A 72,089-nucleotide genomic window follows, 5' to 3' on the forward strand; every position below is an offset into this window, starting at 1 on the left:
GGTGGAGGTATGCACTGGAGAGAAGAGGAATTAAAGTCAGTAGGAGCAAGACAGACTACATATGTGATACGAGAGGGAGGACAGCGGAATGGTGAGGATGTGAGGTGTAGAGCTGTCAATGGTAGCTGAGCTTAAATACTTGGGGTCAACTGTTCAAAGTATGAGGGGATGCGGAAGAGAGGCGCAGGCAGGATGGAGTCATTAGAGAAGAGTGTCAGGAGTGATTTGTGACAGAAGGGTACCAGCAAGAGTGAAAGGGAAGGTTTACAAGATGGTAGTGAGACCAGCTATGTTGTATGGTTTAGAGACGGTGGCACTGATGAAAAGAAAGGAGGCGGAGCTAGAGGTGGCAGAGTTGAAGATGCTAAGATTTTCATTGGGAGTGTCGAAGAAGGACAAGATTCGGAATGAGTATATTAGAAGGACAGCTCAGGTTGGAGGGTTTGGAAACAAAACAACAGAGGCAAGATTGAGATGGCTTGGACATGTGTGGAGGAGAGATGCTGGGTATATTGGGGAAAAGATGCTGACTACGGAGCTGCCAGGCAAAAGAAAAAGAAAAAGGCCAAAGAGGAGGTTTATGGATGTGGTGATGGAGGACATGCAGGTGGCTAGTGAGACAGAGGAAGACGCAGAGGAAAGGAAGAGATGTAAACAGATGATCCAATGTGGCGACCCCACAGGAGCAGCACAAAGTAGTTGTAGTAGTAGATTCAAGTCCACCTAATTTGACATAGCCTTCATCAAAATCTCCACCACCGGATTCCCCCTCATCAGAGATTATTGAGGACGGCACTGAGATTACTGGGATTTTAGTAGGTAACGTTTAGCAAACATAAAAATTCGGCCTACTTGTACATGATTGTTTATGAAAGTTAACATTACTGTAATAGATGCGGTGACATAAACTGGGACCCATGTAACATTAGTTACTTTGTGTGTAGCTTTAGCTTACAGCTACAGATAGCTAGCTAAATCAAAAGGTGAAATGCATTAAGATTGACAGTAACTGATCAACTTTAAATAACATATAGGTTAGCTTGGTAAAATTTATTTATCAGTTGGGTCGGCTGGAGAATCAACTCAACTATCTTTTTTTTCTCTTCACATTAGCCTCTGTCTCTGTCCATCCTGGTGTGATGGCAATGCCCGTGTCAATCTGTTCACACTTGCAGATAAAGGAAAAATGTCCAAGGAAATGCAAGATAAGTGCCACAGGGCAGTCACCAAGCAGTCACCAACCTTAACTGTTAAAAGGTTTGCTGCCTTTTTCTACAAAGAAGGCTCCATGGTGGCACTCAGTAAGCTGTAAAGGGTGTTGTTGTGACTTAAAGGTAGTTGGCTGATATAGCCTAGGTAATCATTTAGCATATGTAATGTTTTTTGAATTTTTTAGTAAGCAATAATTATACAACCATGTTATTTTTGATGTTTTGTGTTCAAAAGTCAATTATAAGGAGATTATACGAACCCTAAACCCCAAGTATCAGTCCCCCAGCAGACACGCTGTCAAATACACTCATACCTGCATGGTATTCAGTAGAGAAGGAAAATACTGAGAGAGTTGCAAGACGGGGGGTATGTGGCTGTGACTGCTGATGAGTGGATCAGTGTGGCACAGAACCACTAGACAGTTTCAGTCCACTATGTGAAAGAGGGTTCAGTCAGTGAAGGAGAAAATCCTGCATTCAAAGGCAGTGAACACATCCCAGGCAGAGAATGTTATAGCAGAGAAGTTAGGAGATATTCTGGATGAATTTAGTGTAAAGGAAAAAGAAGCTGCCATTTCATTTCATCTAGTCATCATCTGCTTCTCCGGGGTCGGGTCGTGGTGGCAGCAAGCTCAGTAGAGCATTCCAGATGTCCCTCTCCCCAGCAACGCCCTCCAGCTCCTCCCAGGGGATCCCAAGACATTCCCAAGCCAGATTGGACATGTAGTCTCTCCAGTGAGTTCTGGGTCTACCCCGGGGTCTCTTCCCTGTTGGACGTGCCTGGAAAACCTCCAAAGAAAGGCGCCCAGGAGGCATCCTAATCAGATGACCGAACCACCTCAACTGGCACCTTTCGACGCAAAGGAGCAGTGGCTCTACTCCAAGCTCCTCACCCTATCTCTAAGGCTCAGCCCAGACACCCTATTGAGGAAACTCATTTCAGCTGCTTGTATCTGCGATCTCACCCTCTCGGTCACTACCCAAAGCTCATGATCATAGGTGAGGGCTGAAACGAAGATTGACTGGTTTTTGCCTTCCAGCTCAGCTCAATCTTCACAAGTACGACGTCCGCATTACTGCTGATGCTGCACCAATCCGCCTGTCAATCTCCTGCTCCATCCTACTCTCACTCATGAAAGACCCCGAGATACTTGAATTCCTTCACTTGAGGCAACACTTCATCCCCAACCTGGAGGGAGCCATACACAATTTCTGGTAGAGAACCATGGCCTCAGACTTGGAGGTGCTGACTCCCATCCTGGCCATTTCACACTCAGCTGCAAACCGCCCCAGTGCGTACTGGACGTCACGTTCAAATATGGATGTGGTGGTAAAAAAGATGAGTATTAGAAAAATTGGCTGCTTTGCTCACACTCTTAATATTGCTGCTTAAAAGCTGTACACGACACCCTCAGTCTCAAAGTGGGCAGGAAGAATCACAGCAATGGCGGTGTGGTTGAAGAGGTCCAGCCTGGTTTAGCCAGGAAAAAGCAATGTCTTCTCAGTAAGTAGAAATCAAAATAAACTAAGCCTAGAGCAAAAATCCTTGGCTAATTTATTTAGTAAACTATCACTGTAAATGCACAACCACATACACACACACAAACACACACACAAAACTTGGTTATGCCCATAGACAAAAACAGTGTATTGTTCTCCCTCTGATACACACACTCAATGTAGCCCAGGCCATTTGTCAGGTACACAACAAAAACAACAACAACAACAATAATAATAATAATAATATTTATATAGCACTTTTCTAAAACAATGTTACAAATCGTTTTACAAAGAAATAAAAGCAAACAAGGCAAAGAAAAAGAGCAAAAATAAAAACGGTATGAACAAATAAAAACAAATAAACATTTCTAAAAGCTTTCACAAAAACAAAAAAAAAGATTTAAGACGAGATTTAAAAGAAGCTAGAGACTTGGTTTGTCTTAGTTCAATAGCAAGAGAGTTCTATAGTGTGGGGGCTCACAGCAAGAAGGTCCTGGGTTCAAACCCCAGGCCGTCCCAGGTTCTTTCTGTGTGGAGTTTACATGTTCTCCCCATGTCTGCGTGGGTTTTCTCTAGGTGCGCTGGTTTCCTCCCACCTTCAAAAAGACATGTATGTTAGGGTTAATACTCCTGCCTGTGCCCCTGACCAAGGCAATGGAAAGAAGAACTGGAGTTGGTTCCGAGGTGCTGCAGCTGCCCACTGCTCCAATACCATAAGATGGGTTAAATGCAGAAGACAAATTCGTTCTAAGAATACAATTCTTTGTAACAATACAATGACAAAATAAAGTGTTTTTTTCTTTCTAAGGGCTCTGACACACCAGGCGCCTGTCGGGCCATCGGTGAGTGTCTTTGACCCTAGTTTTTGTGGTGTGTCCTGCACCATCGGCACTAGTCAGACCCCTGTCGGCAGCTTTTCGGCCGATTCATCATGTTGAATCAGCCGAATCTGATTGGCTGTTCACCTTAGTGAATCAGTGCAGAACGTACATGCTTGTTGGCTGTCAGCTGTAGTCTTTGCGGTGTGTTCAAGTGCTACTTCTTGGCCCAGACGGCAGGTGATGTAAGGCAATGCAACAGTCGGCCTTTGTCGCCACTAGTCGGTTTGGTGTGTCTGGGCCCTATCAGCAAAAGCCCGATCACCCTTTGTGACAAACCAAAACCTACGGATAACCAGCAGGGCTCCATCTGTGGATCTTAATGGTCGAGAGGGCATATACCAGGTCAATAAATTAGAAATGTCTATAAGAGCAAGATCGTTTAAGGCCTTAAAAGTGAGCAATACAATTTTAAAATCAATTCGAAATATAACAGGCAGCCTGTGTCGAAAGACAAGCACTTGAGTGATATGGTCATGCCTCTCTGTCCCAGTAATGAACCAAGCCAGAAGCATTTTGTATCAGCTGCAGACAGTGGAGGGAGCCCTTGCTGATACCCGAGTAAAGTGCGTTACAATAGCCAACCCGAGAATAGATAAAAGCACGTACAACTTTTTGCAGATCAGCAATTGATAAAAATGATCTAATTTTGGAAATTACTTGGAGCTGGAGAAAGCATGACTGAACATCGTGTTTGATTTGATTATCAAAACTGAGGTTAGCATATTACCCCAAAATTCCTAGCAGTCTGCTTAAGACTACCTGACAGACCACCAAGATTAGTAACAAAAGGGCTGATGGAATTTGGGGGACCGAACAGAATGGCAGACTTATCATCATTAAATTAAAGAAAAATTTCGGACATCCAGTATTTAATGTTAGAGCTTTGCTGTGGTGCTAGGATCTGTGGGTTTTAGTGGCATTTATGGTAAAACACACTGACCTGGCCAAGGGGCAGCGTTTATATAGAAAACAGAAGGGGACCAAGAACGGAGCCTTGAGGGACACCACAACTCAACTGAGCCATCGAGGAAGTAGAGTTACCTAGAACAACAGAAAAAGTTCTGTTGGTGAGGTAACAGCATAATAAGAGCCAAGCCAACCCAAGTCTCTAAGCAATGTAAGAGGATGTTGTGATTAACTGTGTCAAAGGCAGCATTTAAGTCAAAGGCAGCATTTAATCATCATCATCATCGTCAGGTTGAGTATCCTCAGATGGCTCTGACCCTCTCACGCCACTCGTCTCTATCCTGCATAGCAGCTAGAAGATCCTCAGATGGACAGCCTGTGTCGTTGACAAGTTGATTGATGTAATATCTTGCAGGCCTTCCCACACGTCTCTCCACGTTTGGGTGACCAATATAGAGTGTCGCTTGCAAGTTCTTCCTTGCTCCTCCAGCAATGATCAGCAAATCAAACTCTTCGTTCTCGGATAGTGTTTGAGATGGCGGTTATATTGCCATAGAGACACTTATTTGTAGGGTGCTTCTTCCAGGATACATTTAGTGCAGCAAGTCTAAAAGTAAATAATTAAGTCTAAAAGAACTAAAATCGAGCAGTCACCTCTGTCTGCAGTCAGCAGTAGGTCATTAGTGGCCTTAACTAGAGCTGTGTTGGTACTATGAAGTGCTCTAAAACCAGACTGGAAACTGTTAAATACACTATCAGTGTTCATAAAAGAAATCAGTTGAGATGAGATTACTCTCACCAGAACCTTAGATAAAACAGATAATTTGGAGATTGAGCTGTAGTTACTTAAAGACAGGGGCTCTAAATTGGGTTTCTTCAGCAATGGGTGAACAATGACATGCTTAAAACTGTCTGGAAAAGATTCAGAGGCCAGAGAATTATTAAGAATTTGCAGAATTATGGGGCTACTAGTTGAAAATACTTCCTTGAACAGCTTAGTGGGAATGATATCTAAGATGCAGGAGGAGGAGTTCATATTGGAGACTGTACTAACACTGAAGTTGTAATTGGTTGAAACTGCGCAGCAAACATGCCTCTTTGGGGCCCATGTGGGGCCACTGCAGGCAGGAACAGAGGGCTAGTATTGACAGCCAGCTCAAACAAAAAAAATGAAGAAAATATAAATTAGACGAAGAAAGAATTTATTGAAAATTGGAAACAATTGGAATTGAAAAACAAAACTATATAACAAATTAAATGCTTTTATAAAACAGAACAACAAACATAGAACCACATTTGAACACAATAAGAACATTAAATCTATAAAAAAAAAACTAAACAAATCTATTTATTTTTTGCTCCTTCTGCTCCTTCCTCCGTCTCTATCCCTGGCATTTCTGAGCCACATTTTGATGCCAGCTTCCACCTTGGATGCTGTGGCCCGGCTGCTTTTTGTCACAGCATCTGAAGAAAACAACAATTGAAATGTAAGTGTTCAGTATGAGTTAGCCACAGGTGGAGCATTAAATCTAGCCTGGGATTCCATTCACCTGTTGGGGTAGAGGCAAATCTCGAACAGAGATGTCTCGAAACCTGGACAAGTAAAGCCAAAATTATCTGTATGTGACCGTGTTTTTTTATTTAGATAAACTGACACTGATTGTTCCGTGGACTCAGGCGGGGCAAAATTCAAATTAAACTACCCAAATCCAACTTCTTGGAGTATTTAAAGTAATGAGGATTGGCACCACCTCGTGATCAAGCCCAAACTGAACCAGGGCTATAGGCTATATTTACTTGTATACTGCTAGAGTGATGGAGTGTGTCAAGTTTATTACTGCACACGTGCACAACATGTCAGATGTATTGCAGACTATATGAGACTACAATAAGCTGCTGTGTGTGTATGTTCGCTAAATTTCTGATGGTTCAAAATTATTAAAATTGTAAAGTTACGAGTAATAGTTAATCTGTAATTAAGTTGGTTAAAAAAACAGCATGAGCTGCTCTATGGGAACATTTAAGGAATAAAAAAATTAACAAAAAACTAATGTTCTTTCTCTTAACTATAATATGAAACAGCTGCGACAAACCAAAAAGTTGATACGGTACTTGTCTTATTGGATGGGCAGTTTTAGTTAAGTATGGGATGGACCGGTTATACCTTGGACAACTTGTTTACATTTTACTGTCATTTTTGCAGAGGTCTGACTATATGCAGCATTGGGCATGGGTGGTAAATATAAAAAGTTTGAGTACCGCTTACCCTAAAGCAGTTGTAATCTTAAAACATTTTAACTGTACTGTCAACAGGGGGTTGACCTCAAAGGTCAAAACTGCTGTGGGCCCCGCATGGGCTAACCCACAGAGGGCCCATGTGGGCTTACTGTGGGCAAGACCACAGTTGGGCCTGTCCACAGTAAGCCCACATAGGGGCCTCAAAGGGCAAAACTACTTTGGGCCCCGCATGGGCTAACCACATGGAGCCCATGTAGGATTAGTGCAGGTTTGCCCCTGCCCACATTCCCCCACAGTAAACCCACACCTACCCACAGTGGGCCCACACGGGCATGTTTGCTGGGTGGGTATAAAAGGCAGAATTAAAAGGGAGAATGCAACAAATGCAAGAGCCAGGCTGGATTTGGGACCTGATATTCTTAATCTTATTTACAAAATGAGTGAGAAATTTTTCGAACAACTCAACATCTACTACTACTACTTTTGGCTGCTCCTGTTCGGGGTTGCCACAGCGGATCATCCGTGGGAGACTTGTCCATGATGGCACGTAATTTCAACAGCGTCCTCCACTCGGAAACTGCCGCCAGATAATCCAGTTCCACCCCCACAATGTCACCGGCCTTGCGGATCAGTTTATTGAGCCTGTTTGCATCTGCTATCCTCAGCAAAAAGGAGAGCACTGGCCACCCCAGACTCATACCAAATCCTGAGCATTGTCTGGCAGATGTTGAAGGACCTAAGCCTCCTCAAAAAGTAGAGATGGCTCTGTCCCTTCTTGTAGAGGGCATCAGTGTTCTTAGCCCAGTCCAGTTTATTGTCTGTATACACCCCCCGGTACTTGTAGTATTCCAGTGTCCACACTGACCCCCTGGATGGAGACGGGGGTCACTGGTGTCATTTCCCTCCTTAGATCAACAACCAGCTCCTTTGTCTTAGTCACGCTGAGCTGCAGATTGTTCTGCTCACACCATGTGACAAAGTTTCCTACCACAGCCCTGTACTCAGCCTCCTCGCCCTTACTGATGCATCCAACTATAGCAGTCAGGTATGTTTTATTTATTTATTTCTGACTTTTCCCTTTTTCTCCCAATTTAGTGGCCAATCACTCCCTATTCTAATTCGAACACCCACCCTCATACTGTATGCGTTCGCCAACTGCATCTCTCCGGCCAGCAGTCTTGAAGGAGATGCCTCGCCACTTCCGTGACAAGGCAAGTCCAGGCGAATCACTGCTTTTTCTGACACACACAGAGACGCATTCATGTGACGAACACAAGCCGACTCCACCCCCCTCCCGAAGACAGCATTGCCAATTATTGCTGCTTCATCAAATCTGGCCATAGTTGGATCTGACAAGACCGGGGCGTGAACCCCGGTCCCCAGTGGGCAACTGCATCGACACAAAGCCGATGCTTAGACCGCTACACCACCGCAGACCCAGTTAGGTATAGTTTTCCATAAACTTTGCAAAACCTTCATAAACTGTCATATACTTGTAAGATTATTTATCATTTTAGGTACTCCCAAGCCAAAATTAAGGTCAGAAGACTACACTTTATGATGCAGGGTGTGTTTAAACAAGGAATATGGATGGGTCCTGACAGGGAATTGTACCTGTATGGCTGGCCTAGGCTCGTCATGTAGCCATGTAAAAGCCCTTCTTTGCAAGTTAGAAGCAGCTGTTCCTTTTAAACTTAATGAGCTAACTGCATACACCAGTCAGCTTTACTCTTGACCAAGTTAGTAACAAGTGGGTGCATCAAGCTGACATATCTTGTTATTAAAACGTGTAATTTACCCACTTAAGTCACTATCACACTGTACACCAGTACCATTGCACGGCATGTCCTCTTCAGTTACCTCAGAAAATGTGACAACACTGAAGGGACTGTCAGGTTCATTGTCATTTCAGTTTGAAGTTTGCAAAGATTTCTCTCTTTTTGCTTGTATTACTTGGTACTGTCCCTGCCTTTTTATCTTCCACTCAACTATAGCTTTGTTCTGCGCAGTTGTGTGTTTAAACACACTTGGAATCCAGTCTGGGTGCTCTGGATCATCTGCTCTCTCCCCTGAAAAATGAAGAAAACTTTTAAATCAAGTTGAACAAAGATGTTGTTTATTTCTACCTTTGTCATATGTTGACAACGGTAGACATTGTTTGTACGGTTATGAGATCGAGGCTAGAGTCAAATTATAACCTCAAACATCATGACAAAAGAAAGCTGATGGAATCGTTGTCAGATTTGAGGAAGGCTAGGTATTAACTCAAACTTTGGTTTGGCAGTTGCTCTACTAGGACAGTATCAAATTTAGAGCTGTTAACTTATGTATGTTCAATCACAATACTTATTTGTGCAAGAAACAGTTACATACCAGATACTATGAAATGTTCTCCGCAAATCTTCACATTTGATACTTGCGCTTCTGACCACATCATCCAGTCCTCCCAGTGGATCACATGAATCCACGCTTGTCTTCTTCATTTTTCAATTGGAGTTTTCCCTTTCGGCATGCAATTAAAATGCAGATGCTTGTTTTTACCAGCTTTACGATTTGTACAACCAACAGCGCAACAACTGTGAGGCATTTCATTTCGTTTTAAATCAATTCAATCTCTTTGAAATGAATGTAGTAATGTTTACAAACACAAGACTTGTGGCCCCTTTTTGCCTCACAATCTGCGCATGCTTGTTTGCACATGTAAATAAGGAAAAACATCTATGGACTTTGTGGATAAGGTGAGGGACATCATTATGGAGGCGGATGAAACAATGGTCTCTTATGATGTTAAATCTCTCTTCATGTGCGTTACTGCTAATGAAGCAGTGGAGGTAGTCCGTATGAAATTACAAAACGACCCCACCCTTAGCAATAGGACCACCCTTAACACTGACCAAGTGTGTCTGCTCCTGAAGCTGTGTCTTCAGTTCACATACTTTACATACAGGGGGCAGTACTCTAGGCAGAAGCATGGGTGTGCTATGGGCTCCCCAATCTCACCTGTAGTGGCCAACTTGTACATGGAGGAAGTAGAAAAGAAGGCTCTAATGTCCAATCCAGGGACACCACCTAGCCATTGGTTAAGATTTGTGGATGACACCTGGGTTAAAATTAAATCTCAGGATGTACCACATTTCACCTACCACATTAACTCTGTGGACAACCACATCAAGTTCACCAGGGAAGACGAGAAAAATGACAGGTTAGCCTTCTTAGATTGTGGAATTGCAGTTGGTGATGGGGGACACTCGATTGTTGATGTTTACCATACACCAACACATACTGATCAGTACTTAAGGTTTGACGCTCATCATCCACTGGAGCACAAACTAGGAGTCATCAAGACACTGTACCACAGAGCTGACAATGTCCCCACCTACACAGCAGCTGGGGAAGGGGAGAAATCCAACATTAAACAGGCCCTGGTTAAGTGTGGTTATCCTAACTGGGCATTTGTCAAAGCCAGGAAGATGCCCAAACAGTGCACCAGCCGATCTAAGAGAGAAGGACAACAGCTGCCTAAGCGTAAACCAGTGGTGATTCCGTATGTGATGTGAGTGTCAGAAAAGTTGAGACAGGTATTTTACGAACACCGTGTCTCAGCTGCTTTCAAACCCCAAAACATGCTGCAACAGAAGTTGGTCCACCCCAAGGATCGGGTCCCCCGGTATAAACAGAGTAATATAGTGCATGCTGTTAAGTGCCAGGAGGAGACTTATACACTGGGGAAACATAAACAGATACTGGCCAAGAGAATGGCACAACACAACATAGCTAATGCGTAAGGCCAGGACTCCGCAGTCTACACCCATCTACAGGCCAGTGGCCATTCTTTCAAGGATGAGGTTGTGCACATCCTTGATAGGGAGGAACGTTGATTTGAATGGGCAGTCAAAGAGGCCATCTATGTTACTAGGGAATGACCATCCCTGAGCCGATGGGGGGGGGGGGGGCTAAGAGTACATCTGTTGCCATCTTACAATGCTGTGATTGCAAACCTTCCCAAATCCTCTGTGAATAGTAAACATGGCCATTGAAACTGTAGTTAGTGGTCACGTCCATATTTGCATATGCAACTGGTCGTTGGTTTTGGTTGTTATGCAACTGTATTGTTTATAAAGATGGGGATACCTGCAGTCAGTTTAGACTGAAGTGGTCACTTAGATGAGTGATGAATCGTATCTGTCAATAAACATTGTATCCAGATGAACTGATTCAACCTTATTTTAACAAGTGGAACAACCTGTTCCTGATGGTGGAGTTATTCCTGGAACAGTTCCCTGCCATCCAGGCAGTATCAATGGAGAAGGACAGGTATTGTAGAGAAGGATGGGTATTGATATTACCTTATTCCATTATCAATGTGATCTATTGTGCTCATACGACTGTAGTCTAGCTAATAAAACAATGTGCATATTTTTTTCAGACTGGAGAGACTTTCTGATGAGGATTTCAGAAAAGCAGACCAATTTGTCAAAGTTATGGAGATACTTTATACTTCAACCATCTGCATCTCTGCTGAAAGGAGTCCAAACCTGGGTCAGATTTTGCTCATCTTGGGGAAACTCCAGCACCACTTCAGTTACTGATGAGAACTCCTTTACACAGACCATCAAGGACAAGACCTAGGGTGATCTCTCAAAATGATACCAAGTGTGTAGCGTAATCCTATTATCTTTATGCATGCTCAATAATTCAGGCAAGAAAATCAAGGAAAGAAAGTTGAATCAGTTCATCTAGACACAACAAACAACATTTATAGAGAAAAACATTTAATCACTCATCTAAGTGACCTCTTCAGTCTCAACTGACTGCAGGTATCACCCCCACCCTTATAAATAATACAGTGACATAATGACCAAAAACAATCAGTTTCATATGCAAATTGCCGTGAGCATTAACTAGTGTTTCAATCGCAATGTGTACCATTCAGAGAATTGGGGGATGGTTGCAATCACAGCATTATAAGATGGTGACAGATATACTCCTAGGCTCCCCCCCTCAGTTCAGGCATGGTCACTCCCTCTTCACATAGATGGTGTCTTTGATTCCCCATTCAAATCGGCGTTCCTCCCTATCAAGGATGTGCACATCCCCATCCCTAGCCCACATCATGAGTAACATGAGTAACACAACCCACACAAACAAACTCAGGCAAGGGTTTGCAGTCCATGGGTTGTCTGACACTCTGGCCACTGATAATGGCCGCACATTCACCAGTGAGCTGTTCAGTGAGTTCATGTAACAGAATGGTATTCATCACATTCGGACAGCTCCTTTCCACCCAGTCTCAAATGGTTTGGCTGAATGGGCTGTTCAGACAGCGAAGGAAGGCCTGAAGTGGCTAACAAGGGACTCTCTTAGCACACAGCTTTCACATTTCCTGTCTAAATACCGCCTCATGCCACAGACTACAACTGCATGCACTCCAGCAGAGATGCTGATGGTACATATGCCCAAGTCGAGATTGGACCTGCTGCGCCTGGACATGAAGTCAAAAGTGGAGAGAAAACCACAACAGACAAGTTAAAACACTATCGTGGTAAATATGTTTATATTCTTAATTTTTGAAACTGCTTTGAGTGTGTCAAAGTGCCAAGGAGCAGAAAAATAAAACTAAAGATTTGTACTGTAATGTGTTATGTTATTTTATTTGTTAAAATGGATTTTATAAAACTGGTATTGAAAAAAGTATCGTTAAGAAACCAGTATCAAAGTCAAGGTACTGGTATTGAAAATGTCTGAACGATACCCAGCCCCGCCATTATTACACTCTCCCAAAACGCTACATCTCATAACACTGCAGTGCATTGTTTGTGCAAGAGAGACAAGAGTGAAAGAGAGACAGCGGCAGAGAGGGGAGAGAGACAGAGAGAGAGAGATGGCAATACTGTACTTTGTTATGGTCATGCCAATAAAGCTATTTGAATTGAAGAGAACAAAAACTTTGCAACAAATACGCTTATGCACAATAGTCTACACAGATCCATGTATTCAAAATGTGCAATATCTCTTCCCCATGACTCATGCCAACTACACGGTTATCCTGACACCAGCTATTATGAACAGGCAATTCAAATCAATAAACTTAACTTGCAGCACAAAATCACGATCTATGACCATGTACAATATTTCACAACAATTGCCGCTGTCATCACACAAGCGATTAACAATGCAAAGAAAGAAAAAAAACAACAACGCTCAAACTGAAGCAACAACAATGGAAACTGCACTCACAAGGCTATTATTAAAAGGTCAACAACAGATATGATTTGACAATCTGGGCAGTTTGTGTTTATATATGTGTGTGTGAGTGTGTGTTTGTGTGTGTGTGTGTGCATGTGCGTGCGCGCAAGAGCAAGAGAGAGTAGGCTGGCTTACTTTATTTGAAGATGAAGTCCATGCGGCCATCCTTCTTGACAAACATGTTGATGACAGCGTTGTAAAACTCCTCTGTCTTGGCCTTCAGTTTTATTAGTCTCTCTTTCTCAACTGCTATGAAGGCCAGAGATGAAAGCCTTCCTTGCTCCATCCTATTGCAACTGTAGGTCTTTATGTGTTTTAAGGCAGAAAAAGACCTTTCTACTGATGCTGTGGTGGCTGGAATTGTCAGCATCAGTTTCAGCAGTTTTGTTGCCTCTGGAACAGTCTGTTCAAGATCATTTTCAACCAGGAAAGCCAGCAGTTGAAGAGGTGATTTGTCCTTGACCATCTGTGAACTATATAATCCAATGAGGTCGGCCTTTAGCCTGACAAAATCAAAGTACTTGCCATATTTAGCGAGGCTATGCAGTTTTGCATCATCAAAGTGGGCTGACAGCTCATTAAACTTTTTACAGTCAGCTAAAGCCAGAAAATCAAGTTCTTCCAAGTTCTTAAATCTTGCCTCCATTTGTACATTGATGTTGTCCAGGATGCTGTAGAACAGCCTCCGTCTCTCATCTTGGACCCACTGCTTGCTGCACATGTTGTTGTCGACCAAATTCAAAGCTTGGCACCGCTCCAGAAAGCATTCATAAAATGAGTCAAACAACTGGCGCTGGTTGTGCAAGGCTTTCACAGTGTCACTGACACAAAGGGAGCATAATCCTATGTCCATCACCTTGGTCTGGAGAACACGGAACAATGCATCTGTCTCTGTGAAAATTGCACTATAAGCCATGAGAAGAAAGCAGGTAGAAGCTTTAGAAAGCCATAGATTGAATCCAGAGGCCATAGTTAGCGCCTCTCCATCCCAATCATCAGGGTTTTCTTGAATAATGTTGAAAACCTCACGAAGCTCTGCATGACAGAACATGATGGTCTGAACATGACTCAAGTTTGAGTTCCAACTAGTAGCTGCTGCCCGTAGAATGCGTCGTTTCACCACTTCATCAAGTAGATTGGTGCGTTTCATAGATTCACTAAAATAAACTGAAAGGCCTTCCACAGTCTTAAAAAACATTTTACACTCCGGGATCATCTTTGCAGACTGTGAGAGGACGAGGCTTAATTTGTGGCCATAGCAGTGAGTTAATATTACTTCTGGGATTTTTTCTCTAATTTTTGCCTGTACTCCATTTAGGTGTGATGCCATAACAGATGCGCCATCGTATGTTTGCGCTACCAACTTGTGTGCACAGTTAAACTTCTCTAGTATACCTAACACATAGTTAGTAATTGCCATCGTTCTCCTGTCATCACTAGCATCATCAAAGCCCAAAAAAGCCTCCTTCACCTCACTACCAGAGACATACCGAAGAATGACTGAGAGTTGGGCCTTGTTCGTGATGTATGTTGTTTCATTCACCTCCACTGCAACAAACTGTGCCACACTCAGTTCCTCCGTTATGTCTGCCTTCAGAACATCTGCAATCGATTCAATTAAGTCATTTTGGATTCTGTTTGACATGTTGGAAAACACTGTTGATGACACCAAGTGGGCAGCTAAATTAACATTCTTGCTAGCTATCAGGTGCAACAGTTCAGTGAAACTCCCCTGGTTTGAGGAACTTGCACTCTCATTGTTCCCATGAAAAGCTAGCTCCTGTTTACCAAGGAAACATACACTATCTATGAGGCATTTTAGGACTTCTCTATTTTTCTTTACCTTCTCGTTGTGGATGCTAATGCTCAGTTGCTGCTGTTCATCTAAAACCACGTCGATTCTTTTGTGTCCAAATGTTTTCAGAGCAATCTGGCTCTGAATGTGGACCACTGACTTTTCATGCTTGGCTACCGCAGAGGACAAGTTGTTCAAGTCGCAATATCCTGCATTAGTCCAGACCTTGTCGGTGGTGCTGCCAAACAGCAAACATGGGAAACAGAACAGCCTCTTCAGTGTAGCACATCCACAAAGCCAATCCTTCCTTTCGTACCAATCAGTCTGAAAAGTACGAACAGTTTTCTGTCCCTTCCTTTGTTGAAGATCCTGTAGGTCAGGCGTTGGTCTCCCGTCACTTAAAAGTTGACACTTTTCTTCAAATGAGAGCCGTGAAAACTGTTTTAGCTGTGAGCAAGTAAATGTTTTTTCTCCTGTATGCATTCTCATGTGTGTCTTCATATTTTGTCTTACTGAAAACCCTTTACCGCAAATTGAGCAACTAAATGGTTTCTCTCCAGTATGCGTTCTTATGTGTAGTTGGATTTGTCCTCTTTGAGAAAACTCTTTACCACAGATTGTGCAGCTGAATGGCTTCTCTCCTTTATGTATTCTCGTGTGTTTCAGCATATCTCCTCTTTGAGAAAACGCATTACCATAGACTGAGCCCCTAAACGGTTTCTCTCCTGTGTGTACTCTCATGTGTTTCAGCACATCTCCTCTTTGAGTAAACCCTTTACCACAGATTGAGCAAATGAAAGTTTTTTTCTTAATAGATCTCTGATGACACATTTCATTATCTTTTGCATACAAACTCGACCAAGTTTCTCTAGTTTTGTTCCAGTCATCATCATTGTCTTCAGTTTCACTTTCACAATAGTCTGAAGGGAGGGGCTCACCATCATTAATCAGCTCTAAATCCCCAACCTGATCTAGGTTGCTGAGTGGTTCTGACATTACAAAGTCCTCTCCATCAGGTTGTGTTTTCATCTGTTCAGATGAAGTGCTGGCTGAAGGCTCTGCTTGTTTGTTCTCCTCAGTTTGGCTTTGATGAAGCTGTGAGGAGTGAGGTTTCCCTTCATTATTTTCCTTCTTTACAGGGGCAGGAGGGAATGGTAACTTGGTGCTATCAGCCTCCTCTATTCTTTGAAGCTGTTCTTCCTCCTGATTGGTCCAGAGTTCCTCCTGTTCCTCTTTAATGTTTGGGGTTTCTAGCTCCTCATGGCCCAGATTGGCTGTCCACTCCTGCTTTTCAGAGGGAACCTCCTCTTTATAGTCAAACAGCTGTGGATGATCTAATCAGAGGGGAGAAATAACAAAGACAAGTTAATGTTAGTTCTACTTGGAAAGTAGAACTAACTATGTCCACGTTTTATCTTTAAACAGAAAGTTAGACCACAACAAAATTTACCTTCATCTGCTGAATGTTATCAGACTGTTAACAATGAGCTTTCCTACAGTCAACAAACTCCATACAATAAGACTTTCCTCAGTCAATATTCTCTAAACCCATATTCTGAGGGGTAAAATTATCAGGGTGATACATCAACCTGACAACTCAAGATTTCCAGCTTCACATTTACAATGACATTTAACTTTTTTTTGTTGTTACATCTACATTATTTCTTAAATACCCACTGCACTACTTCAATTAGTTTTAAAAAGATCGCCTTGAATGAAGCCACATAAGTTACTGCAAATTGTGCTCCTACTTTCATACATGCATTAAGTGGGCAGCAAAAGGTTTTTTCCTGGATGCCCTTTGTGCTTGCAAATTTGATGCCACATTGGGCAACAATGAGGAATTTGTGACTTCTTAATGTATTTTTAGGTGGACATTGGGCAAGTACATGCTTCAAAACAACATGGACAATGATTTTTTGATTTTTGATTTTTTTTCTCCCCAATTGTATCCGGCCAATTACCCCACTCTTCTGAACCGTCCCTAATCTCTGCTCCACCCCCCCTGCTGATCCAGGGAGGGCTGCAGACTACCACATGCCTCCTCTGATACATGTGGAGTCACCAATCGCTTCTTTTCACCTGACAGTGAGGAGTTTTGCCAGGGGGGACATAGCATGTGGGAGGATCACGCTATTCCCCCTAGTCCCCCCCCCCCAACTGGGGCCCCGAATGACCAGAGGAGGCACTAGTACAGCAACCAGGACACATATCCACATCCGGCTTCCCACCCACAGACACGGCCAATTGTGTCTGTAGGGATGCCCGACCAAGCTGGAGGTAACACGGGGATTCCAACATTAACAATGTTTTTGATTGTAAACTTCAACACCATGGCATCTGATTTGGATTCTGTAATGCCTAACTCCGGGTAATGGCTTCTGTGGAATTTGTGTGTTTGTGGAATGACATGGTCAGAGCAGACCCATGTAAATGTCATTATGCTGAAAACTGATCTCGAGTCAGCAAGGCTAGGTGATACCATTTTTATATTTTGTCGATTGTTTTTAATAACGCCAATAACCACTGGAGAGTGGTCTATGCTGTCCTTATGCTGCACTACATTGCTGCACAGAGACGCCACCTAGGACTCTCATCAACAACAGACTGAGGAAATATGGAAACAATAACATGACTAACATAATTACAAGGCAGCTTAATGAAAGAAAACCCACTTAAATGTCAACATAACGCTAAAAAAAATGTATTTTCACTCAATACAGGTATACTTGGACACATCAAAATCAGAGACATCGACCCTGGTGCTTATCTTGACATTTTAGCACAATCTATATGATCTATATATGGAAAGCAGTAAATTTCAGCTAAGTGCTACCTCTGCGGTGAAAACTGGCATTACAACCATGGATGCTATGTGATGCGACACAAGTCACAACCCCCCAGCTATGCCCTTCCGCTAAAAAAACCCCAAAACAAAACAAACAAATTCTTCCATTGAGGAGTATTTGAGCAAGAAACATGTTGAGAGAGTGTGCGAGTGATCCAGGGTCTCTTCTCATCTTCCTTTGGGATGAAGAGTAGAGACCCTGACTTCTTAAAAAACATCGATAATGTCAACATAGTCATATTAACTGAAACTTGGTGTTGTGAAGACATAACCACCCACTGTCCTTCAGGTTACAAAGAAATAATAATTCCATCAAATAAACTTAAGTCAGTACATTGTGGACGAGACTCCGGAGGTATTTTGATTTGGTACAGAGGATATTTAGCCAACCACATTTCAAAAATTAAAATTGGAACATCCCACTGCTGGCTAAAACTCAGCAATAAAATTGGCATATCAAACAAAGATATCTATCTCTGTGCTCTATATTCTCCCCCCATTGAATCCTCATATTATGATGAGGATTTCCTGAGTAACCTCCATGAAGAGGTAAGCCTTTTCCAGGCCCGGGGAAATGTGCTGCTGTGCGGAGATTTTAATGCAAGAACAGGTTCAATAAGTGATACCATTGACCCTCAGGGTAACAGACATGTGTTTGGCCAACATTCCCTGTACCTCTCACCAACCCTCATTAAAAGGAGCTCCCTCGACTGTACTGTGAACAAGGCTGGTAAGGAGCTAGTGCACCTCTGTCGCGCCTCTGGCCTGTACATGCTTAATGGTAGGATCAGAGGAGACTCTTTGGGAAGGTTCACTTGTTGTTCAGGTCTTGGAGCTAGTGTAGTTGACTATGCAATAACTGACATGGACCCCACCTCCTTCAATGCATTCACTGTCAGACAACAAACTCCTCTTTCTGACCATAACCAAATCATGATTTTCTTCAAAACTATTAACCTGACTCAAATGCCTATAGAGGAGCCCAGCAAGCTGTTCAACATTAATAAGACCTACAGATGGGCTCCAGACAGTACAGAAAAATGTATCAATATCCTGAATTCATCCAAATTACTTAATATGATTACTAACTTCATTAACAAACTGTTTGAAACTAATAAGAACAGTACCAACCAAGCTGTCAATGAAATCAACTGTATCTTTCAGACGGCAGCAAACATGGTCCTACCAAGGACCAACAACAGAAAAAAGAAACAATCTGAAAATGAAAAATGGTTTGACAACGATTGTAAAAATATAAGAAAAGAACTGTGTAAAATGTCAAACATGAAACACTACCAACCTAAAGATATGTATATAAGAAAGAAATATAGCGAAACATTAAAACTATATTAACACACATTAAGAATGAAAAAACAAAGCCATGTAGATAGAACCCTACAGGAAATAGAAAATTCCCTGAATCAAAACCAATTCTGGGAAATGTGGAATAATTTGAGCGCTACAAAACCACAAGACCTGCCTATCCAAAATGGAGAAATTTGGAAAAATCATTTTGAACATATCTATTTGGAAATCCAACAAGAACACTCAAATTCCAATTACAATCTGATCAAACAAAAATTACAGTTGCTCGAATGCACTATAAAAGACAACCAAAACCCACCGGATTTTCAAATAACACGAGAAGAATTGACACAGAAGCTCAAATCCTTAAAACCCAATAAAGCTTGTGGCCTTGACAGCATCAGAAGCGAGATGCTTAAAAACAGCACACCTGAGCTGCAAAGGGCAGTACTCAAATTGTTCAACATTGTTCTAAATTCGGGATTTTTTCCTGACATCTGGAGCAAAGGGCTTATAACTCCTATTCATAAAAATGGAGACAAATTGGATCCTAATAATTTCAGAGGCATTTGTGTGAGCAGTAGTCTGGGGAAGGTGTTTAATAGCATTTTGAACAATCGAATTCTAACCCTCCTTAACGATCACAATGTCCTGAGCAAAGGTCCAATTGGCTTCCTCCCAAATCACCGGACTACAGACCATATTTACACCCTCATAAATGAAAATGTGAATCAAACCAAAAATGGAAAAATATTTGCTTGTTTTATTGACTTCAAAAAAGGCGGTGCAGCTGGAACAGTGTGCAACCCCAGGTCTCCCCCTGTATGACATGGAAGTGAAATTTTTGCTTTATGCAGATGATCTAGTTTTATTGTCACCAACCGCAGATGGGCTGCAACAACTACTAGACCTGCTTGAGGACTATTGCCAGCACTGGGCCCTGGCAATAAATCCAAAAAAGACAAAACTAATGATCTTTCAGAAGAAGCCCAGATGTCAGGAAAATAGATACCAATTGACTCTAGGTAGCATCACCTTAGAGCATACGATGCAGTATACTTACCTTGGTCTAATTATTACAGCATCAGGGAGTTTCAGTAGGGCAGTGAATAACCTAAAACAAAAAGCTCGCAGAGCTCTATATGCAATTAAAAATACATTCTTTAACATTGATATACCAATCTCCATCTGGTGCAAACTGTTTGATAGTGTAATTCTGCCCATTGCACTAGTGAGGTATGGGGTCCACTCAGTCTTTCCAGCTACACTAGATGGGACAAGCATCCAGCAGAAACCCTACATGCTGAATTCTGTAGAATGATTCTGAAAATACAAAGGAAAACACCAAACAACGCATGTAGGGCAGAATTAGGCCAGTTTCCATTATTGATAAATGTACAAAAAAGATCTCTAAATTTTTGGATGCACTTAAATACAAGCCCAACAAATACATTGCACTTTAAAGCTCTGAAAACCCAAGAACTGAACCCCGAAAAGAGTCCTCTGAAGCAGCTGGCTCTGAGACTCACTAACCCTTTAACAAATACTAAGACCAACCAACCTCAGGCCAGCACTGCATTTCAAACAAAGATTACGATAAATCAGGCTATAAAACAAAGCAAGAACAATTATCTGAAACATTGGAACGCTGAAATCAAAACTCAAAACAAACTAGAAGTCTATCGGGCACTAAAAACAAACTATGATTTGGAAGAATACCTCTTAACTGTCAGAGACAGGAAGCAGGGACAGATCCTCACCAAAATACAGGCTCAGTGACCACAGTCTAGCCATTGAAAAGGGGAGACACAAAAAGACGTGGTTGCCAAAAGAGCAACGAATATGTGGTCAGTGCATGACAGATGAGGTGGAGACAGAGGTGCACTTCCTCCTTAAATGTGACAAATTTGAAAAACAGTGCCAGGCTTTTGTCAAGGAAATGGAACATGTGACTCCAGAGTACCAGGAAATGGATGACGCAGGTAAGCTGCGGGTGGTCCTGGGAGGGGGGCCAGCGGCGAGCATTGCAGCAAGAGTTATATTATCTTGCCACAACCTGAGAGACAGTGGGTGACGGCACCTATTGCTACTGTTGTTGTTTAATATCATAATCATTGTTGTTGTTGCTGTTAGTATTATAATCATTGTTGTATTGTGTTGTTGTTGATTTACATGCTTTGGCAATATGTACACAAATGTATGGCATGCCAATAAAGCACATTGAATTGAATTGAATTGAGAGAGAGATACTTTAAAATAACAACTTTAATGAAATGTCACAGTCACAGCAACTTTGAAACAAACAATAGAAGCAGACTTAACGTGATATAGAAAAACATTATCTAAAAACACTACTAAATATTAATTCATCATCCATCACTGAACAAATGGCATCATTATAGTAACATCACTGATGTGCAAACACAACCATGCTATTCATTAGTTTATGAAATTCAAAATCAATCAAAACAATGAGAGACGAACACAGCGACTATTTCTTTACACAGTTTCCCTTCTATCTTGTTCTTTCTGGTGATATATATTCAGGAATCAGGAACAATTTATTGTCATTTCTTTCATGTACTTGTGTACACAAAAGGAACAAAATTCCATTTTCCCCAGCCCACAGCGGTGCAACACAAAAGACAAAACACATATCCAAAATTCCCAAAAACGACACCACCAAAAACATTCAAAAACAGAGAGAAGCAAAAAAAAAAAAAGACACAAACAGTTAACAACACAGTCCATTCAGTGCAACACATTCCACTGTCCAGAGAATGAATGCCAGCCAGGATGACTGTCGGAACTGCCGGTCTGCATGGGCCAGCAGCCAGCCCAGCTCACCTTGCCTCCGCACCCCACCAGACCACCCCCGGTGCCCCCTCCCTGGGCACAGCTCCAGCAGGGCCGCGGTCTCCAGGCCCACCGGACGCAGCAGACCAGGCTCCCCCCGCTGATCCAACGGCAGCTCTCCCAGCCAAACACCTTTAACACACCTCCCCGCACTCCACACGACACCACCAACAACACAGTTAACGATCGCCGCCAGACCACCCTCGGTGCTATCGGAACTGCCGGTCTACATGGGCTAGCAGTTAGCTTAGCCTGCCCTGCGTCCGCACCCCATCAGTTAGCTTGGCCTGCCCTGCTTCTGCACCCCTGGTGTTACCTCCTCGGGCGCAGCTCTGGTCAGGGCTATGGTCCTTGAGCTAAAGGATGCAGCAGACCAAGCTCTCCCAGCTGATCCAGCGCCAGCCCTCCCAGCTAGCAAACGAAGACAAAACAAACCCAGTCACAGACATGGACAAAGACACCGCATGGACGGCACTGGGTGAGGCCACCGCAAATGCAAGTTTGCGCCGCCATCTTCCCACACCTGTGCTGGGTGAGGCCACTGCAGTTTATTGACAGTTTAGCTTCGCCAACAAGGAATTTTAAAAGTTGCCACTTTGTTGCATTAATGTTCTTGTATACTGCTCCAAAATAAAAGCAGTTTTAGACCACACTTCATTAAAGGAAGTAAACAAACAACATAAAACACCAAAAGGTTCCCTAAGTCTTCTGCAGTCTAAAAAGCAATGAAAAACAGTTTCTACCAACCCACAGAAAGGACATTCATTAGAAACAATGTGATTAATCACAAAGATTAATCACATTGTTTCTATTCACTGCAGCAGCTCCATGTAATATTCTCCACTGTAAGTCACCTGTTCATTTGTTTAAAGGCATTTTATAGAGGACTCTCCAAACTGGCTTCACAGTGTTGCTGATGCCAAGTTTTCCCCCTCCAAAGTATCCATTTTACCATTCAACTTGTTTTTATTTAAAACTTTTACACAATATCTGTAGATTGTGTTTCCCGTCCCAGTATGCAGATCTAAGTCTTTTCTCTGTTTGACATCCAACAATAAACCAGAACAACAGTCTAAATTTGGTAACAGTCCAAAATCTGAAACAGGTCCTCTCCATCTGGAAACCCCTCATCTTCCCAAAGCATTTTTAACAATTCATAATCTGTTTCTGTTAATTTTGCAGTCCAGCCATTTAAAATGGTTCTCACATGGCGAACAGATTTCAATCCAATCAGTGCAGCCACGGCTTCAGTGTTCATAAGTCCAGGTCCAGCTACATCCAATATCCATCTGAGAGGTGTAGCACCAACAGAACGGTGTGTGATGAAGGCCTGAAGTTCCACTTTCCTGTATGTCCACCAATCAGAGGTTCCTCCAGTAACCAGTACAGGGAGACTGATGGCTCCAAACGTCTCTTTTTAAAAAGGTGCCAAGCATTAAAAACTCCCTTATAAAAATCAGGCAAAGAAGACAAATTTAAAAACCTGGAATCAATTAAAAACAATACAGTGTCAAGTCCTAACTTATCTGTTCTTCTCAAAATGCTACTTGCAAATTCCTTCCACACTGGGTATTTAAACCCAGTCAGATACCTCTGTGCAAACTGGAAACGAAAAGTTGCCACCCTAATTGCTAGGTGTACAAGGCCTTGCCCCCCCCCCTCCCTTTGGTAAGTAAAACACACTTTGAGGTACCAATGCATCTTATTCCAAACAAAATCTACTAAAACTGCTTGTAATTTTGGGAGTAAACCAGTAGGTGGCTCTATAAAAACTAAACGGTGCCATAGTGCTGATGCCACAATATTATTAATGACTAGAGCTCGTCCTCTAAAAGACATCTGAGGGAGCAGCTATTTCCACTTGTTTAACCTTCCCTTCATCTTCTCTAACATGTCCTCCTAGTTTCTCTTAAACATCTCTTCAAAGATAAACACTCAGATATCTGATACCATTTGTTTCCAACCCAAACCCCCTGGTAAAACTGGAAGACCACCAGACCAGTTTCCAACTGCCAGTGCTTCACTTTTTCTCCAGTTCATCTTTGCAGCAGAAATAAGAACAAATTTAAACATAATTTTATCAACAATATTAATGTCAGATTGGTTTCCGATCAGGACCATGACATCATCACCATAAGCAGATAAAACATGAGCAGTATTGAAACCTGGTAAAACCAAACCATCAATACAGGACCTAATTTTGTGTAACAAGGGTTCAATAGATAATGCATAGAGAATTCCAGATAGAGAGCAGCCCTATCTTACACCTCTGTGTACTATGAAGGGAACACTCACCCCCATTTATCTTCATCACACTCTGAATGTCTTGGTACAAAACCTTGATCATAGCAATGAGATGCGGGCGGAGACCAAACCACTCCAAAACCTTCCAGAGATAAAGATGCTCTACACTGTCAAATGCTTTTTCTTGGTCTAATGAGATGAGACCAAAGTTTGTGCCCAAAGACCTAGAGACATCCAAAACATCCCTGATTAAAGGCACATTGTCTGTGATGGACCAACCAGGCACACAGTAAGTCTGGTCCAGGTGAATTACTTCATCCATCACATGTTTCAACCAGTTAGCTAGAGCCTTGGACAAGATTTTATAATCTGAGCAGGCAAGGGAGGCTGGCCGCCAGTTTTAATGTGCTGAAGGTCTCCTTTCTTTGGCAGCAGAGTAATGACTGCTCTCCTGCAGCTCAGAGGCAGTCAGATTTTCAAAACTCTCATTAAAAACCTTCATAAGGTCTCGACCAAGTTCATCGCAGAAGGTCTTACAAAACTCCATAGGAAGACCATCAGTGCCCGGAGCTTTTCCTCCATCCATCACCTGAAGGGCTGCATACAACTCCTCTAAAACTAGTGGGTCCTCCAGCTCGGGATGATCATCTCTGGACACTGTGAGCAAACCCTCACAGAAACACTCAAACAGCCTTTCATTCTCCACATACTCTGTTTTATACAGCTCTGAGTAGAACTGCACTGGCCATCTTCGGATTTCTTTGGTCCCTGCTTCCCTCACCTGTTTCCCTTTCTCCGATTGGCTGTTCTGTTCCTGCCCTGTCCTGCACACTTGCACCCAATCTCCCTCCTCTTTCTCCGATTGGCTGTTCTGTTCCTGCACACCTGTGCCCAATCTCCCTGATCGGCTCCCTTATATATATATTCCCCCCTGGTTGCCCTGGCCCCTTGTCGGGTCATCTCACAGACATACACACATACATACACATACACACACACACATATTGACTCTTGGTCGCCAGATGCGCCACATCCTGTTGCGAGCCTTCCCTGTTGTCTGTACCTGCCATCTGTAAGTTCTTTGTGCATTTAAAATGTTGTTCTAGCCCAGTCTGTCTCTGAGTCATGCATTTGGGTCCTCCATTCCTGCTCTCAGTGTGACACATGAACCCTCCAGAAAAAAACTAAAAACATCTTTAAAATTAGCATCACACAATAGATTGGTGTTGAAATGCCAGTAGGCACTCCCGTTTTTAACTTTCACAATAAAGGCACAGCAGACAACTAAAGAGTGATCACTAAAATGTACAGGTAAAATGCTAAGCATCTAAAAAATATCAAAGTGACATTTGAAACAATAAAATCTATCTAGTCTAGCCAGGGAAATAAAACTTTCTCTTGTATGATCCCAAGTGTAATGTCTGTCTTCACTGGGCAATCTACCCCATACATTCACTAAGTCATGTGTTTTTATGACATTATTAATTGCTTTTTGAGAGGCAGCATGAGGGTCAGCATGATTCCTGTCTAAATAATTATTTTGAGAACAATTAAAATCACCTCCTAAAAACAAAAAATCATCTGAGCTACAACTAGACAAGTGTCACTTAAATTACCTATAAACTAAACTCTATCTGAGCCAACATTTGGAGCATATACACTACCGTTCAAAAGTTTGGGATCACCCAAACAATTTCGTGTTTTCCATGAAAAGTCACACTTATTCACCACCATATGTTGTGAAATGAATAGAAAATAGAGTCAAGACATTGACAAGGTTAGAAATAATGATTTGTATTTGAAATAAGATTTTTTTTACATCAAACTTTGCTTTCGTCAAAGAATCCTCCATTTGCAGCAATTACAGCATTGCAGACCTTTGGCATTCTAGCTGTTAATTTGTTGAGGTAATCTGGAGAAATTGCACCCCACGCTTCCAGAAGCAGCTCCCACAAGTTGGATTGGTTGGATGGGCACTTCTTTGAGCAGATTGAGTTTCTGGAGCATCACATTTGTGGGGTCAATTAAACGCTCAAAATGGCCAGAAAAAGAGAACTTTCATCTGAAACTCGACAGTCTATTCTTGTTCTTAGAAATGAAGGCTATTCCATGCGAGAAATTGCTAAGAAATTGAAGATTTCCTACACCGGTGTGTACTACTCCCTTCAGAGGACAGCACAAACAGGCTCTAACAGGTACTATTTAATGAAGATGCCAGTTGGGGACCTGTGAGGCGTCTGTTTCTCAAACTAGAGACTCTAATGTACTTATCTTCTTGCTCAGTTGTGCAACGCAGCCTCCCACTTCTTTTTCTACTCTGGTTAGAGCCTGTTTGTGCTGTCCTCTGAAGGGAGTAGTACACACCGGTGTAGGAAATCTTCAATTTCTTAGCAATTTCTCGCATGGAATAGCCTTCATTTCTAAGAACAAGAATAGACTGTCGAGTTTCAGATGAAAGTTCTCTTTTTCTGGCCATTTTGAGCGTTAACAACTCGAATGCCATTCACATGCCAGGTCCAAAAAGCCAGGTCTGACACAGAGGGGGTGAAAAGATGATTTGCAAAAATAGGAGCCCGAAATGAAGTTTTTTGCAACCCAAAATGTTTGCGAAACTATACCCAGATCTTTAATGTATAGTTAACTACACCTTTTTCAAAAGAGCCAGCACTAAGTCGTAAAGGGGCTGAGATTAAGGACAGGAGTTTCAATTTAAAAGATTCCACATTACCCATATTATATCCATCCATTATCCAAACCACTTACCCTGCTCTCAGGGTTGCAGGGATGCTGGAGCCTATCCCAGCAGTCATGCAGTCATATATACTATGCATCTGGAAAGTATTCACACCCCTTCACTTTCCCCACATTTTGTTATGTTACAGCCTTATTCCAAAATGGATTAAATTCCATTTTTTCTGATCAATCTACATACAATACCCAATAATGACAAAGTGAAAAAGGTTTTGTAGAATTTTTTGCACATGTATTAAAAATAAAAAACTGAAATATTGCATGTACATAAGTATTCACATCCTTTACTCAGTACTTGGTTGAGACACCCTTGGCAGCGATTACAGCCTCAAGTCTTCTTGGGTATGAAGCTACAAGCTTGGCACACCTATATTTGGGGTATTTCTCCCATTCTTCTCTGCAGATCCTCTCGAGCTCTGTAAGGTTAGATGGGGAGCGTCGCTGCACAGCTATTTTCAGGTCTTTCCAGAGATGTTCAATGGGGTTCAAGTCTGGGCTCTGGCTGGGCCACTCAAGGACATTCACAGACTTGTCCCGAAGCCACTCTTTCATTGTCTTGGCTGTGTGCTTAGGGTCGTTGTCGTGTTGAAAGGTAAACCTTCGCCCCAGTCTGAGGTCCTGAGCGCTCTTGAGCAGGTTGACATCAAGGATCTCTCTGTACTTTGCTCCATTCATCTTTCCCTCGATCCTGACTAGTCTCCCAGTTCCTGCCGCTGAAAAACATACCCACAGCATGATGCTGCCACCACCATGCTTCACTGTAGGAATGGTATTAACAAGGTGATGAGAGGTTCCTGGTTTCCTCCAGACGTGACGTTTGGCATTCAGGCCAAAGAGTTCAATCTTGGTTTCATCAGACCAGAGAATCTCGTTTCTCATGGTCTGAGAGTCCTTTAGGTGCTTTCTGGCAAACTCCAAGTGGGCTGTCATGTGCCTTTTACTGAGCAGAGGCTTCCGTCTGGCCACTCTACCATGAAGGCCTGATTGGTGGAGTGCTGCAGAGATGGTTGTCCTTCTGGAAGGTTCTCCCATCTCCACAGAGGAACGCTGGAGCTCTGTCAGAGTGACCATCAGGTTCTTGGTCACCTCCCTGACCAAGGCCATTCTCCCCCGATTGCTCAGTTTGGCCTGGTGGCCAGCTCTAGGAAGAGTACTGGTGGATCCAAACTTCTTCCATTTACGAATGATGGAGACCACTGTGCTCTTCGGGACCTTCAAAGCTGTAGAAAATTTTTTGTACCCTTCCCCAGATCTGTGCCTTGATACAATCCTGTCTCGGAGGTCCACAGACAATTCCTTTGACTTCATGGCTTGGTTTCTGCTCTGACATACACTGTCAACAGTGGGACCTTATATAGACAGGTGTGTGCCTTTCCAAATCATGTCCGATCAATTGAATTTACTACAAGGGAACTCCAATCAAGATGTAGAAATATCTCACGGATGATCAGTGGAAACAGAATGAACCTGAGCTCAATTTTGAGTGTCATAGCAAAGGGTGTGAATACTTATGTATATGAAATATTTCAGTTTTTTATTTTTAATAAATTTGCAAAAATTTCTACGAAACCTTTTTCACTTTGTCATTATGGGGTATTTTTTGTAGATTGATAAGGGAAAAAAAGAATTTAATCAATTTTGGAATAAGGCCGTAACATAACAAAATGTGGGGAAAGTGAAGGGGTGTGAATACTTTCAGGATGCACTGTATATATATATATCCATATTATAATGTTTTTGATATTGCTAGCCCGGTAATAGTGAAGAAATTGAGGCATGGCCATACCTCCTCACTTTTTCAGCCTTTGTAGAAATTACTTACGAATATGTGGGGTTTTGCTATCCCATATAAATCCAGTGAGGATTTGGTCCTGTGATAAAAAATGTTTTTTTGAGGAATAAAAATCGGAATACTTTGGAACAAATAGAGAAATCTATGAAAAAGCTAGTGATAGAGGTAAGGAGCGCCAGCAGTGTATATCCTGCTTTCACTGCTCGATTAGAGGTGTGAAATTTAATTTAAATAGCATATGAAAGGAGCAAGGTACCACCACCCCAAAATATTTAAAGTGGGATGTCACTTTCTTGAATGGAAATGATGTAGCCGGGATATTGGAATTATACGACGGCCAGACAGCCAGTGCCGTGGATGCCCTGGAGTCTGGCCGTAATGCCCCTTCTAAAATGAACTACCCAAACGGACAGTTTGGCATGCCCTGTTTTGAACTGGCCGTTGTGCCCTTAAAAGAAAGTTGTGATTTCCTCATTTAAAACTACATGCCACGCAGTACATAAAAAAAACTCACGTTCCCCAGTGTCTCATCATCACACTGGACATTAACAGTGGCGCGGGATTTCTCCCACTCCCGCAAATATATGTGTGGCAGCTAAGCACGAACACAAGCAGCTAAACACTGTAACGTTACAGTGCAAGTATTAATACACGTGTGTTTTTAAGTTTACCACGATATTGCTGCATAGTGTTGGCTAACTATGAACGTACATAGTTTATAACTTAGTCGATGATTTTTGGTATAAACATTAGGGTTAGCTAACGTGTTAGCTAGCTAATGTTACTCATCTTGAATCTTGCTAACGTTAGCTAGCAGTTAACGGTAGCTAATGTTACAGTAATCATGGCAAGAAAAAGCATTTGAATTCTTACTCCCGAATAAGCGCCTCCATATTCGATTTAACTTACCAGATCGCTGAGATGTCATTTTCAGCCTGCGAAGGTTGTGAGTAACGTTAGTTAACTGACTCATTATAGACTGGGTAGTTCCGGCCACATAACAGTTATTATATTGCAAATCGGGTAAATTGATGGTATTTAATCAACAGCTATGGCGAAGTATAACGTTAACGTTACTGTATTCTTAAAAAAAATTCCACTGGGAATCCATCTGGTCCTGGGGATTTACAAGATTGCATACTTTTGATGGCTTCTGAGACCTCCTCCAGCATCAAGGGGCTATCAAGATCACATTTTTGAGAGTCATTAAGGGTTAGTAAAATTAAATTCTCAAAAAAGACTGATTTAGAAAAATCCCTGTCGTATTCAGAGGAATATAAATGAGCATAGAATGCCGCAAAGGCATCACTAATCCTCCTGTGGTCTGAGGTCACAGAGTCCGAGCCAGTCTTAATTTGGGATAGTTTGCATCAAGCTGCCAATTGGTGGGCTTAGTGAACAAGAAACCTGCCTGCTTTGTCACTGAATTCCTAAAATGTATGCTTAGATTTTTAATAGCAACTGTTCCATTGTTGAGGTAGAGGCAAAATCAAAGTCTGTCTGCAGACGAATTTACTTTTGGTATAATTCTGGGGGAAGGAGTCAAGGCATGTTGTCTGTCTAGTTGCGAAATTTCAGCTGTGAGCCATTTTAAATTGGCCACCCTGTTTAATAATTTGTCCATGCAAGTATGCTTTTAGTGCCTACCATCTGGTGCTACGGGATATTTCCGGAGATGCATTAGTCACTATAAAAAGTGAAGTTTGTGTTTGGATGTATTTCACAAAAGAACTAACAGAAAGAAGGAGAGGGTTCAGGCGCCATGTTTTGTACGAGGCGGATACATCAGGGAAGTCTAATTCAAAGGAAAGAGGGCTGTGGTCAGAAATCACTATGCCATGACGGGTGGGAGGACAAGAAGTTTTGCAATAAATTAGTAAATTCTAGAGAAAGTATGGTGAACAGGCAAAAAGAAGGAAAAAGCCCGACCTGTAGGGAAATGTAAACACCATAGCTCTACCATTCCATATTGTTTAATGAAATTATAAATAGCTGTAGCCAATGGTGATGGACAGGTTGACGGACGAGATCAGGCAGGAGTCTCTGTGGACTATGGTGTTTGCAGATGACATTGTGGTCTGTAGCAAGAGTAGGGTGCAGGTTGAGGAGAGCCTGGAGAGTTGGAGGTATAGACGGGTTTCCTGTTTACAAACATTACTGGGTGCGTGCACAGCCAGGGGGCAAAACCGCTTTGGTAGCTCTCAAAAGATTAGGAGATGCATAATCTTTTGAGAGCTACCAAAGCAGTTCAACAATGAAAATGTTCGACATTTGGTAGCTCTCAAAAGATTATAAGATGCATAATCTTTTGAGAGCTACCAAAGCAGTTCAACATTGAAAATGTCAACATTTTCCAACCCTCCTTTTGGCGATTTGTGCAGTTTATTGCACAACAACTGCGTGTCATCTCTGCTTTATCTGAGCTCTATCTTGGTTAAAATATCTGCGTTGTAGCTGCTTTCTACCCCGTAGTTGCGCACGCATCTCTGTGATGACGTAGCACAGAAACCCTCTGATACACTAGATAGGATGAGGAATGAAAGTCGGTAGGAGCAAGACGGAATACATAGTATGCGTGAATGACAGGGTGGACAGTGGAATGGTGAGGATACAAGGAGTAGAGGTGACAAAGGCGTGTTTAAATACTGAGTTTAAATACTTGTGGTCAACTGTCCAAAGTAACATGGAGTGCAGAGGAGAGGTGAGGAAGAGAGAGCAGCCAGGGTGGAGTGGGGGGAGAAGAGTGTCAGGAGTGATTTGCGACAGAAGGTTACCAGCAAGAGTTAAATGGAAGGTTTACAAGATGGTTGTGGGACCAGCTAGGTTATATGGTTCTGATGAAAAGACAGCAGGCGGAGCTGGAGGTGGCAGAATTGAAGATGCTAAGATTTTCATTGGGAGTGACGAAGAAGGACAGGATTATGATAATATTTGAGGGACAGCTCAAGTTGGACAGTTTGGAGACAAAGCAAGAGAGACAAGATTGAGATGGCTTGGACATGTGCGGAGGAGAGATGCTGGGTATATTGGGAGAAGGATGCTGAATATGGAGCTGCCAGGGGAGAGGAAAAGAGGAAGGCTAAAGAGGAGGTTAATGGATGTGGTTAGGGAAGACATGCAGGTGGCTGGTGTGACAGAAGACAGGAAGAAATGGAAACGGATGATCCGCCGTGGTGACCCCTAACGGGAGCAGCCAGAATATTTAATGAACAAACACAGTTCTTCGAGAAGAATGGCTTGGATGTGAGCAAAATTGTATCTGTTGTCACCGATGGGGCTCCATCAAGGGTGGGACAACACAAGGGATTGGTAAGCAGGCTTGCCACTGTCAACCCAGCATTCTTAGTATTTCATTGCATTATTCACAAATCAGTGTTGTGCGCTAAACTGTGTGAGGAAGTGAAAGAGGCAAAGGATACTGTGACGAGACTAGTAAATTTCGTTCACAAGAGTTTTAGTCTGCAATATTTCCTTTTCAGAGCATTGCTGGAGGAAATATCAGCAGAAAACAAGGATCTTTGCTACATAATGATGTTCACTGCTGAGCAAAGGCTGTGTGTTAGAGAGGGTGTGCGACCTGTGCGATGAGCTTGAGTCATTTTTATCTGGACCACAGAGCCAAAAAGCCCAAGAATATCAGAGTTTTTTTTCCTTTTTCTCCCAATTTAGTGGCCAATCGATCCCTATTTTAATTCAAACACCCACCCTCGTACTGCATGCGTTCGCCAACTGCATCTCTCCGGCCGGCACTCTCGAAGGAGACCGCCTCCCCACTTTTGTGACAAGGCGACTCCAGGCCGAACCACTGTTTTTTTCCGACACACACAGAGACGCATTCACATGACGAACACAAGCCGACTCCGCCCCCCTCCCGAAGACAGCGTTGCCAATTGTTGCTGCTTCATCGAGTCCGGCCATAGTCGGATCTGACAAGACTGGGGCGCGAACCCCAGTCCCCAGTGGGCAACTGCATCGACACAAAGCCAATGCTTAGACCACTACATCACCACGGACCCCAGAGTTTTTTTAAGTGACTATACGGTGATGGCCTATGCTATCTTTTTGTGTGACATCACGTCTCATCTTAATCCCCTTAATCTGCAATTACAAGGCAAGAATCACACTGTTGCGGACATGTACGAGGCAGTTGAAGCTTTCCGGTCAAAGCTGAACCTTTTGGAGAGAGACATTTATGGGATAAAGTTGCACTTTCCACATCTGCGGGAGCATTGCGGGAAGAACGAAATGCAGAAGGATCCAGCGAAGAAGGATTTTGTGATGAGCCTGGCAAAAAGCTTCAAGGTACAATTTCAAAGCTTCCCTAAACTTTCGGATGAAATCCTCCTTTTCCTGAGACAGCCGTTCTCCATTTCGGCTGATGGCCAGTGGACTGCAGAGGCCAAAAGGTTGGTACCTTCCATAGATGACGCAACTCTTCACATGGAGGTCTTGGAGATGGGAACATTTGATTTGCTCAAAGCACAACACAAGAACGTTGGGGCGAGTGATTTTTGGATCAGCATGGTTCCCCAAACTTGACTGAAAAACATGACAGCTATGCAATGCTCCTAATCACAATTTTCCCCTCCACATACATATGTGATTGTGAGTCATTGTTTTCTTTAATGAACTTAATCAAGAACCAGCAAAAAAAATACTCTTAGATGCACATCTTGGCTAGTGCATCAGGCTTGCCACAACAGAATACAGGCCTGACATCAGAAGGATTGCCTCATCCTGTCACTCTCACTTATCTCATTGATTGGTGAATGAACATCATTTTTTGTTTTTTGTTAAATTTATTTCTGATTTTTCCCTTTTTCTCCCAATTTAGTGGCCAATCGATCCCTATTTTAATTCAAACACCCACCCTCGTACTGCATGCGTTCGCCAACTGCATCTCTCCGGCCGGCAGTCTCGAAGGAGACGCCTCCCCACTTTCGTGACAAGGTGACTCCAGGCTGAACCACTGCTTTTTCCGACACACCCAGAGATGCATTCATGTGACGAACACAAGCCAACTCCGCCCCCCTCCCGAAGACAGCGTTGCCAATTGTTGCCGCTTCACCAAGTCCGGCCATAGTCGGATCTGACGAGACCGAGATGCGAAACCCCGGTCCCCAGTGGGCAACTGCATCGACACAAAGCCGATGCATAGACCGCTACACCACCGCGGACCCCGAACATCATTTATTTTTGTCCATATGTCCATAATTAAATGGTTGGTTTTGGGCTTATTTTATTTCAAAAGTGTGTTCTTTTTCTTGTGTGACCCTCAGCACAAGCTTTAAGAATCCAAGGCCTAAATTATTACTACTACCACATAACAATAATAATAATAATAATAATAATGATAATAAAAATTGTAATAGCAGCAGCAACATCTGCACATAAAACAACTTTTGCTGGTGCAATGTAATAAAAAATCCAGACATTTCGGCCCTTGGCTTGGCATGCATGACATGATTTAGCCCTTGGGGAAAACTAACTGGGGAACACTGGACTACAGCAACTGGCCCAGACAACAGGAAACTTAATTGGCCATATACAAAGTGCATTAATATTACCACAATGTGGGTGTCCGGGTGTCGTGGCGGTCTATTCCGTTGCCTACCAACACGGAGATCGGTGGTTTGAATCCCCGTGTTCCCTCCAGCTTGGTTGGGCGCCCCTACAGACACAACTGGCCGTGTCTGCGGGTGGGAAGCCAGATGTGGATATGTGCCCTGGTGGCTAAATTAGCGCCTCCTCTGGTTGGTCGGGGCACCTTTTCGGGGGGAGGGAGGGGGAACTGGGGGAATAGTGTGATCCTCCCATGTGCTACGTCCTCCTGACGAAACTCCTGTCAGTTGAAAAGAAGAGGCTGGTGACTCCACATGTATCGGAGGAGGCATGTGGTAGTCTGCAGCCCTCCCCGGATTGGGAGAGGGGGTGGAGCAGCGACCAGGATGGCTCAGAAGAGTGGGGTAATTGGCCAGATACAATTGGGAAAAAAAGGGGGGGGTGTATATATATGTATATATATATTACCACAATGTTCAAACAAAAAACCCAGCCACCGAGAGAATGCACAAGCCAGTGCATTCTTAGTGCCGATCCCAAGCCCAGATAAATGGGGAGGGTTGTTTCAGGGAGGGCATCCAGCGTTAAACCTTTGCCAGGTCAAATATGCGAATGATAAATCAGATTTCCATACCGGATCAGTTGAGGCCCAGGTTACCAACGATGGCCACCGGTACAGTTGGCCAGCAGGGTGCCGGTGGATACTATGCTCCTGTTGGGCGAAGGAGAAGGAGAGGAGGAAGGCAGTCCAGAGGCAGTAGGAGAGGAGGAAGGGCAAGAGTGTGGAGGTGAGAGTTGGATCTTTGAATGTTGGCACTATGACTGGCAAAGGGAGAGAGCAGGCTGATATGATAGAGAGAAGGAAGGTAAATATATTGTGTGTGCAAGATACTAGGTGGAAGGGGTGGAAGACCAGGATAATGGCACAATACAGAAGAGCGAACACATCAGGCTAGGACTCCGCAGTCTAAACCTATCTACAGGCCAGTGGCCACCAGTGCCACTGGCCCCCCAACAACCAGACAATCAGCACTGCCCCCCCCCCCAGGGATGTGTGCTCTCCCCTCTACTCTTCTCCCTCTAAACAAATGACTGCACCTCAGGTGACCCCTCTGTTAAACTCCTGAGTTTTGCAGACTACACAGCCATCATTGGCCTTACTCGGGATGGTGACGAATCTGCATATAGATGGGAGATTGATCAGCTGGCCCTCTGGTGCGGCCATAACAACCTGGAGCTGAACGCGCTTAAAACAGTGGCAATGACAGAGGACTTCAGGAGGAGTCCCCCAACACTGCCCCCCCCACCATACTAAACAGCACGGTGTCTATGGCGAAAACCTACAGATTTCTGGGTTTCACAGTCTCCCAGGACCTAAGGTGGGCATCCAACATGGACACAATTATCAAAAAGGCCCAGCAGAGGATGTACTGTCTCCACCAGCTCAAGAATTTCAACCTACCTCAAGAACTGTTGATTCAGTTCTACACTGCTCTGTCCTTTGCACATCCATCACAGTCTGGTTTGATTCAGCCACCAAACAGGACAGGGACAGACTACAATGGACAGTTAGGTCTGTAGAAAAGAAAAAAAATCACTGGTGCCAACCTGCCTTCCATTCAAGACTTATACACCTCTAGACTCAGGAAATGGGCAGGCCAAATCACTGCAGACCCATCACACCCTGGCCACAACCTGTTCCAACCCCTCCCCTCTGGCAGGTGCTACAGAGCATTGTGCCCCAAAACAACTAGATATGAAAACAGTTTCTTTCCGCGGACTGTCATTCAAGTTAATGCTTAACACTGTCAATAAATCCAACAATTTTTTATATACTGTACTGTACATTGTACATATACTGGTATGCTCCATCATGCCCATCTACCTCAGGCATGTATAGTGGCCTGCTAACATCTATTTCAGCATCTCTTATAAATTATCTATACCATTGCCCTTTGTCACTTCTTATTTCACCTGTATAAGTCAATCCGGTAACACTTTAGTATGGGGAACATATTCTAAGTAAAAAAACTTAATTACTAGCGAATTAGTAATGATCAAGATGTCACTTTAGTATGGGGAACATATTCTAAGTAACAAAAACTTAATTTAGAGTAATTTAACCCTATGAACACTTGTAGTTTTGTGTTTTGTTATGTAAGAACAGACCATATTCATTAAGTGTTAGTAAGGGAGAATAACTGTTCTTGTGGTACTACCACCTTATAAAGTCCATACTAAGCAAAGCATATTGAGATGGTACTACTAATAAGCAATAATTCTGAGGTTATAGAGGGAAAACTCATAGTTAACGGTTTACTGGTTGTATAATAAGGCCATGCAGAATAAGGCATTAATGAGTACGTAATAATGACGAATTAAGAGCCAATATGTTGCTAATTTGCATGCTAGTAAGCACCTAATTAATGGTGACTATGTTCCCCATACTAAAGTGTTACCGTCAATACTTGCAGATATATCTGAACATTGTTGTGTTGTAGTGTTGTTATTCAATGTTAAGTGCATAGTGAGAGCCACGCAACTGGAGTCAAATTCCATGTATGTGCAAACCTACATGACCAATAAACATGATTCTGAATCTGATTTTGATTCTGGAATAAGAGTGGAGGAAGGTGCACACGGGTGGACTATATCTTATGCAGGAGGAAGAATCTGAAAGGGACTGGAGAATGCAAGGTGGTGACAGGGGAGAACATAGCTAGGCAAGATCGTATGGTGGTTGGTAGGATGACTTTGGAGACCAAGAAGAGGGAAAGAGTGATGGCGGAGCCAAAGATCAAATGGTGGAAGTTGAAAAAGGAAGACTATTGTGTGATGTTCAGGGAGGAGTTAAGACAGATGCTGGGTGGTAGTGAAGAGTTGCCGGATGGCTGGTCAACCACTGCAGAAATAGTAAGGGAGACGGTTAGGAAGGTACTTGGTGTGTCATCTGGACAGAGGAACGAAGCCAAGACACTTGGTGGTGGAATGAAGAAGTACAGCAAAGTATACAGAGGAAGAGGTTGGCAAAGAAGTGGGATTTTCAGAAAGATGAAAAAAGTAGACAGGCGTACACAGCAATGTGGCGTAAAGCAAAAGAGAGAACTGGTGAAGGCAACAGAAAAGGCGTATGGTGAGTTGTATGAGAGGTTGGACACTAGGGGAGGAGAAAAGATCTTGTACAGATTGGCTAGACAGAGAAAACACGCTGGGAAAGATGTGTTGCAGCTTAGGGCAATGAAGGATAGATATGGAAATATGCTGACAAGCGAAGAGAGTGTATTGAGAAGGTGGAAAGAGTACATTGAGGGGTTGATGAATGAAGAAAATGAGAGCGATAGGGTTGGATGATGTGGGGATAGTGAATCTGAAATTGCAGTGGATTAGCAAGGAGAAAGTGCGGGCAGCTATGAAGAGGATGAAGAGTGGAAAGGCTATTAGTCCAGATGACATACCTGTGGAGGCATGGAGGTGTTTAGGAGAGATGGCAGTGGAGTTTTTAACTAGATTGTTTAACACATCTTGGAAAGTGAGAGGATGCCTGAGTTGTGGAGAAGAAGCATATTGGTACTGATTTTCAAGAATAAGGGTGATGTGCCGAGCTGCAGTAAATACAGAAGTATAAAGCTGATGAGCCACAGAACGAAGACATGGAAAAGAGTACTGAGAGCTAGGTTAAGAAGAGAGGTGATTGGCGAGCAGCAGCATGGTTTCATGCCACAAAAGCGCACTACAGATGTGTTGTTTGCATTGAGAATGTTGTAGAAGTATAGAAAAGGTCAGAAAGAGTTACATTATGTCTGTGGATTTAGAGAAAGCATATGACAGGGTGATGAGAGAGGAGGTGTGGTATTGTATGAGGAAGTCAGGAATGGCGGGGAAGTATGTAACAGTGGTTCAGGATATGTATGAGGGCAGTGTGACAGTGGTAAGTTGTGCGGGTGGAACGACAGATAGCTTCAAGATGGAGGTGGGATTACATCAAGGATCAGTTCTGAGCTCTTTCTTGTTTGCAATGGTGATGGACAGGTTGACGGACAAGATCAGACAGGAGTCTCCGTGGACTATGATGTTCACAGATGACAGTGTGATCAGTAGCGAGAGCAGGGTGCAGGTTGAGGAGAACATGGAGAGGGAAAGGTATAGCACTGGAGAGAAGAGGAATGAAAGTCAGCAAGAGCAAAATGGAAAACATATATGTGAATGAGAGGGAGGACAGCGGAATGGTGAGGATGCAAGGAGTAGAGGTGATGAAAGCGTATGAGTTTGAATACTTGGGGTCAACTATTCAAAGTAACAGGGAGTGCAGAAGAGAGGTGGAGAAGAAGGTGCAAGCAGGGTGCAGTTGGTGGAGAAGAGTGTCAGGAGGAATTTGAAACAGAAGGGTACCAGCAAGAGTTAAAGGGAAGCTTTACAAGATGGTAGTAACATCAACTATGCTATATGGTTTAGAGATGGTGGCACTGATGAAAAGATAGAAGGCAGAACAGGCAGTGACAGAGTTGAAGATGCTAAGATTTTTGTTGGGGGTGATGAAGAAGAACAGGATTGAGAACAAGTATATTTGAGGGGTCGCTCAGGTTGGACAGTTTGGGAACAAAGCAAGAGAGGTAAGAGAGGTATTGAGATGGTCTGGACATGTGCGGAGGAGAGATGCTGGGCATATTGGGAGAAGGATGCTGAATATGGAGCTGCCAGGGAAGAAGAAAATAGGAAAGCCAAAGAGGAGGTTTATGGATGTGGTGTGAGAGGACATGCAGGTGTGGGGTGTGACAGAGGAAGACGCAGAGGACAGGAATAGATGGAAATGGATGATCGGCTGTTGCAACCCCTACCGGGAGCACCCAGAAGTAATAGTAGTAGTTGTTGCTTAGTTGTATCTCGCTTACAAAATCACCATGACTATATTTTGAATATTTCATATTGCGCAGCCCTAGAGTCAACCTGCCAAAAGGCATAGCTATATATTTAGTTCAGCATCTACAAATACTAACAATACCAGTCAAAACTGAAAAAAGCAGCTGTGTATGAGAGATGATAGTATTTCAATCTAAAGCAGTATTTATGCTAAAGGTTAAATGTTGTTGTATACCTCTTTTTGTTTTTTTCTTTATTATTGTGCTGTATATAACAGTTGTTATATTTGTTTTAAGTTGTTATAAGTTTTATTTATCTCTAAACATTTATTACATTTTTTTTTCATTTATCTTTCTATGACACTGAAAAAAGCATCTGTGTATGAGAGATGATAGTATTTCAATCTAAAGCAGTATTTATGCTAAAGGTTAAATGTTGTTGTATACCTCTTTTGTTTTTTTCTTTATTATTGTGCTGTATATAACAGTTGTTATATTTGTTTTAAGTTGTTATAAGTTTTATTTATCTCTAAACATTTATTACATTTTTTTTCATTTATCTTTCTATGACACCGAGTGGATATTTCAGGAATCAGGAACACTTTGTCATTTCACTTCATGCACTTGCGTACATGAAATGAAACGAAATGCCGTATTTGGGTTGTATGTAGCATTGAGATCTGTTTATTCTTGGATATATGACATTAGGATGTGTTTTTCTTTCATTTTTTTTTCTCTTTCTCTCATGTGTTTTTGATGGGGTTTTTTTCCCTCTTTTTTCTCCTATTGTTCACAGTAGTTAAGTTTGTATTGTGCAGCACAACTTGCTTTGTTTTTAACGATACGGTACAGTGGAATTGAGTTTGAAGTGTACAGTAGCTCAATCAATGACCTGTGATAATTTAATCAAAATAACTATGCATCTAATTTATAACAACATATCAAAATCTCACTCTAGTTACACGTATGCTGTGTTATAATGTATTTTTAATGATGTTTTTTATGTCCTTGTCTTTTTTAAGTCCTTAAACTTCTAAGAGCAAAACGCCGTATAACGCACAAGCTCACCTACTTTTTCAATTGGAAAGGTTGGCTCTGCTTTTTTTTTTAGGATTGCCTTTAACGTTGTGAATTTTGCAGTTTGCGCAGGCATATTGTGTAGCTTTAGGTGAAATCAACGGATGAGGAAAGGCACTGCTTCTGGTGGGAGTGCGAGCCAATCAGAGCCATCAAGCCATGTTAAGCGCTTTCTTTGGGTGTCTAGAAAAGTGCTATATAAATGTAATGATTATTGTTATTATTTTTATTATTATTATTAAGGTCACGTCACAGAGAGATTTGTGGAGAAAGACAGGCGAATGGACTTCATCTTCAAGTGAAGGTAAGCCCTTGATTTTGTGCTTTTATGCTCGTGGCAGTGCTAAATTAATCTGTAAATGTGTTTTTCATGTAGTGTGGCTACGTTGGACAAGTTAACAAAAAATATGATTTTTAATTTGATTTTATTCTCTAAATTTTGATTTGGTTATAGAATGCCGTCCTGCATCAGACAACCATCACTGAAACGCCTTCCCTATCTGCTGCACATACTCATTATATCACATCCTTATTATTAATAGCTCTTTAAACAATTATTTTGTATATGTTTTAATTCAAGTTTCATTGTTCATTTTTACAAATCTATAAAAAGTTTGGATTGATATTTATTGTTCCATTTTTGAAAATCTATACAAATTTAGAGTTCACAAAGGTATGCAACTGTTTGTGTAGCTGAACTGTAGTGTTTAGTAATGGATTTTACAAATCTATACAACATTTGAATTCATATTTATTGTTCATTTTTTATCTCTAGTTTGCATCGATATCTATTGTTAATTTTTTTTACAAACAAACACAAATGTAGAGTCCACAAAGGTATGCCACTGTTCTTACATTCATGCGCTTTTGCAGTTGTGTAGCTGAACTGAAGTGTTTTAACTGCAGTGGATGCTTGCATGCATGCTTTGCAGCCAGTATCGTTTATTATGCTTTTGTCACTTTGTGTTTTCTAAGATACTGGCTAAATGTGAAATTGAGTACTGTGAATGACATGAGTACATGGGTCATATATGGCTTCCAAAGTCACACTTTTTTTTTCCAGGCTGGCTCAAGGCACCATGGCACATTTTCTTTTCATTGATTAACAATTCATCTCCCACTAATACATAAAAAAACAGCCCTGAACGTTTTCAACCATTTTGAAGTTTACAGATTTGTGCAAGTCATCTCAGTTTCTCTTACTTCAGTTAATTCACCGGTTGAATTAACTTAAGAGTAGGTGGGAAGGGGTAGGAAAAAATAAGTGTATACTACCTCCTACTCGTTTTCGAACATGTAACATATATCCCGAGCATGCGGAGATTTGTTTGCAGAGTTTGTGTGTGGATTTATTGATCACTTCAGATTATTGGCAATGCCTTATCTGTATGGCATATCCTGCTTATTTACATGTTCGAAATAAATCATTATTCAGTCTTTTATAAACAAAAAGTTGCAAACGCATTTCCCTGGTGGAAACTCTGCTCAATCCATCAACGTCATCCTGGAGCTTGTCCTTTCTGTTTAGTTGGCCTTTGTAATAATGTACTGATATTGTAAAATAACAACTGAAGATTATTCCACCATTCTCTCAAAATCAACCCCGTATCACGTACCTGCTTTTTCGCTCGCATTCGTCACATGTGCCAGCAGCCTGCGTTGGCGATCTAGCTCTTCTTCATACTCCTCAACGGTTTTTTCAAACACTCCAAAGATCTCCTCAGCAGCCGCAGTCAGACGCTGCTGGACAATTAGTCTCAGCATCTGGATTCTGGACATTTTTAAAATTGACTTTAAATTTGAAATTGTTAACACTTAACAAACGTAATCGATCAGGTTATGGTTAAGCGTTGTCGCCTTCTTGTTGTGCCTGTAACTTCTTCATATCATCTTTTATTGGCGGTTAGACAACCTACTTAAAGGCGCATTATCGCCACCAACTGGGTTGGAGTGTGGATCAGCAGACTGAGGGGAAAAAAATCTTCCTACTAACTAGACCAGTTTCTCTTAAAATCGTTTGCTTATATATTTCCTTTCTGCTTTACCAAATAGACCCTTTAACGAAAATTTATCTATTTATTTATTTCGTGTTTCCTGTGGACCTCGTCGTAATATGTAGGCTGTTCCGAGTAGGGCGATCTTATGGACTGCATGGATGTTGATGTTGCCTGGGATACGTTTGGTGAACTTTTCCCTTCCCTTCTTCATGAGACCTAGAGCTCCGATGACAACTGATGTTGTTTGAGTCGTCATACCCCACATCCTGTTGATTTCAGTCTCCAGGTATTTGTACTTGGTCAGCTTCCCTGTGACTTTCGCTGAGGTGTGTGTTTTTTCGGATGGTATTGCCATGTCGATGAGCATGCACCTCTTTTCCTTCTTGTCCTTGATAACGATGTAGGGTATATTTGCTTTTACCTCTGTATCAGTGTTGGATGGGCATGTCGCAGAGGATGGTGACATCATTGTTCTCAGTGACCTTTTTTTGGCTGATGTCCGTACCACTTTTCAGTCGTCTTAATCTTGTAACTCCTGCAGATCCTCCAGTGCAGATATGCTGCTGCCTTGTTGTGCCTGTATATGTACTCGGTCTTTGCCAGTTCCTGGTAGCCTGAGACGATGTGGTCGATGGTTTCTTCGTACATTCTACAGATTCTGTATTTTGAGTCTGTTCCATCATAACATAATAGTCCACGGAGACTCCTGCCTGATCTCGTCCGTCATCTGTAATCCCACCTCCACCTTGAACCCATCTGTAATTCCAGTGTGACCCTTCATGATACAGTGGGAGAGGAGCTTCATCACGTCACTGAGGCCAACGTCATAGAACCAGTTAACGTCTCACCCTGGGTGTCCAACCTGGTGGTAGCCAGGAAGAAAGGGGGTGGACTCTGTTTCTGCATTGACCTGACAGATGTCAACAAAGCCATTATCCTTGATAAGTACCCTCTCCTCACCATAGAGGAGCTCGCCAGCCCCTTTCATGGCTCTACAGTCTTTAGTAAGATGGTTACCTGCAGGTTTCCCTGGCGCTGACTAGCAAAAACTTCACAGCGTGATTGGAGCTGAGGAGGTCGAGTTCCTGGGCTTCAGGCTCTCTAGGGCGGGCATCACTCCAATCATGTCTCACACTGAGGCCGTTCTATCCCTTCCAGACCCACAGTCACTGTCCCAGCTGTCCTTGTTCCTGAGGATGGCTACCTACTAGCTCCGTTTCCTGCCACACTACTCCAACGCAACAGCCTCTCTGTGCCAGCTGCTTCACAATGATGCTGTTTGGAACTGGGCCCCAGCCTGCCAGGAGGCCATGCATGTCATTAAATGGCAGCTCACATCCCTGCCCACTCTAGCCTATTTCAGTCTCACCAACTCCACCCTGGTCACATGTGATGATTCTGGGGTGGCACTTGGGGCTGTACTCTCCCTGGTCCATGAGGGCATGGGGCGTCCAGTAGCTTTCACCTCCCGGGCGCTCACTCCGGCTGAGCAAAAGTACTCAGTGGCGGAGAGGGAGGCCCTCGCTTGTCTGTGGGCCTCTGAACACTGGCATGTCTACCTCTATGGTAGGGCTTTCACCATCTGAATGGACCATCAGGCTCTGATGTCACTGCTGGCAACCCAGGGCTCAGGTCACAGGCCACTAAGGCTGCTGAGGTGGGCTGATAAACTGAAGCAGTACAATTTCAAACTAGAGTTAGTGCCTGGGCACACAAATGTGGTGGCTGACCTGTTGTCAAGGGCAGTCTCCACCACAGCGGGGTTGGACGGTGGAACGCCAGACTCAAAGGGGGATGAGGACTGGGTCCAAATGCTTAACAAGCCCCTCAGCGCAATAGTCATACTGGCTAAACTGCAGCAGGCTTCAGCTGAGAATAAGCCATTCTCCACCCTCTGCAGCTACATTCAAGACGGCTAGCCTGCTAAAGTGGATGCCAGTCTACTCTCCTACCACAGAGTACGTGACAAGCTCTCAGGCTGGGGGGAGGGGTGCCTCACAGGCAGCTATCACGCGGCCATAGTAGAGATACTGCAGACCAACCAGAGTCCTACACATGGCACATGAAGGGCACATGAGAGTGCTCAAGGTGAAGCAGCACTGCCAAGACACAGTGTGGTGGCCCCGCATAAACCATGATGTAGAGGAGCTGGTGAAAAACTACACCTGCTGCCTTATAAGCAGGAAAACATGCCAGCCAGCCACAGCACCCCTCACCCCGCTCCAATGGCCGTTCCTGCCATTAGAGCATATTCAGATCGACCTCTGTGGCGAGCTTCACAGGGCACTTGCACATGCCCACTACCTACTGGTGGTGCACGACATCCACTTGAAATGGCCAAAAGCTTTTGAGCTGGGCTCCATTACCACACATGCCATTACCACCTGCCTGGATAAGCTCTTCAGGTACTGAGGGCTGTCTAGAACAGTCACGTCGGACAATGGGCCCCAATTCATATCATCTTGAGTTCTCAGATTTTATGTCGCAGCAATCCATCAAGCACATTAGGACGCAATGTACCACCAGGAGGGTAACGGGGGGGGGGGGTAGAAAGACTTAATAAAACCCTAAAAACTGAATATGGGTCTGTATGGAGGAGGGGAAAATCTTTCACAATGCACTCAATCGAACCCTTTTTGACAATCCGGTCATCCGGGCATACCACCCCTGGGGTGTCACCAGTCCTGCTCATGATAGGGCGGGAACTAAAACAACCACTGGACTGCCTGAGAGCCAAGCCAGCCCCTGCACGTGTGAGCCCAGGGCTCCAGAAGGCCCAAGTACAGGTTCGCAGTTCACAGGCTCAGATGAAGCAGAGGTTCAACACCTCGCGAAAAGTGCAGGACCCCTCCCTGTCAGCAGGGGGCTGGGTGTGGGTCAAACATGCACACCGTCAGAACAAGCTGCAGTCATACTGGTCAGTGCCCCAGCAGGTAACTCAGCAGTTAGGACTGGCCACCTACAGGCTGGACGATGGGACTCAATGGCACTTGAACCACCTGCACAGGGTTTAGGCCCCGGCAGACCCTGCATCATCCTTGTTCCCTGCTGCTTCTCTCAGCTGGCAGCCTGCTCCAGGGACTGATGGGTTGGAGGTTAACCCCCCGCTGCTGCCAGGTCCTGCTTCTCACCTGGCTCACCCTCAGAGAGCGAGAGCTCTGCCCATCTGGTTCAAGGACTATGTTATTAATAATTAAAGGAGTTTTAGTTTCATGGATTGGAGGATGTGTTGTAAACAGTGGAAATTTACTGGTGTATCAGCAGGCGGGTTACTATGTTATTAAGAGCATTGGTTGTCAGTGGCTAAGCCATACAGTTTACGGATTGTCGTAAAGTGTTGAAAGAATAAAGCTTACTGAAGCCCAGCTCAAGTCTGGTCGTTTTCTAAACAGAATATATAGTATGTCATGAAAATGATTCTTTACCATAATAAACCTGTTATTTAAGAAGAGAGGAATAGATGTAAACCAACTTTATTTTGTCCACACAAAGTTTTGTGGAAAATATCCACAGAACTACCCAAGGTAATGCATATTTCATGAAGCAATTTCTTTTTAAAAAAAAAAAGTGCTGGCACCACGTTGATGAATTAAGTTTCCTGGGCATAACAAAAATCACATGAGAGCAATATGGCTAATTTTTATTGGATTGATGTGTACAAGTTAGGTTCATTAAATGAGAATTTACTACCTTTAATTTAATTCAAGAAATAACATTGGTTTAATAATGATAATCTCTGTGGATAGACAATTTAAGTCATGTCTCATAAAAGTCAATTACAGGATCTGTTAAACTACATTAATTAATGTCAGGCTTCTCTTAATTGACCATAAAATGTTGCTCTCTCCAATAATGTGACAATATCCACTTTAGAGCTCTAACTTGATCATTAGGTTAGTCCTAAGTACACAAATTTAAATGATGATCTGATATGGGCATGTGAACGGTTTTTTTTTTACAAGATGAGTCAAGTAATCCAATTTTCTTCTCTGCGAAATATCATGTTTTGTCTGACAGTTCTTTTACCAAACATCTTCACCACGGGTTTCTCTCTTGTATGCATTTTCATGTGTATCTGCATTGCTGTTTTATGAGACGTGGCACCCGGGTAGCATATTCCGTTGCCTACCAACAGGGGGGCCGGTGGTTCCAATCCCCGTGTTACCTACAGCTTGGTTGGGCATCTCTACAGACACAATTGGCCATGTCTGCGGGTGGAAAGCCAGATGTGAAGAGTCGGGTAATTGGCCAAGTACAATTGGGGAGAAAAATGGGGGAGGGGGCTGTTTTAAGAGAAAACCCTATGCCACAGACTGAGCAACTAAATGGTTTCTCTCCTATATGTATTCTTGTGTGCATTTGCAAACTTCCTCCCTGGGAAAACCCTTTACCACAGATCGAGCAACTAAATGGTTTCTCTCCTATGTGTGTTCTTATGCCTCTGCATATTTCCTCTTTGAGAAAACCCTTTACCGCAGAATGAGCATCTGAATGGTTTCTCTCTTGTATGTGTTCTCATGTGTGGCTTGATTTTTCCTCTACGAGAAAACTCCTTACCACAGATTGTGCAACTGAATGGCTTCTCTCCTGTATGTACTCTCATGTGTATCTGCAAAATTCCTCTCTGAGAAAACCCTTTACCACAGATTGAGCAACTAAATGGCTTCTCTCCTATGTGTGTTCCTGTATGCCTCAGCATATTTCCTCTTTGAGAAAACCCTTTACCACAGAATGAACATCTGAATGGTTTCTCTCCTGTATGTGTTCTCATGTGTGTTTGGATTTTTCCTCTTTGAGAAAACTCTTTATCACAGATTGTGCACCTAAATGGCTTCTCTCCTGTGTGTATTCTCATGTGTCTCAGCATATATCCTCTTTGAGAAAATGCATTACCACATACTGAGCAATTAAAGGGTTTTTCTCCTGTGTGTATTCTCATGTGTGTCACCATATCTCTTTTTCTAGCGAACCCTTTACCACAGACTGAGCAACTATTTTTTTTAATCTTGGTTGATCTCTGATGACGTATTTCATTCTTCTCTTTTGTTTTCCAACCCGACTCGGGTTCATTTGTCTTGTTCCAACCACCATAAATAGTTGGTTGTGGATCACCATCTTCATCTAGATTACTGGCTGGTTCTGACAGTCCACAGTTCTCTCCTTCCCAACCGGACTCAGGTTCACTTGTCTTGTTCCAACCACCATAATTAGGTGGATGTGAATCACCATCTTCATCTAGATTACTGGCTGGTTCTGACAGTCCACAGTTCTCTCCTTCCCAACCTGACTCAGGTTCACTTGTCTTGCTCCAACCAACATAACTAGTTGGTTGTGAATCACCATCTTGATCTAGTTTACTGGCTGGTTCTGACAGTCCACAGTTCTCTCCATCAGGTTCTGTTTTTATCTGTTCAGTTGAGGTGCTGGCTGAAGGCTCTGTATCTTTGTTCTGAGTTTGGCTTTGATGAAACTGTGAGGACTGAGGCTTATCGTCATCATTTTCACTCTTTTCAGGGACATGAATGAATGGGAACTTGATAACAGCCTCATCCAGTCTGGTCCAGGGTTCCTCTTTAATATGCAGGGGCTCAGGCTCTTCCTGGTCCAAACTTGGTCTACACTCCTGTTGCTCAGAGGGAACCATCTCTTTACAGTCAAACAGCTGTGGAGGATCTAGTCAAAGCAGAAAAATAACAAATAATGTTAGTTTTATTTGTACAGTTAATAATAGAGGTCAACAGACATGTGGAGGAATTTATTTGGGTACCTTTCCACTTTATATTTATGTACATTAAGCTGTTTATAGTCATTATTGTATAACCTTGTCATGTGTTGGAGGGTTTAATATTGAATTGTACCCTTGCACAAATCACTCTTTTGTTTTTGTTTTGTATTGTGTTTTTGTTGTGTTTGCTTTTTAGAAACGTGTTACTTGCTGGTAATTTACATGTTGTTTATATCCAGCAGATGTCCCCACCCTTGTGTTTTGTAGTTAAGTGTCTCAGTTAGAGTTGTTTGCTCTTTATAAAAGCAGACATAATACCACTTCCCTTTTCAGGCTATCTGACACTGTATGCAGTCAGTGAATCCTCCTCCATGGAGCTTGCTTAATAAAAGATATTTGAGGCAACAGAGATTGATTGTTTTATTTTTGACACAAAAATCAGTAAATCTACCACAAGATGCATTGGCTCTGTCAGATATATCAGCCGGTTTTTATCTTTTTTATGAATACTGGCATCACCTGATGATATGAAGAAAGCCAATAAGAGCCAAGATGAAAAGCATTCCTATACTACTACTAAGACTACTACTACTATTTCTACTACTACTACTACTTCCGGCTGTTCCCGTTAGGGGTCACCACAGTGGATCATCTGTTTCCATTTCTTCCTGTCCTCTGTATCTTCCTCTGTCACACCAGCCACCTGCATGTCCTCTCTCACCATATCCATTAACCTCCTCTTTGAACTTCCTCTTTTCCTCTTCCCTGGCAGCTCTAGTATATTCAACATCCTTCTTCCAATATACCCAGCATCTCTCCTCCTCCACACGTCCAAGCAATCTCAATCTCATCTCTCTTGCTTTGTCTCCAAACCGTCCAACCTGAGCTGTCCCTCTAGTATACTTGGTCCTAATCCTGTCCTTCTTCATCACTCCCAGTGAAAATCTTAGCATCTTCAACTCTGCCACCTCCAGCTTCGCCTCCTGTCTTTTTGTCAGTGCCACTGTCTCCAAACCATATAACATAGCTGGTCTCACAACCATCTTGCAAACCTTCTCTTTAACTCTTGCTGGTATCTTCCTGTCGCAAATCACTCGATACTCTTCTTGACCCACTCCAACTTTCCTGCACTCTCTTCTTCACCTCTCCTGCACTCCCCGTTACTTTGTACAGTTGACCCCAAGTATTATATTGGGCTATACAAATAAAATTGACTTGACAGTTTAAACTCATACACCTTCGTCACCCCTACTCCTTGCATCCTCACCATTCCATTTTCCTCCCTCTCATTCACACATATGTATTCCGTCTTGCTCCTACTGACTTTCATTCCTCTTTTCTCCAGTGCATACCTCATCCTCTCCACGCTCTCCTCCACCTGCAACCTGCTTTCGCTACAAATCACAATGTCATCCACGAATATCATAGTCCACGGAGACTCCTGCCTTATCTCGTCCTTTAACATGTCCATCACCATCGCAAATAAGAAAGGGTTCAGAGCCGATCCTTGATGTAATCCCACCTCCACCTTGAACCCATCTGTCTTTCCAGCCACACACCACTGTCACACTTCCCTCATACATATCCTGCAGCACCACTCCTACATACTTCTCTGCAACTCCCGACTTCCTCATACAATACCACACCACCTCTCTCGGCACCCTGTCATATGCTTTCTCTAAATCCACAAAGACACAGTGTAACACCTTCTGGCCTTCTCTATACTTCTCAACCAACATTCTCAAAGAAAAGCACTCCTATATTACATGGAATAAAAGTCATCTTGATGGTTATAATTCTTACCACATTTATTATGAATATATCACAAACAAGTGAATGAGTATAAAAGAATGTGTGAGTTGGTATACAACAGCTCAATAAATATAACAAAACAAAAAAATGTAGATAAACCACAAGTTCTGGCTACCTATGCAAATGAAAAGAAAAACAAAATTTTTTTTGGAGACAGTGAACAAGCCAATAGAGGCATGGACTAATAAAGCAAGGTGTACGTAAAATATGTCTATGTATCCATACACCCTAAATGGGGACACACCAGACACTGGTAAAGAGCTGAAACTGCAGGGATGAAGACATATATAGCTTTCTCCCCCAAAAAAGATTTGATTAAGCATATGATTTTAGTCTTTGTTTCAAGTTTTTTTTTTTTATCTTTGGGGGTTTCCATCTTTTTATAAAACAGGTTGTTGAGCCCTCATTTACCATCATTGTCCATGGCCCTGTGCTGGAGAGCCATGGCTGTGGCTGAGGCATGTCACAATGACATACATGTATATGGTACCATTTTTTTTTAAATCTCCAGAACATGCCTGTGAATGTTCTCATTCATCCAGGTCATGGTTATCCAAAGGAGTTGAATCAAGTGCAACTGGACTTGGTATATATCCGTCAACTCCTTTGGATAAATCTCCAGAGTTTTAAAATGGTGGCTAATGCTGACTAAGCGCTGGTTACAAGAGAAAAATACAACTGCCATGCCACTTTTAGCCAATTCACTTGGCTAGCTCATTAGCCACATAGACTAATAATGCTAGCTGCCATGTTAGCGTGAGTCCTAGTTAAGGCGCTTGGTAATGGACAAGATATCTCCCAGATTCAAAACCACAAGGTTTTTTTCATTTACAATTAAAATTTCATTTAGCAGATGCTTTTATCCAAAGCAACGTACATCTGAGAGTTAATACAAAACAAGCAAGGATCTAGTCAGGAGGCAACAACGCAAGTGTAAAAAAAAAAACTAGGTTCAAGTCTGATAGGACGTAGGTGTCCTATGCATAGGGTGCACAGAAGTGATTTTTTTTCTTTTCAATAACATCAGGTGTGGAGGTGTTTGAGAAAGAGCTGGGTCTTTAGCTTCTTCATAAAGACGGAGAGGAACTCAGTGGATCGAATGGAGTTTGGTAACTCGTTCCACTACCGGGGAACTACAGAGGAGAGGAGTCTGGCTAGTGACTCAGGGCGCCACTATGGGAAACGTGCCAAGCACCTTTCATTGGCAGAGCGTAGTGAGTGGGACTGAATGTAGACCTGAATGAGGGAGTTCAGTTAGGCGGGAGCTGTTTTAGTTGCTGTTTTGAAAGTGAGCATTATTGTTCTGAATTTGATATGGGCAGCAACTGAGAGCCAGTGGAGGCATATGAACTGTGGAGTGACATGTGCTGTTTTAGGTTGGTTGGAGACCAGATGCGCTGCCACATTCTGGATCATTTGCTGAGGTTTGAAAGTGCATGCAGTAAGGAGTTGCTGTAGTCAATGCGTGATATAACAAGAGCCTGTACCAGGAGTTGTGCTGCTTTCTCAGACAGGTAGGGTCTAATTTTCCTGATGCTGTACAGGGCAAATCGGCACGACCGAGCAATCGAGGCCACATTAACCTTAAAGGTTAGTTGGTCATCAATCATGACACCCAGGTTTCGGGCAGAATTTGTGGGCATGAGTTGGGCTGATCCGAGCTGGATATTGATCTGTCGCAAGGATGAACTGGCTGGGATGACAAGGAGCTCAGTCTTAGAAAGGTTAAGCTGAAGGTGGTATCCTGTTACAGTATCCTGTTGCAACCTTTTCCTTTTAGAAAAATGTTCACAATGGCAGCTGTGATGTGAACTCTTCAGCTCAAATATTAGCTAAATAGCAAAACACCTGTTTATTTTGAAATACAAGCCCTTCCACAAGGATTTGCTTACTTTTTAGCTTATCTGAAACTGAGCCAGAAGCAGTGCGCCATATTATAAAATCTTCAGTGTTTGTTGTAGGAATAGCAAATGAAAATACATTGCTTTTTTCTTTGACTGTTTTTACAGATGCTTAAGAATCTCCTTTGTGTCAGTATTTCCATAAACAGGGAAAACAAAATGGCATGATTGCAATTAAAAAAATAAATTAAAAAAAGACAAATCAGTCCTATTTTTTAGACTGCCTTAATTTTTTTTCAAATAAATTTATTATTAGAGTTTTGGCATTTTTGTGTAATTCTTTAATTTACGAACTCAGCCTAGGGATCATAACACCCATTAGTATGGCAACATTTGCCATTGGCTGGAGTTGGGTTCTATCCAGGCCTTCACTCCTGTGTCTCCCAGGCTCCATCTCCCTCTCAGATTTACAACTGTGTGAATGAAGGTGATGAAACACAGCCTTTCTGCAGAGGTGCCAAAGCAAAACTAAAACAAACAACAACAATCTTCATCAGTCCTTGAAAAACCCGCATCACATGACCATTAGTTAATAACACTGTTTACATGTTTTATCTTCAAATAGAAAGTTGTATCACTCCAACAGAATTTACCTTCTGCTCTATTGGATGTTATCAGACCGTTAACAATGAGCTTCCTCCTATTGTAACACTTAAAAGTGGATATAAAGTCTGGGCTTGAATGACATATTTTCTCTCCAACGCTCCAACTCTTAAGACGTGGATTTCACTTTCTGTGAATTCTACATAGTCACAGAAAGTTGAATCAATTCAATTCATCTGGACACATTTATTGGGGGAAACGTTTCATCACTCATCTAAGTGACCTCTTCAGTTCAATGACTGCAGGTATCCCCAACCCTTATAAACAATACAGTGGCATAACGACTGAACCAATGCAATTTGCATATGAAACCGATCGTTGGTTCAGTCGTTATGCCACTGTATTGTTTAAAAGGGTGGGGATACCTGCAGTCAGTTGAGACTGAAGAGGTCACTTACAGTGTCTTGCAAAAGTATTCAAACCCTTTGACAGTCTTCACTAATTTCTGGATTATAAAAGATTCTCACACATCTGTTCCTGAACAACATTATTTTTGTGAACCCATAAGCTCTAACAGCATGTCCCCAAAGCCAAAATAAGTTATGTCTCGCTGACTTTTAATTAAAAACTAAAATAGTGCTTTCATTATAGGGCTGTACAAAACAAAAACAAAAATCGATACAGCTCAGTATTGCAATATTTTTTCACAATACTTTATCGAATTTCCAGCCCCTTGTATCGATACATTAAAAAATTCATGTATTAAACAGGTTTAAAATGTGTTTAAATATCTCTCAGAACCCTGTGATCAAATAGCCTATGACTTTTGCTCCTGTAGCTGTCACTGTGGGCTAGTAGTAGGCTTGTTGCCTCCCGGCACCCGGCACTACTTCAAAGGCAAGCATGGCGGAAAATATTAGAGCAGTGCTTTTGTCTTTCAAAGCTGATATTTGGGTGCACTTTGGTTTTAAAGACAAAACAGGAAGTAATGATTTGGATAAAACTAATGCCTTTGCAAGCTTTGTCATACTACGATAAAATATTCTGGAAACACAACCAACTTATGATCTCACTAAAGAGGACAGCACACAGATAAAATAGCCCAGCAGAAACATCAAGACATGGGACAGAATGTCACTGACAAAGGTCATAAGGTCTGGCACAGCAGCAACAGTCTCAAACATGTCCGAGGTGTTGGATTTATGGTGCTCAAAGACACAGTCAATTCAGTACTAGAATGCTCACCAATCTCAGACAGGATCATCACTCTGCGACTAAAAGTTCAACCTTGCAACATCACTATTATCCAAGTCTATGCACCTACGACAGATCACACCGACGAGGAGATCGAAGAATTCTACAAAGAAATTAAAAATTGCATCAAGAAAAAAACCAAATAAAGATATTTTGATTGTGCAGGGTGATTGGAATGCCAAAGTAGGCCCTGAGACACACACAACCCGGAGAGGAAACATTGGGAAATTTGGTGTGGGAGAAACTAACAAGAGAGGTCTCGGACTACTAGAGTTTGCGCGTGAACAACAATTGGTTCTGGCAAACACACTTCACCCTCACAAGAACTCGTGGAAAACTACATGGCACTAAACGGATGGCATAAACCACAGCCAAATAGACTACATACTAATGTCGAAAAGATTTCAGTCAAGCGTTGTAAGAAATAAAACAAGATCATTTCCTGGAGCTGATTTAGGAAGCGACAATGATTTAGTGACGATGACCGTCAACATAAAGCTGAAAAAGGTGAAAAGAGAAAAGAATGGTAGAATCAAATATGACCTTGAAAAACTAAGAGATGCAAACGTTAGAGACGAATTCCAAGCCAGAATTTGAGGATGTTTTGCTGCTCTCCGGAACTTAGACAATGTTGAAGAAGTGACCGAAAAGTTCTCTGAAGAAATGAACAAAGCTGCGCTAGAAATACTAGGTAAAAAGAAGTCCAAGAAACATCAATGGATTCAAGACAGAACATTGAAGCTATACGACAGAAGATGTGAAGCCAAGGCTCTGAAGTACAGCTCTGAAGAATGCAATGAAGAAAGATAAAGAGGCATGGATTGATCAAGAATGTCGAAGTATTGATAACAACCTGGGCACAACACTAAAATGGATTTCCAAACAGTGAAGAAATTAACTACCGAACCAAACGTAAAGATATATGCTATTAACGATGCAAATAGAGAACTAATCTCAGACAAAAAAGTGATTGCAGAGGTGGGTGGAATACTGCAGTGATCTTTACAATTGTGACCGCAATGAAAATCAGGAAGTATACAACCAACTGATAGTTGATGAGAACAAAGGCGCAAAGGCGAAGATCACATCTTAAGATGCGAAGTTGAAAAAGCCATCAAACATCTGAAAAACGACAAAGCACCAGGAGCAGACAATATAACCAGCGGAACTAATCAAAAATGGTGGCGACAAAGTTATAGACATCTTACTTAGCATCTACAACAAAATGTATAGCCTGAAGAAATGGCCTACGCAGTGGACTACTTCGGTACTAATTCCACTTCCAAAGAAAGGAAACTTGAAATTATGAAGCAACTACAGAACCATTAGTCTAATCAGCCATGCAAGCAAGGTAATGCTCAGGATCATTCTCAGGAGAATCACACCACAAGTTGAGCAGATTCTTGCTGAAGAACAAGCTGGTTTCAGGTCTGGAAGAAGCACAACCGAGTAAATCTTCAATTTGAGGGTTCTTTGTGAAAAATTTATGAAACATCAATGAGAGGTCCATCACAACTTTATTGATTTTAAGAAAGCATTCGACAGAGTGTGGCAACAGGCTCTATGGAAAATCATGAGAAAACATAACATCAACGAACACCTTGTCCAAGTTAACGAAGCGCTTTATAAAGATTCAAAAAGTGCAGTGGTAGTGGACAGCACACTCAGCGACTGGTTCACTACAACAGTAGGACTGAGACAAGGTTGTTTACTGTCCCCATGCGTTTTCAATGTATTCCTTGAAGAGATCATCGCCAACGCTATGGAGGGTTTTGAACCAACTCTCACAATCGGCGGAAGAAAAATCACCAACTTTTGCTTTGCAGATGACATAGATCTAATCGCCAGCAACAGAGAAGAACTAGCTGAAATTACCGGAAGACTGGACAAGGCGGCTAAGGACATGGGTATGTCGATCAGTACTCAAAAAAGCAAAATCATGACAACAAAAGATCCCACAAGGAGGGACACTGAAGAGATTGAAGAGTAGAACACGGAAATCATTGTTGGCAGCGAAAAACTTGAGGAAATCACGTATTTCAAATATCTCGGATCTGTGATTAACGAAGACGGAAGATCGGAAAAATAAATTGGGAGCAGAATCGCCCTCGCAACAAGCGCAATGACCAAGCTCAACATGATCTGGAAAGATAAAAACTTGGAATGAAGTCAAAAATGCAACTGCTCTGCACTATCATAATAGCAACTCTTCTATACGGTGCAGAATCCTGGACCCTAACAAAAGCTATGGAGAAAAAAATACAAGGCTTTGAACTTAGAGCATACAGAAAAATGCTGCAAATCCCATACACAGTGCACGTCACCAACACTGAAGTGCTGAACAGAGTTAAGGAAGCTATTGGTCACCATGATAGTTTACTGACAATGGTAAAAAAAAAAGGAAACTAAACTGGTTTGGGCACGTTTGCTGAACGGAAAGGACAATTGCAAAGGACATCCTGCAAGGCCTGGTAGGAGGGACTAGGAAGAAAGGGAGAATGAGAAAAAAATGGGTTAACAACATCAGAGAATGGCTACAGATGTGCGTAGCAGAGGCGGGGAGAGCTGCGATGGATAGAGAATGGTGGAAGAGATTTGTTGATGCATCAGCTGTGCTCCTATGACCTCCACAGGTTACGGAACTGATGATGATGATGAACCTCATCCAAAACCTGCAGACCCAAGGCAAACTACACTGTACTAACACCTACAAGCTTCCATCAGCTCGTGCAGAGAAGATTACGGAGTCGGTGGTGCTTTTTATTTGTAAAGATTTGCGCTCATATAGCATAGTTGAAAACCCTGGCTTCAAACATATGCTAAACACTATGGAGCCGCGCTATGTGATCCCAACTTGCCGACACATGACGGATATAGCAGTGCCCAGGCTTTATGAAGAGGTGAAGAAAAAAGGTGTCTGTTCAGTGTTCACCTAGCCAGGCCTAAAGTTACTCCGCTAAAGAGAGGTCAGATGGTCAAACATTTAATACTTAAAATGTAACCTTTTAAGAGATAATATCAAAATATAGCGGAAACTTGCAAATAACTTTCGAGTTGGACTACTGTATGTTAATGGTTACAGTTTACAGCATACTGACTAAATCAGTGTTATGAGTTTTGTTGATAAGAATACTTAATATGCACTTTATTTCATGTTATTGCATCAACATTGCAGTTGAGCTCAGTGTTTTCTGTTTCACAACAAGAATACTTAATAGGCACATTTTGTTTTCGTATGATATGGCATCTACATTTCAGTTCAATGTGTTTGGTGATAATAATACTTGATATGCACTTTATTTTCATGATGTTATGGCATCTACATTTCATATCAGTGTGTTCAGTGACAGTGTACACTGTACAATGCAGATACCATTCTAATAAATTGGAATGGAAATGTTGAATTAAATAGTTTTGACTCAATTTGTCCGCTGAGTTATCAAAATATAATGTGATATAAATATTAGACTACCCAGGTGGTACACAGCAAGTTGTATTTTCAGCTATATTTTTAAATTTTCAGCAATGTAGAATATTGCAATGTATCGCAATATGTTTCGTATCACCATGTATCGTGATACAATCGTATTGTGACCCATGTATCATGATACATATCGCATCATGAGGTCCTTGCCAATACCCAGCCCTATTGCATAAGTATTCAACCCCTTGTGCTCTGAAAGCTCCAAGTTTACACAAACGATAAATTATTCCTAAGACAAACTCAGGTAAACACAATTGGACATAATTAGTGTGCACCTGTAAGATATTAAAGTAACAGTCTCATTTATGGGTATAAAAAGCACTCTATGTCATAGGCCGCGGAACCGGTATGGCCAGTAGGGCCGTGGCCATACCTACTTTGGCGTGCATCAAACATAAACGTGTAAAAATTCAAATCGCAAATACGTTACATTCTTAATGTATTGCACTTTTGTGTGCTTCCCGGGCTAATTTCCACTAGCTGTAAGCCTACGTACAGTACGTAGCCTATCACAAGCAACAAACTCTGTTTCCTAATGATTGATTAGTTATTTGTGTCACGTGAGTTTAGTGCCACATGGACGTGAATTTCACAGAACAAAATACCAGCGCTCTATGTAAGTAGACTAACTGCCAGTGTGTTCGCTAAACTTTAAGCAATAGTAACGTTAAAATGAATGAAGCGTCGAAAAGTAACTGATTTCTTCGGGTCAAAGTTAACCAAGGTAGTTGAGACAACCACTGTCACTCCAGCCCACAATGAGCCCTCTGAGGAACCAGAAGTAGAATTTCTAACTGTCGCTGCTCCAACTAGCCCCTCTGCCGCTACCCTCAATGTTATGAGCCTATTGCCAGATGTACACAGGCTGTTGAAATTGTTTTATACAATTCCCGTGTCAACTGCCAGCGTCGAGAGGTCTTTCTCAACCCTTCGTCATATGAAGACTTATCTAAGGTCAACAATGACTCAAAGGAGACTCAATGACTTGATGTGCAGCCACACACACACGGATGCTTTGGCCAGTGTGGATGGTCTCGCCATTGCCAGTGACTTCATCCAGCACAACGAGAGACGGAGGAACTTCTTTGGGAACGTTTAAGACGGGGTGGTGAGCGTTGACATTTTTTAATCCTATGCAACTGGACTTGACGTGTCAAATGATTTATGCTTTCTAATCATACTGATTATACTATTTGATTGTGACTCAAGTGTAGGCTATAATCAGGACAAATAAAAATGGCATTAATAACTAATAATAAGTAAAGTTATGCGTTACGAGTGTGGCTTGGGGGGGGGCGTCACGTCATTCTTGGCCCTACCCATTCGAAATGCGTTCCGCGGCCGATGCTCTATGTAAAGTTCACTAGCCAGGCGTGGACTCCATCAGAAAATGAAGACAAAGGAGCATAATACTAAAGTAACAGACTGTTACAAGCCCTGGCTCTACAGGGTGCAACTAAAAAGGGGGACACATCAAAACCATTCAACAAGCCAAAATGATTACAAAATAAAGAATAAACTCAATACAATAAAGTATGGAAGTATGTGTCAGTAAATCAGTGGTGTAAGGTAGTGCATGTGTGGGTGTATTTGCTGACGTTGTGCATGTTGTCAAGTGTAAAAACAAATCAACAAACAAAAGTAAAACAGCGTGGCAGTGAGAGCGGGAAGACTGAAAGCTGGCTGCAGCTTTATGCTGAAGGCCACGCCCGGACCCAGGTGTATTCTCTCAGGTCTGACAAGCCATCTCTCAACCTGAAACACAATAGAGCTGAACAGAACAAGCCAGAATCAATCCACCGGGGGAGTGGTTCGTCACAGAGACAAAGTGATTAAAATTCAGAAGGCGGGAAAGGGATACAAAACAATATCCAAGTGTTTGGATATCGAACACAAAATTGTTGGATCCATTGTCAGAAAGCGGGAGCTGTATCACACCACCCAGACGTTTTGTAGGACAGGCCGTCCCTCAGAACTAAGTGTCCGAGAAAGACGTGGGCTGGTGAGGAAAGCCACAGATGATCCTGCAATCACTTTGAAGGAGCTCCAGAGGTCAGTGGCTGAAACTGGAGTAAATGTGCATAAGTCAACCATATCACAGGCTCTCCATCAATCTGGCTTGTATGGGAGGTTGGCAAGACTATGTATATAAATACATGCTTGGAGTTTATTACCAGGCATGAGAGAGACCCAGATAGGATGTGGGTAAAAGTTTTGTGGTCAGATAAGACGAAAGTTGAGCTTTTTGGCCAAAACTCAAAGCATTATGTGTCGCAAAAACCTAACATTGCCCTAAAAAACACCCTCCCCACAGTGAAGCATGTCAGTGGCAGCATAATGCTATGGAGTTGCTTTTCATCTGTAGGCACCGGAAACTAGTTCTAATTGAAGGAAGAATGGATGGAGCTAAATATGGGAAAATATTGGAAGAAAACCTGTTGAAGTCTGCCAGAAAACTGAAGCTTGGTAGAAGGTTCACCTTCCAGCAGGACAATGATCCTAAGCCCAAGAATAAAGCAACAATGGCATGGCTCAGTATCAAAAAGGGGAACGTTTTGGAGTGGCCAAGTCAAAATCTGGATCTCAACCCCATTGAAAAAAGACTGAAAATTGCAGAGGTGCCATCCCACCAACCTGCAAGACCTGTACAAATTCTGCCAAGAATGGGCAAAAATTACTCCAGAAGAATGTTTAAAGCTTGTACATACATACTCCAATAGAATCATGGCTGTTATTACAGCAAAAGGGTACTCTACAAAGTACTGATATGTAGGGGTTGAATACTTATGCAAGCACTATATTTTAGTTTTTAATTTTTTTTTAAAGTCACCTAAATGTACCTTATTTTGGCTTTGAGAACATGCTATTAGAGTTTATGGGTTCACAAAAATAATATTGTTCAGGAATAGATGTGTGGGAATCTTTTATAATCCAGAAATTAGCAATGACTGTTATGGGGGTTGAATACTTTTGCAAAGCACTGTAGATGAGTGATGGAATATTTTTCTCAATAAACGTTGTTTCCAGATGAGCTGATTTAATTTTCTGTGATTTTCTTACCTGGATTAATGAGCATGCATAAAGACAATTCTACATGCTGTTTCTCACATTTTCTTATACAATGAAGCCCATTATCAAACCCTCCATGGGTTTTATGGGCCAGAGCTCTCACCACATGGGATTAGTAGATTAGTACTCTAAAAACTCTTTTATATTAATTTTTTTTTAAACTGTGTTCCATAAGGTGTCCTTGAGTGCTCTGAAAGGTGCCCACAAATAAAATGTATTATTATTATGAGATTACAGCAACTGGCCCAGACTTCGGGGAACTCTGGGCCATAGAAAGAATGCATTAATATTACCGCAATGTTCAAGAAGTTACTTACTTTAATATCTCCAACAAAATTATCATACAACTTTATCATGACTATATTTTAAATATTCAATATATCACTCAGCCCTAGAGCAACCAAAACTTGCTGCGCCAAAAGGCACAGCAAGTTATTACTTCATCATCTACAAATTCTGTTAATTTATGAACGAATGATGATTTATTTCGAACATGTAAATAAGCAGGACATAACATACAGATAAGCCATTGCCAGTAAATAAGCACGATATAACATAGATAAACCATTGCCAATAATCTGAAGTGATCAACAAATCCACACATAGAACTCAGCGAACAAATCTCCATCAGATTGTTAGGGTTTGTGGAAGACCCCAAGCGCACGACACCAGACAGAGATGGGGTTAGCCGAAAACTGGCGTACTTTATTCCTTACGCGTACAAATAGTCAAACATAGGAAGGCAATGAGCAACAAGGAAAAAACGGAAAGTCCAAGGGGAAAAACTCGTGGGTAATCCAAACGGGAACACGGCCGGATACTTCCACGGGGAAACTTTGCAAGGGAAAAACATGAACCAAGGGCTGGGATGAGTTTGTAGAGAAAAGGACCGTGGGAGGAGAGTAGCCGCTACTGCGGGGAGGTTACAACACGAACTGACAACGGGCACGTGGGAGGCCACCAAACTTAAGCCCAGCCCTGATGACTAAGCCCGGCCCTGACGAGCCGATTGGCTGCCGGCGCGGGGTGGGCGGGCCACGGCGTGGGGTGAGCGAGCCATAACAGTACCCCCCCCTCCACGGGAGCCACCAGGCGACTTGCCCGGCTTGTCGGGATGGGAATGATGGAACTCAGTGAGCAGCCCAGGGTCCAGGATGAGCTGGCGGGAGACCCAGCTACGTTCCTTCGGACCGTAGCCCTCCCAGTCCACCAAATACTGGAACCCCCGTCCTCGGCGCCGGACATCCAGCAGCCGGCGGACCTTCCACTGGGGGTGCCCATCCACGATCTCAGGAGGAGACGAACCGGGGCCGGAGGCATCAGAGGACTGTTGGAGACAGGCTTAACCCGAGACACATGAAACACGGGATGGATCTTCAAGGAAGCCGGAAGCTTAAGACTCACCGCTGCGGGGCTGAGAACCTTCCTGATCTCAAAGGGCCCGACAAACCGGGGGTTCAGCTTCTTCGCGGTGGACTGAAGCTGGAGATCCTTCGAGAACAGCCACACCCTTTGGCCTGGTTGGTACATAGGTGCTGGGGACCGGCGTCGGTTGGCTCCCCGACTGGTGCGCTCAGCTGCCCGGAGCAGAGCAGCTCTGGTCACCTCCCAGATGCGACGACACCGGTTCAGATGGGCCTGCACGGAGGGAACCGCCACTTCTGACTCCTGTGCAGCAAAGAGAGGCGGCTGGTAGCCCAGGGACACCTCAAAAGGTGAGAGGCCGGTGGCAGAGCTGACCAGGGAGTTGATGGCATACTCAACCCAGGGGAGGAACCGGCTCCAGGAGCTGGGCTTCTTGGCGGCCACGCACCGGAGGGCAGACTCCACGCTCTGGTTCATCCTCTCTGTCTGTCCATTAGTCTGTGGGTGATAGCCAGAGGAGAGACTAACAGAGGCACCCAACCCCTTACAAAAGGCCCGCCATACCTGGGAGACGAACTGGGGCCCTTGGTCCGAGACGACATCCAGGGGAAGGCCGTGGAGACGGAACACGTGGCTCATCAGGAGGTTCGCCGTCTCAGAAGCCGATGGGAGTATGGGGAGGGCCACCAGGTGCACTCCCTTACTGAAGCGGTCCACCACTGTCAGGATCACAGTGTTACCCTGGGAGGGAGGCAGTCTGGAGACAAAATCCAACGCCACATGGGACCAGGGCCGGCTTGGAGTTGGGAGGGGCTGCAGCAGACCCGCGGGTGCCTGGTGAGAGGCCTTACTGCGAGCACAGACGGAGCAGGCCCCTACGAAGTCCCTGACGTCGTTCCTCATGGTGGGCCACCAGAAACGCCGAGCCAGAAAGGTGAAGGTACGGTGGACAGCCGGGTGGCAAGCAAACTGACTGGCATGGCCCCACTCGAGAACCCGGGGCCGGACTGCGTCCGGGACGAATAGGCGGCGTGGAGGGACGTGGCTCGGGGCAGGATGGGAGCGCAACGCCTGCCTGACCACGGTCTCGATGCCCCAGGTAACCACGCCAACCACCCTGGTCTCAGGAAGGATGGGAGTCGGCTCCTCTGTAGCTGGCTCCCTCCTCGGGTGTTGTCGGGACAGGGAGTCTGCCTTCGTGTTGCGGGACCCGGGGCGATAAGTCAGCGTGAAGTCAAACCGACTGAGGAAGCTGGCCCACCGTGCCTGCCGACCATTGAGGCGCTTGGTTGCCCGGATGAACGTCAAGTTCTTATGATCCGTCCAGATGGTGAATGGCTGTTCCGCCCCCTCCAGCCAATGGCGCCACTCCTCCAGAGCAGCCACCACTGCCAGCAGCTCCCGGTTCCTGACATCGTAGTTCTCCTCGGCGGGGAGGAACCAGTGAGAGAAGAAGGCCCATGGGTGGACCTTCTGGTCAGACGCTGACCGCTGGGAGAGGACAGCCCCCAACCCGGTGTCCGAAGCATCCACCTCTACGATGAACTGCCTCTTGGGGTCGGGGTGGAGCAGGACCGGGGCGCTGGTGAACCTCTCCTTGAGGGACTGGAACGCAGAGCGGGCAGCCGGGGACCAGATGAACGGCTGGGAGGGGGAGGTCAGCCTGGTGAGAGGTTCTGCCACGCAGCTGTAGTTCCGGATGAACCTCCAATAGAAGTTCGCAAACCCGAGGAAGCTCTGTAATTCCTTCCGTGATGTGGGATCGGGCCAGTCCACCACAGCCTGGATCTTGCGGGGGTCGGCCCGGGTCTGTCCCCTCTCAATGACGAAGCCCAGGTAGTCAACGGAAGGGGAATGGAACCGGCACTTCTCTGCCTTGACGAAGAGCCGGTTCCGGAGGAGACGTTCGAGTACCCGGCGGACATGCTGGACATGTTCCTCGAGGGTCCTGGAGAAGATGAGGATGTCATCGAGGTACACCACCACAAACTCGTCGAGCATGTCGCGGAGAATGTCATTCATGAGAGCCTGGAATACCGCCGGGGCATTGGTGAGGCCGAACGGCATGACCAGGTACTCATAATGACCCCGGGGCGTCTTAAAGGCTGTCTTCCACTCGTCCCCCTTACGGATCCGGACCAGATGATAGGCACACCGGAGGTCCAGCTTAGTGAAGACTGTAGCCTGGGTGAGGGGCTCAAGGGTGGAACTCATGAGAGGAAGGGGGTACTTGTTTTTGACGGTTATCTCATTGAGTTGGCGATAGTCAATGCAGGGTCGGAGGCCCCCGTCCTTCTTCTTCACGAAAAAGAATCCAGCTGCCACCTGGGAGGACGAGGGCCGAATGAGCCCCGCTGCCAAGGACTCGGAGATGTACTCGTCCATCGCAGCTTTCTCGGGGATAGTCAGACTGTACAGACGACTGCTGGGAAGGGATGCCCCAGAGTGGAGGTCGATAGCACAGTCATAAGGCCGATGAGGAGGAAGAGATTGGGCCCGGGTCTTGCTGAAAACCTCACCTAACTCATGGTACTCAGGGGGAACAGAGGAGAGGTCGGGAGGCGGGGTACTAGGGGCACATCGGGGGGATGGGGTGGGAGCAGCCTGGAGACATTGGGCATGACAGGAGGAGCTCCACTCCATGATGGTACCGGAGGCCCAGGTGATGTGTGGCTCATGCTGCACGAACCAGGGGCGCCCTAGGATCACAGGGACTAACGGGGACTGGATGATGTAGAACCGAAGTCTCTCCACATGGTTACCTGCTATGGTGAGAGAGACAGGGTGGGTGCGTTGGGTGACGCTGGCCAGGCAGCGCTCGTCCAGCGCGAAGGCCTCCATGGGCTTCTCCAGCGTCTCTAGCGGGATGTTAGCCTGGGCAGCAAACTCCGAGTCCAGGAAACACTCATCAGCCCCCGAGTCGAGGAGTGCACCCACCGTGAGCCGATGGTCAGCCGAGGCCAGGGTAATGCTAACTAGATGGTTCTGTGGGGCAGGACGGCGGGAACAGGAAAGTCGGCTCACTAGGATCTCCCGGGGCCCCAGTGAGCCTAGTCTTTTGGCCGAGTGGGGCAGCTGCTGATCAGATGTCCCTTCTGGCCACAGTAGAGGCATTGACCCGCCTTGAACCGGGCCTCCCGTTCAGCCGGACTAAGGCGCGTGCACCCCAGCTGCATAGGTTCCTCCCCCGTCGTGGTCTGGGGGGGCGCGGGGGGAGAAACGGCCACAGGGAAAGTGGGGCGAACAGGAGTAGGGATCCTGTTAGGAGTGCTGGACGACTGGGGAATGGACGGGGATCCACGCAGGGCTCGCTCGCGCCTCCTCTCCCGGAGGCGTCCGTCGATGCGGATGGCGAGCTTGATCAGGTCCTCGAGGGAGGTGGGCTCCTCCCGGGTGGCTAGCTGGTCCTTGACAGCCTCGCTGAGACCTCTCCGGTAGGTGACCCGAAGTGACCGGTCGTTCCAGCCGCTCTCAGCTGCAGCCAGCCTGAACTCCACCGAGTAGTCTGTGACACTGCCACTGCCCTGCTGGATACTGGCCACCGACTGGATGGTGGAAAACCTTCCGTAGTTCCGCCTCAAAGGCCTCGTAGGTGAGGCAGAAACTGGCCTTCATGGACCAGGAAGCAGTGGCCCACTGAGCTGCTCGGCCTGTGAGCAGGTTGGTCACGTAAGCGACCCGGGCAGCATCAGACGTGAACATGCTGGGTTGGTGCAGGAAGACCAGCTCACACTGCATGATGAACGTGGCACAGGTCTCAAAGTCGCCATCAAACGGTCGTGGGCTGGAGAGGCAGGGCTCCCGGGGAACTGGGTTGAGCCCCACAGGGTTAACTGGGGCAGCGGGCCCAGGGGGCGGGTTACCCATGACTCCAGGGGCAGGCTGGCCCGGCGGCTGGATGGTGAGAGCCGCCGTGATGGTTTGCAACTGCCGCAGGATCTCTGCTTGTTGGCTCGCCAACGCCGCCTCCTGGCTCGTTAGGTTACCCACACAGGCCTGGAGGGGCGGGACCCGAGTCTGAAGATCTCTCACCGCGGCGGATGCCGCCTATAGCTGCTGGGTGTGGGAGTTAGTCAGTTGGATCTGTTCGATGAGAGCCGCTCGAAGCGGGCTGGCCGGTACGCTCTCTGTGTCGGCTGGGTCGTCATGGTCAGTTCGTACTGTTAGGGTTTGTGGAAGACCCCAAGCGCACGACACCAGACAGAGATGGGGTTAGCCGAAAACTGGCGTACTTTATTCCTTACGCATACAAATAGTCAAACATAGGAAGGCAATGAGCGACAAGGAAAAAACGGAAAGTCCAAGGGGAAAAACTCGCGGGTAATCCAAACGGGAACATGGTAGGATACTTCCAAGGGGAAACTTTGCAAGGGAAAAACATGAACCAAGGGCTGGGATGAGTTCGTAGAGAAAAGGACTGTGGGAGGAGAGTAGTCGCTACTGCGGGGAGGTTACAACACGAACTGACAACGGGCACGTGGGAGGCCACCAAACTTAAGCCCAGCCCTGATGAGCCGATTGGCTGCCGGCGCGGGGTGGGCGGGCCACGGCGCGGGGTGAGCGAGCCATAACACAGATTACAATAATAATAATAATAATAATAATAATACATTTTATTTGTGGGTGCCTTTCAGAGCACTCAAGGATACCTTACAGAACACAGTTAAAAAACAAGCAGCACTGTATCAGACAGCATAAAATCAAAACAAAGCAGGGTAGACAATAAAAAGTCAATACGACAGATAAGTATAAAATCATCATCTGCTCAAAACTCAATGAAACATGGATCACGCTGAATATGCCAGTTTGAAAAGGTGCTTTTTAAAACTCTGTTACACGTTCGAATAGGAGTAGGAGGTATTCACTTATTTTTTCCTACCCCTTCTCATCTACCACTATACATTTCAAACTCAATCACCACTGTACTGTATAGTTCAATTTCAATGCAAGTTGTGCGGCACAATACAAACTTAACTACTGTGAACAACAGGAGAAAAAAGAAAACATCAAAAACACGAGAGAAAAAAAAGAAAAACACATCCTAATGTCAGGTACCAAGAATAAACATATCTCAGTGCTATGTTCAACCCAAATATCCACTCAGTGTCAGAGAAAGAAAAATGAAAAAAAAATGTAATAAATGGTTAGAGATAAATAAAATTTAGACAGTTAACACAACTCTTCGTTATCCCTATATCGTTTGAAAATCAGTCCTTTGTACTTCTTCTTGACCTGCGTAATGTTTGTACTTTGTTTGAGTTCCATGATCACTGTTACACAATTTTTTATATATTTTTATTAAAAACATTTTTGTAGAATCACAAAAAAAAACAAGAACACATTTATGAAGGAAGCAAATCAATTAATAAATCAACCCAACAATAACAACCATAAAAAGAACAAAAAAAGAAGTGAATGTGAACAGAAAAAGAACAGAAAGAAAAGGGAGGGGAGAGGAGGAATTAATCAGGAGACAGAGATTGAAGAGAGTTAAAAAACACCAAAAAGGGTTGCCATCTGCCATAGAAGTTACCAGTTACCTCTCCACAGATTGAAATACCCACACTCTTCAAAGTTGTACAAATACATAATTTCTTTAAGTTTAATTTCGCTCTCAAATTATATTCCCCTTCTCTATTTGAGAATTTTTTTTTGTATATTACTCAGCAGTAGATTTTTTCTTGCTTTGAACATTATTTGTGCTGTGTTACATTCTACTAAATCCCTGAACTTCAAGGCACTGGACTTTAAAAATAGCTTGTTGGTGTGTTCACAAAATTCTACATAATTAATTATCCTTATGGCTCTTTTTTGTAGTATACATAATGGTTGTAGGTTGGTTTTGTATGTACACCCCATACCTCCACACAGTAAATCAGATATGGTAAAATAAATGAACAATACAGCATGTACAATGATTTATGACCCAGAAGTTGTTCTTGCTTTTCCCATGACTGCAATGCTCCTTGCCAGCTTTGCTCACACATGTGTTATGTGAGGTTTCCAGCAGATATTGTGGTCTAGTATCACACCTAGGAATATATTTTCATATACTCTTTCTAGTTGGACATTGTCAATCACTACTTTTATTTTGGTGTTTATTTTACAATTTCCAAACAACATAAACTTTGTTTTATCCAGATTTAATGATAAGTTGTTTTTTGTCAAACCACCGTTACATTTTTTTCCCCCATTTCGATTGTCTATGAATGTTCTCATTCATCCAGGTCATGGTTATCCAAAAGGAATTGAATTGAACCATTTCTATTGTGGTCATCTCCAAAAGCTGCTGTAAATTCCCACCGGAACAAAATACATTCGTGTCAACCACAAATAAAACCAATTTCAATATTTTTGATATCTTGCATATATCATTTAAGTACAGCATGTACAGTTTTGGACCTAAAAACCGGCCCCTGGGGTACACAAGTAATATCCACGCATAACGATTTATGATCGCCTATCTTTACAAACTGCTGCCTGTTACTTCAATGCAATACTATTAAATTATTAACTATACAAGTAAAAACTGGAAAAAAGCGGCTATGTATAAGAGAGGAAAGTATTTCAATCTAGAAGAGTATTTATGATAAAGGTTCCACGTCTCTTAGAGGGACTCTTGCATACCTTTTTATCTTTATTTAATAATTTTGCTGTTTATATCAAGAAGTTGCTAACGCATTTCACACACGGAAACTCTGCTCAGTAGATCAGAGTCATCTTGTAGATTGTCCCTGCTGTTTAGTTGGCCATTGTAAAGTATTGATATTGTAAAATATGAACAAAGGATGTTCCACCATTTTCACAAAATTAGCCCATTCTCCTACATACCTGCTTTTTCGCTCGCATTTGTCACATGTGCCAGCAGTTTGCGTTGGTGATCCATCTCTTCTTCATATTCCTCAATGGTTTTTTCAAACACTCCAAAGATCTCCTCAGCAGCCGCAGTCAGACGCTGCTGGACAACCAGTCTCAGCATTTGGATTCTGGACATTTTTAACGATGACTTTTAAATTAATGTGTGATCGCTTAACAACAAAAGTAGTTGATTGGGTTATGCTTGGTCTTCATGCCTTCTTGTTGCGTGTATCTTCTTCTTTTTATTATTGTTTTGGCGGTAGGCCAACCTACTTAAGGATGCATTACTGCCACCAGCTGGGCCGGAGCGTGGCTCAGCAGACAAAAAAAAAAACCCTAAAATCTTCCTACTACACCAGTTTCTCTTAAAAAGTTAATCGTGTGCTTATATACTTTCTTTCCTGCGTTAGAAGTGCTAAGACCATGGTTTCGTAAGACATGGCTCAGTTGACTGCAGTGTATTACACGTCCCAAGTTTGAAACGTAAATAATATTTTTAATACCTGTTCAATTTTTTCTTTTACACTGTAATCCTGGCTTGTAATCTCGGTAACATTGTAAACGAGGATGTAGCTCCACTCAGTAATCACAACGAAGCAAGTCTTGGATAGGAACGGGGTTTATTCTTCGGGAACAGGCCAACCCGTGAGACTGGGTTGAGAGCAAATAAAAATAAAAATAATCCTAACAAATACAATAGGGTTCCACCAGCTTCGCTGCTTGGACCCCTAATAAAATCCATACATGTACGTCAATTCTCAATAACTGCACAGATAGTTAGCACATTAGCAAATTAGCTAGCACAACAGACAATTAGCAACACATAACGTTACCTCGTCAGCTGCTTAGTACTGAGAGGGGCGTCTGGTCTCCGTCTAGATTATCTTCTTTCCTCAGGTCTTACAGGTAAATATACAATTAAATCTTCTTGTTATCTTAACTTGTCTTTCTCTTAATTAGCTTTGTCTTGTGTGCTGCTATTTTCTTGTTGTAGCTGTTAGTGCTATTATTTTTGGCGCTTGTTATCGAGGTGCTACATTCTTAAATTGCCGGTAACAATAGAGTCGCGGAGATTAGTTCCGCCCTCCGTGCTACAATATACAGGTGAGAAGTAGGAACCAAAATTATAATGCAGAAAACAAAACTAAAAACTTAACTGACACTGTCTGCAGTTACACTCCCACCAAATCATTAGTGATTTCTTAGAACGACAGACTTTGAAAGACGTCATGTTGCATAGAAACATTAACTTATAAAATATACTATGAACCACCTGAACTACTGGTGGAGGGATTGGAGATAAAGAAAGCTTTAGAAATGATTATTATACTGTCAACTTAATTCACAATTCTTATCTTTAATTAAGCTGTTAACTACTAGCTTCTACTGTATTTGTATTAGTCTTTAGATATACTAAAGCCTTCAGTCTACAGCTTCCAACAGTGTAACTGTCTTCTGGATAGGCCTCTCCAGGTGAACTGGCTTGGAGATGCGCTTTCCTTTAGAATCCAGAGTTGAGTCACTGATGAGCAACTTGAGTCTCCTGACTCTTCCATCCTTTCCTGGGTACACTTCGATAACCTTTGCCAACTTCCATTGGTTTCGTGGTGTAGCATCCTCTTTCAGCAGAACGATATCGTTGATCCTTGCGCTTCTGCGGTCTTTAGTCCACTTCTGCCTTTGCTGGAGGTTTAGGAGATACTCCTTTTTCCACCGTGCCCAGAATCTGTTGGCTAAGAGTTGCACTCGGCGCCATCACTTGTGGAGGTAAAGATCTTCCTTGACGAACTTTAGTCTGGCAATAGCTTTCACCAATCTTAACCAGTCGGAGAACTTGTGTAGGCAATCTAACAATGACCTTACTTCCTCTGCCTGGGTGTCATAAACCTGAGCTTTCTTGAGCTCTGGGTCGCCACTTTTAATTTCTCCCACCTTGACTTCTCCACTTGGTAGCTCTTTGTGCCAGAGAAAATCTGGGCCTGTGAACCAGTTACAGATTTCTGATTCTGGGACCCTTACTGCATCTCCGCATGAGATTGTTTCATCCATGAAGGTCTTATAGTCTTTGTTGTATTTTTCATTTTTCCTCAACTTCCTTTCTAGGCATCGGAGACGGTGGATGGCGCACACCTTGTTATCAGGTAAGTTGGGTCTTTCTTTCTTAAATGGCAGTGGCATTTCATAGTGTCCACCATCTTTGAGCCTGATGCCTTTTTCCATTGTTGACAGGAATTGAAGATCTTCTTGAGAAAAGTGGTCATCTTCTGACGCTCTTTCGACAAAGTCAGATTCCAGCACTTTGATGACATCCACAGGGGAGTATACCTCCTTGATCTGTGTTCTAAGGACATAGTGCACTTCACTTGTGAGATCTGCAGAGCACTGAAGGCATGGCATCACTTGCTTCATAATTACCTGGTGACTTATTCCAATTACATATCCATAATCGAGACATGGATTGCCATAGCTGACTACACTCCAGCCCAAGTCTGTTCTCTGAGCGAAGGGCAGATTGTCCTCCTTACTTGACACCACTTGTCTTGTGAGGAGAGCTTGAGGACAGTTGTAGCCAATTAGCAAGCCAACATCACATTTTTGCAGAGGAGCAATTTCGTGCGCAATGTGTTCAAGATGAGGCCAAGCCATTGCAGTCTTTGGTGTAGGAATATGATCTATGTTTGCAGGGATGAACTCTCTAGTGTAGGTCCCTGGCAGAGGGATTATCTTGTCTGAAAAGTATCCTCTCACTTGTAAACCAGTCAGTTTCCTGCATGACACAAGCGTGGTTTTTGCAGCCATTGTGGACAGCTTTAGCTGAACTGGTGCATTCTTTGTGTGGAGAGCCTTTGCTGTGTCTTCGAGGATAAACGTTGTGTCACTTTGTGTATCGAGAAGTGCATACACAAGAACTTCATTGGTGGGCTCACTTGCTGCTGACACCTACACTGGAACAATTGAGGATGTATGAGTGTCCTTGACATTCTGAACAACTCTCAATGACCTTGCTTCGCTTGATGTGCTTGGTTCACTTGAGGTTGTTGCTTTACTTGATGTTCTCACATCACTTGATGCTCTTGCCTCACTTGATGTTCTTGCCGGTGTATCATGTGAGCGTTCCACTCTCCTTTCCTGTGACTTGTCAATGTTCCTTGCTCCATCAGGCCTTGTTGCCATCTTTTCTTCTTTAGTGCGATTATCGTGGAGGCAAGTTGGATGTCTTTTCTCACACGTATCACAATCATTTTTGTTCTTACATTCATTTGAGCGATGGCCGGACTTCAGAGAGCCGAAGCACAATTTCTTCTCCTGAACAAACTTGACTCGCTCAGCGATTGTCTTATCCATAAATCTACGACATTTGTGTAGAATGTGACCTGCCTTCTCACAGAAATCACAGGATAAATAGACAACCCTCTCGTCTGAATTCGTTGCCAGCACCTTTGCTCCGGGACTTCTGCTTTTTGAAACCTTGAACCTTTCGCTCTCACTTGGTTTTAGAGCGTGGAGGGATGATACTGGATGACAAGCAATTTTGGCTTCACGTGTGAGGAACTTAACGAACTGGCTGAAGCTTGGGTAGGTGTGACTTTGCTCTTCCTCTTCTACGACTTTCCTATTCCATCTTGAGATCAGCCAGTCTGGAAGTTTAATGAGTAATTTCTGGTTCTCATTACAGTCATTGAGTACTTCAAGCCCTTTCATCTTCAACATGGCAGCCTCACAGCTGGCAAGGAAATCTGTGAATTCTTGAAGTTCTGTGCTGCCCTTGGTGCTTATCTTGGGCCATGCATCAAGTTTGTCTCTGAATGCTTTAGCAATGAGGAATGGGTTGCCATATCGTTCTGGCAAAAGGGCCCATGCTGCATTATAGGCTGACTCTGTGCCTAGAAGGAAGTAGTTCTCTATGGCCGCCTTGGCAGGTCCACCCACATACTTTCGCAAATAATATAGCTTTTCTTCAGCTGGTATGCTTTTTCTATCAATGAGTGTCTGGTAGGAAGCTTTCCAGTCGT

General features: G+C 43.4%; 1 pseudogene; it reads right to left on the bottom strand.

The window, feature by feature from the left end:
* Positions 1 to 45,161: 45,161 nt before the first annotated feature.
* On the bottom strand, positions 45,162 to 50,047 carry LOC130112982 (gastrula zinc finger protein XlCGF57.1-like; annotated as a pseudogene).
* Between the last annotated feature and the right edge of the window lie 22,042 nt (positions 50,048 to 72,089).

Source organism: Lampris incognitus, chromosome 5, assembly GCF_029633865.1.
Source record: "Lampris incognitus isolate fLamInc1 chromosome 5, fLamInc1.hap2, whole genome shotgun sequence".
Taxonomy (NCBI): domain Eukaryota; kingdom Metazoa; phylum Chordata; class Actinopteri; order Lampriformes; family Lampridae; genus Lampris; species Lampris incognitus.